Here is a 72,089-nt window from a genome sequence, read left to right on the forward strand (position 1 = left end):
CAGACCGCCTTGTTCGTTCTTGCCTGAATTCTGCTTGCTTTGTCTTGTCTTGTGTGGGTCACGGGTAGTGCCTACTTGACATTACTTAAAATTGCTGATATTTGTGTGCATTTTTCAAATAAAATCCTGTCCGGCTGGACAAAGGACATACTAACTATTTAGTGAATGCCTATTTTTCCCCAGACTCTGTAAATACAAGGGTCCAATGTTGTTGGTAAAAAAATATTATGCTTTGCCAGCATGAACCCTAGAGTGGCACATTGTGTGTGATGCCTGTTTAAGTCAGTGAGCTCCCATAAGTTTAGAAGGCATCTTCTTGCTTCTGGGAGTACATTGGTTTCGAGTATGTCACTAAGTACTTCATGGATCCAATCCCAATATATTTGGATGTATTCGCACTCCCACATATTTTACAATTGTTAACCTTTAAAAATCACTATTGCATTGTTTGTGGAGTTTATTACAATCATCAGGATAACTGCAATATTTTAGGTAAGGTTTGTGTTATCAGGTCTTTTTACCTTCTAACATTCCGTAAGGTTGAGGCTAGTGTGTGCTTGATTTAGCGGGAGGGATGATCAGACATTGCGTACATGCCAGCATGGACATGTTTCTTGGTGCCTCATTGTTCAGATCAACAACTCAATTTTGAATATTCCAATTCTATGATTTTCATATATTTGATTTAAAGGTGTTGGTCAAGCTTAAAGGATTCCTTGAGGAAATTGCCATTTTGGACTGGTTCTCCCATTTTACTCTTACGATAACTAAGTCAGTGGCAGTTATTGCACCAAGAGGATGAAATGTTTAAAAGTTGTTTCTAGAGGTAAATTTAGATCTGTACACTGGTAGTCTTTGAGGTAAATGCACTTTGAAACAAATGGTCACAACCCCACCTCGCTGCATAATTTATCTAGGAAAGTGATACAGTTCTGCAAAAGCCAAGTGTTAGAACTGTCATTCTTCGGAGTGGCATGTTAGATCTGTCATCATTAGGGTGGTTTTCCCAAAAACATTTTGCTTGCTTAGCTCCTCTTTTGGCCTTAGGACTCTGAGCACTTTACTGCTGCTGACCAGTAATAATGTGATGTGCTTCTCCGCTAAACATGGTGACATTGGTGTATACCCAATTGACATATTTTGGTTACTTGTAATTCCCTTGTAAAGAAGTATACCATATATCCTGGGCCTGTAAACTAAATGCTACTAGTGGTCCTGCAGCACTGATTGTACCCCCACACAAGTAGCCTTTCAAATATGTCTCAGGCATGGCATTGCAAGGCCTGCATGTGCAGTTTACTGTTACTTTGACCTGGCATTTAAAACCACATGCCAAGCCTTAAGCTCCATTTTTATTACACATAAATCAACCCTAAGGTAGGCCCTTGTTAGCCCTAAGGGCAGGGCTCTGTGTAAGTGAAAGGCAGGACATGTGCTTTTAAGTTTCACATGTCCTGGTAGTGACAAACACCCACATTCGTTTTTCACTACTGTGAGGCCTACATCACTCTTAGGCTAGTATTGGGGATTCCTTAATAAACTTTTAGCTGTAATTCCTGATAAGAAAGAAGTAGCTGCATCATGTTTCATATCTTTGAAAAGGTAATGATCAATCCTAATTATTAATAAGATTGGATTTAACATTAATATTTTAGAAATGCCACTTTTAGAAAATGAATATTTCTCCGCTCTTATGGCTCTGTCTGCCTTGCATCCTGTCTCCAATACGCTTCTGGGGTGGGTGACAGACACACTTTGTGCATTCCCTTTGACAAACATAGGAAGGGGGGAGGTCACAGTGAACTCTTCTGCATTTTATCTGCATTCAGATAGCTCTTCAGGAAGAGATGGGGTGGAAGCTGACACACCTGAATAGACAGTGTCCTGTTTCACACACAAATGTCTGATTACCCCCTACTGATAGTCTTAAGCCAAGGCTGACAAAAAATGGGTACCTTTGCACTTCAGGGGCTTGCTTTCACATCACCCTCACTTCAAAGGCACAACTGGGTATAAGTATTGGGGCTCGGACCCTACCAAGACAGTACACTACTGAACCTGTGCCATTAGTAAAGACTGCTGTGCTCCAAAGATTACCACTCTGCTTCATTGCTGCTCTTGAAGGACTGCTTTTCTGCTTTTCTCTGCTTCCTGCTGATCTCTGCCCTGCTGGGGACAAGGACCTGGCCCTTCTCACCTGAACCCATAATTACTCCAAGAACATGCTTGCTTGTTTCCTTTTCTGATGTCTCAGGGCCATCAAAGACTTCCTTCAACCATGCAACAGCACCTGGAGTCTGCCATCTTTGAGTCCTGCTCTGCCAAATTGTATGAATCCAGTCCTGGGGCTTTGAAAGGTGACTTTTGCTGTATAGAACCATAAAAATCAACTCAGTGATGACCTTGCACCTATCGGAACTGATGCAATGCCCTTCGATGCCAACGCAGGAGCCGATTAACAACATCGCTTCGATGGACCTGCATCATAAAGGGGTTTGTCGATGAAGGCTTCATTACCTGTGTGGAATGTAACCAACACATCGAGTCTTCAACGTCGACATTTGCTACATCCAAGGCACTTTTTCAGCGAGACCTGTATCAGTTCTGTAACCGGCCTGCCTTCCTTCGCAGTCAGCCTAAACATTGGATGAACCCCCAGTCCAGCATGACCTCACGTAACCCCTAAATGCCAGTTGCTTTTAAGCACTACTTTTTGATTTATTCTTTAAAAATTCATGATTCCGGTTATACTTATTGGATTTTTATTTTGGTCCTGTTTACTTATTAAAAAAAATACTCTATTTTTTGTAACCCTGCCTGGACACTTTTTGTGGTGTTTTCATTATCCGCCCGACTCATCAAACAAAATTGCGCTCGCAAAGGGCCAGATTCTGAGAATCTGCCGCCCGATTCATCAAACAAAATTGCGCTTGCAAAGGGCCAGATTCTGAGAATCTGGCCCTTTGCGAGTGCGATTTTTGCATTTGGGATTCAGCATCCCAAATGCAAAAATCGCTAATTGCAATCTCGCAATTTTGCGAGGAATTACATTTAAGGAATCTCTATTTGAGATTCCTTAAATGCAATTCATCATCCAATTTTTTTTTGCGAATTCGCAATTTCTGGCCGCAATTTACCGCGAGGTCAGACCTCTTGGTAAATTGCGAAAACTCAGAAAAATGCATTTAAATGCATTTTTCCGAGTTGCATGTTACACACACACATGTCCTTTGGACATGTTTGTGTGCAACACCTGTGTAAAATTTCATTTGAAGGGTGCTACAGGGTGTCCTTTGGACACCCCTGGCACCCTTCAAATCGCTATCTTATTTGTGATTAGCAAATTGCTAATCGCAAATAAGGAATACTCCCCATTCATTCCTATGGGCCTTTTGGCCCATAGGAATGAATGGCGAGTTATTCCTTATTTGCGATTAGCAATTTGCTAATCGCAAATAAGGAATATGTAGGAATCGAATTTCTTTATGCAATTTCTACATGAATCCCGTTTTGCGAGTCCTTAATAGCGATTCGCTATGAATCGCTATTAGAGGCTCGCAAAATGGGAGAATGATGAATCAGGCTGTATGTTACTGTGTGTGTGTCGCAAAAATACTTGACATATTCCCTCTTTAGATAATCCTGACTGCTCTATGTCAAGCTACCAGAGGGTGTGCACAGGTTATCTTTTAATGTGTATCTTGCTTTCCCTGAATAGAGTGGTGGTCCCTGCTTGTAAATGGTGCATACTCTGACGACCAGAAACCCCCTTTCTAACACCACATTTCTGTGAAAAATAAAGGGCTAAATTAAATGAAGGTTCTTGATGATAAGGCCCGAAATTTCGAGAAACGAATTTACTGCTAAAAGGCACTCAACAACCTTATCTTAATAACTGTTCGTTAGATTGCAAGGCTCAAACAAATACTTCATAGTGACATATTGTTACGAAGTTGAAGTAAGACACAGACTTTAGGAGTTTGGTTTTGCAATGATTTTGGTCAGATAGGGCTCCTGGTCTATGGTTGCAAGACGTCCATTTCTGTGAGGTGGATGCTGCACACATCACTTGACAGAGTCCTGTATCCTTTGATAGCAGCAGAAATTGACGGTCTTCTTGATTTGATTACGGCTTTGTGGTAGGCTATGGCCTTCATTTGAGGATCATTTGTGAGACAGTTATTTTAGATAAGGCTGTGCATATTCCAAATCTGGTCCAAATGACCTTGTTCGTAGTGGTGAGGTCTCTGATTGAAAGGTTACGCTAAAGGTGCCTTTAGTGAAAGTAATTGGTGAGCTAGAGTGTGCTGTTATGCACTGAGCAACCTTACTGGTTTGCCTAGTTTGCAGTGTCTACCTATAATGAACCTCTGATTAGTTTGTGGCACACGAGGGCCTTTGTCCTCCAGGTTTCTATACCTTGGAGCCCATTTTGGATGCCAATGTTTTATAGCAAGTGATACCCACATTGTGAAAGAGACTCATGGGTCTCACTAGATCTGCACTGCAGTCTCATTGGAATAGCCACTCTGACCAACTTTGTGCTCAGAGTGTTCAGGAGTTTTTGATTTAGTCCAAGTGGTTTGTGGCTCGTTCATTCTACTGAATAACATTTCACCACTTGTGCTGCACGTCTTTTTGAATCAACATGACAGAGGCAGGAGTGAAGTAGTGTGGCTCACTGGTTAGAGGCGGCAGACCCGAGAGCAGAGGACGGCCCGGGACCAGGGTTCGATTCCCGGCACGGCAGGTTTCTGGACCAGGGTCAGCTGACTCGATAATTCTCTCGCCTCGGTGCCCACTCTGATCAGCGTTCACACTCGGCAACTCTGGGCATTAGCTTGCCTCATCTTCACTAACGGCCCCACCAGACCGCCGGGGATGCCTGGTCTCACCCTGGAGATACCCATTAAGGGACCATCTCTCAGGGAAGCCAGGAAGGGTTTCGCAGCGGTCGAAGCGCCTTGGGATCCTCCGGGTAAGTAGTGCGCTATATAAATGCCTATACATACATATACACACAACCAAAGAAAGCGGTCAGAAAAACAAATGAGTACCGTAAAATTCAAACAACATGCAGTTCGTGGTCTCCTGTAAAAAGAAAATAATTCTGACCCTGCTTAATGCTCTTCCAAAGTAAAAAAACAACAGCAAAAAAAGAAAAAAGTCACCACAGAAAAAGTTCTTTGCTGTATGTCCTTCAGCGTCAAATCCGCCAATCAGTACTAGGCAATGATATTTCCCCATCAGAGTGTCAGGTGCCAAGTGGTAAATAATGTATTTTGGTGCCCTCATTGCACTAACATCATAAGGCTTTTCTTACAGGCTTTACTCAACACAGCGCTCTATAGAATATGCTCCTTGCTAAGCATATGGGGCATTCTAATGGGGCTTTCTGTAGGGAGTGTAATGGTAAAAGGTACCTGTGATTTGAGTGTCATTCTGAAGAATTAAGTAGGTCTTTCCCATTTGTTTTTTCATATTTATAAAGCACTTTTGTATTTTTTCCAATAACAGAATAGTCTGCAAATTGATTTGCATGATTCTTCTTAGGGATGGCATTTTTTAAGGTTCTCTCTGCACTTTTGGATGTTACTGAAGTTGGATACACGTTTTTAATGCTGAAGACAATGTTGTTGTTATGGATTACTCCAGTGAAATGTGTGTCCAGCAAAGATATTTGGCATGTCTCTATGGTCCTAAAAGTGAATTATGATTGACTCAATGTATTATCAGTTTCCTGATTCTAATGTGATGGGGCACATATCTTTATATTTTGAACGCCAAACTGTTTTGTCATAATTGCGTGATTCCATCCAAGATTTAAGAATTCCTTGATATTGTCCTCCAGGTGGTCGTGCAGCTATAACATTATTGGCAGGAACTTTTGGGTGATTGTCAGATATAAAGTTCAGAAATCAAAAAATTTTGAAAGCCTAGCCAACTTTACTTTGCTATGAATCATAATTCAAAAATCAGATGGGACACCAGGAATCTAGCACATCTAGACAGTGATAATGTAATGGTAATCGTTGATGCTTCTTCTCCTCCTTGAAATGTCCTCTTAGTTGAACAGTCAGTTGCTGTCTCAAATTCCTCTTCATCCCCAGCAGTCATATTCTGCAATAAATTGTTCGGATGCTGCACACGGTAGCTGCTCTTTTTCTTTGTGTTCATGAACATCAGTTAACGTAGCCTCAGATTCTCTAGGCTGAATGAATTAAGCTTGCAGCAGGTGGCTACAGGTCTGTCATTTGTCCACTGTTTGCTTCATGAGTTTTCTATGTCTGGAACGTTGTGGGCAACTATCTGGGTGGTCTGGCTGGTGTTGGTCAGTTTTCAAGAGAAGGTGGGATTCGCCATTAGGTAGGCTGACCCCTAATACAGTGATCGACTGAGCTCAGGAATGATCCAAATCTGTGGATGGAAACTTTGGGGCAGATTTACAAGCCCCTAGCGCCTCATTTACGCCACCGTTGCGTCACTTTTGTGACTCAGCGGCAGCACAAATCCTGCGGGGGTACTTACAACGTGACGCATCTGGGAGATGCGTCACGTTGTAATGCCCTGCGCCACATGTAGGCGTTTCTGTGCAGGGGGGGAGTTCAGGCGCAGGAACGCCTCCTAAAAGTGGCTGAGTGAAATCTATAAGATTTCACTCAGTCACTTTTAGGCCCATGCTGCGTCAAAACCCTGCGCCTGCTTGAAGCAGGCGTAAGGATTGACGCAGTATTAACTAGATAGGGCCCCCAGAGCATTGCGGTAGCTGCGTCGCGCTTGCGACGCAACTCCAGCAATGCGTCACTTTTACGGCACAGATGCGTCACGCATCTGTGCCATTTTTGCACCATGGTGCGCCGCATTGTAAATGTGGCGCATCCATGATGGCGGAGCTGTGGCGCACAATAACTGGCGCATAACTGGCGCATCCCTGCTGATTTGCAGGGATGCGCCAGTTATTGTAAATATGCCCCACTGTATTTGAGAGCAGAGGTGTGGGATTGTATCAAGGTGATGGCTGGGTTGGCTTACGCAAAGCCCGTGGGGGATTGGTTGATGAGCTATTACGGGTGTGCAGGGCGTGAACAGCGGCCTCATTGGTGTATAAGTGTTGGGTTTGCTTGTGCTACTCTCTGGGTTGTCTACTTTTACTTCGTTTTATTTACATTTTATATATGTAGTCTCATGTTGCTCCATACTTTAAACGACCCATGCGTTTGGACAGCGGGAATGAAGTGCCGCCTGCCGTTTCAGGGTCCTGTCGTTGCATTATTGTGCTGAGAAACCACCTTATGTAGGAGGCAGTGAAAGGTCCTCTCTGATAAGTAACTTTACCTTCAATGGGAGACTATGATCAATTCCCAGCAGGGATGCCACACTTTTAACACGATGTGTACCAGAACTGGCAGATTTGGCTCGTGGATAAGGATTCTATTGCATATAAGAGAGACATAAAGTGCCCCATAAACAGATTATAAAAGGCGCAAAGGTTTCATTGATGTAGAAAGAGACGCACTGAGGCCTGTGATGTCTCTGACTCAAGGTGACAGTCGTCGAATCATTAATATGTAACGTAAACCGGTGGGATTATACACCCGCACACTTCTCAAGCTTTTTCCTTCAATATTCCCACGTGCCCCCTGACTCACGCGTCCCTAATATCTTGCGTAAAGGTGCCCGTCCTTCTTTTTACTGACTAATCCAACACATTGCCACGTCACTGCTTCTCATCCTCTCGATGACTCATTTACCCTGCTGCGTCCCAGCCCTCTCGCTCGACTTTTTATTTCCTCCCACTATTTACAAAGACAGTGTGGACTAACCAGGCGGACTTTGCTTTCTTATCAGAAGAAATAGATGAAGGGAGGCCTATCACGTTATTGAATTCACCCTGTTAATACACAACTAGGCTCAACCGAAGAGCAGCAATCATATCTATTTTGCAATAGATCAGAAATATGTTTTGGGCTATACGTCTGTAGTAGTGTTTTGAAGTGATAATGTGATAATATAGGTGATACGATTTTAGGGATTTAGGAATGTATTCAGCATGCGTTGCAAGAAACTGATATTTTGCGTTCGTCATTGGAGAATGTGTTCACCATATCTTTAGATGGGTCTTGCTGTTTCAAACTTTTCTGGTGATATTACAGTGGTGAACCTGCTTGGCTTCATTCTGTGTGTAGTACCCCTCCTCCGTTTATTTTAACATATCCTCTTCCAGCTTTTCGTGCTTCCCCTGGTGGGCAAGGTAAGTCGGCTTTCATCTTTACAGGGTCGGCCTGGGACAAAAAACAAGGCCCAGGCACCAAAATAAATGTAGCCCCGAATAGTGAGCCAGATAGCCACTTTTGTAAATCAGACTAATTTTGAACTTTTAAAGACACGTTGTGTGTGTATTTTTTAAGGCATGAGAGACTGCATGCATTTTTTTTGCAGCAGGTAATTTTTGTGGTAATATCAGGGAAATCAGCGGTAAAAACCAACCCACCTCATCATATAAAACAGATCTACAAACTGCAAAAAAAACAGCCAACACACCGATATATCAGTCCTGCCCAGCTGACACTGACTGATTGCCCTGTAGGCCAGTCCGACCTTGGTTATCTACTCAGACCAAATCCTTGTAAAATATATGAAAATCCGTGGAAATGTAATCAAATTATTTGAGTATATGCCTGGGTTAAAATTGTGGGAAATGAAATCATACAATGTTAACCTCGCCCACCCCACACATATGAATGTAATGAATAAATGGAGACCACAGAGAAAATTCGAGTCACTTATGTATCCCCTACCCTCCCTGTGCATTCGGTTATCAAAGTCCCTGTACCATTTATCACCTTTAAGTCAAAACGTCCTAATCTTACATACCATACACAGAGAATTTTCGGAAATTGAAAGAGTCAACAAGAAAAGTAATGTTTAACCGCAATTCAAATAAATGGCCAGAATAAACCCAGATGTAGATTTTCTTTGCTAGGCCAATAGAACCCGGGGCCCCCAGGTTGCTCTTGACCCCACCCCTGACAACCCCACAAATCAGTGACTGGCAAGCAAGCTTTGTGGGTGTAAGTGGTCACGTTTATTCAAGTCAGCAACAATCAAACATTGCAATATATTCCAATTCGAAAATCATACAAAAACCAAAACATGAATCAACTTTAAAAACACAACTCTCTATAATCCTATTTACAAGCATAATCATTGTACCATAAGAACAATAGAAGCAAATATCAGAATCTTTTTTAGTCAGCATACAGAAGGCTAATCCATGTGCTTCTCGAAGGTCACCTATCCTATCCAGCACTAAGGGGCAGACCGCCCCCCCCCCCCAGGGAGAACCACGCAGGCGTAACCCACCTGCATCCTTGAGAGGTGAGCCCCTGCCATCTGCTCTTTGTCCGCAACCCTAGGGGGCCACCCCCAAACACCAGGTTGCCCACGGGGGCTCGTAGGGTATGCGGGGAATGAGATTTTAATATCTTTTATGATCAATTTGATAACTTATCTCATTCGTCAAATTTGGATTGGTTATTTTCTGTCATTGAGTAAAAGACAAACCCCACATAAGTTAGATAAACCCCATAAACTGACGCCACTCTGAAGAACCACTTACAACTGATGAAGTTTAAAAGATTTAATATAAAATTAAGAAAAGTTGCAAATACAATCCTCTCAGGATCAAATTCAACAAATATACAGGAACTAGAAGGAACATATATTCCCTAAAGAACCTCAGTCTACAAACAAATACAATCAAAGTCAGTTCAAGAATCAGCAAATTAAAAAGCATAGATATGAAGTGGTTCCGTTGCGTCATCTACAGAAAAGAGAAAAATAATCAAGTTAAATCTGTCCCTACTCTATACTAAGTGACATCCCTACTTCGCAAGTTCCTTACCTAAAAAAGGTGTCAGCAGTTTGACTTCCAAAGAAGTTCAAACTCTCTTAGCCTTCAATGGTAATCTTAAGTTTAAGAAGCAGTACCCTCTCTCTGCCTACCCATCCGCTCTCTAAGGGTCCTCGGCCTACTGCTCCCTTGCGCTCTGATCTCTCTCAGCGCATCTGCTCAAGTCATCTGTTCTACCCTCTGAGCTCTTCGCTGGCTTCTCGCTATCTTCTCCCCTGGGTGCTGTCCCTAAAATACACAATCACAGTGTGGGTGGAACGCCCCTTGACGCCCACCACGGACTTTCCCCATGAGGTCATTTTCTAGCTCTTTCCATGGCTTCATCTCTTCTCGTCGTCCGTTAAGTTGACCCTTCTTCTTAGACGCCATCTTCGTCTTCTTGCTGGTGACTTCATTTGACACTTTCAGAGCAAAAGTCTATAACCTCAGCAGAACTTTTAATCTTTACGACTATGTATATAACCTTTCTTGGTCCTGTGAATGGTCATTTCAAAACAAGACTCAAATTCCATGCGTCTCCTCTCACGTTTAGGCAATAAACTTCGTCCGGCATTGTCACCTTAAATCGAACAAGAACCTAGACTCTAGGCTCGCACATCACATCAAGGTTATTCACGACTCCTGTGAGCCCACTAAATTACATACAATGGACTACACTCCTGCGAACCCTTGGTCAGTCAGGTTAAAATCACAAATGACCTAAAACTCTTCTAACATTCCTACAAACTTCTTCTACACAGTATAACCTTTAACACACATTTATATATAATCGCATTTAGCAAATCCTTTGCCCATACGTGAATATATTTTACATAGAATATAAATTACCTTGAATATAACTTTATATTCTCATTTGTTACATCGTTCTATATATATGCTCTCTGCACGTTTCTTCCGTTTTACATTTCTCGCCGCTTTCTCCATTTAAAGTTACACACGTACATGAATTCTACTTTGCACGTTCTTCTTTTCATAAGCATTTCTACACATTACTACATTAGCCCACTATATATACGGGCCTTCTAAATCTAATGCATGTTCAAGAGTATATACATTACACTTCCTATATTACTTCAGTTACATCGGTTAACTTTATGCTATAAGCGTCAACTTCACGTTACGGTATACATTTCATTCCCACGTTTATACGATATACTTCTAAATATGACTCGGATATACTTTTCATTCAAATTGCGCTCTCTCAGTTCCCCCCTTTGATGACTTTTAGGAGTCATCACTAAAAGCAATTTGAATAGCACCTTTATACAGAACTAGTTACAACATTCCCTCTTTTTATCGTTTCGAGTGCTCTCAAACTCTTATACTGTTGATCTTGTAAAACAGCTAATCTCCTTTCTTGTTCTCTCATAGACCTTTGTAACCGGTTCAACCTATACCATTTATACAATTTCACTAATCCTAATAATGTGATTATGCAAATTAATACTATTAACACAGGTTTTAATATATACCATACTATGCTTTTACCAAGGTTGGCAAACCAACTCCCAACCTTTCCTACTCCATGACCTACTTTTTCCCAAACATTTATTTTTGTCAAATCTTCGATCTCTTGATGAATCTGTGTAATGTTGCTTATGACCTTCTCAAGTGGTTTTGAATTATCAGGAATATAAGTACAACATTCCTGAACCTTCAAAGCCTTGCAAACTCCGCCTTCTTTTGCTAATAGAACATCTAAAGCAAGTCTGTTCTGAAGAACCATTGCTCTAATCGATTGCATCTCGCCTTCTACTAGCATTAATGACCTGGCAGTACTTGCAGATAATCTATCTACAACTGTAGCTAGTCTCCTGATCTTAACATCGTTAAGTATTAAACCTAACATAGGAAACATCGCTCCAAATACATCTCCTACTACCTCTGCATCTCCTACTTCCCTTTTCGTTCTTGTCGAAGCCTTTCCTTCTATGATCGCTAAATCCTTTGCATGATATATTTTGGGGAAGACAATTGCCAAGTAACACGAACCATACCAATTGTCAGGCAGTTTTACATAGGCATTTCTTCCACATACAAAATACACATTAGGAATAGCTTGCATCCCTTTCATGAAATCTTTCGTGTAGTACTCTAATCTAAAAGCATGTTCGCAATTTACTTCACCTACAAATACACTCTCATAATATGTCTTGCTTCGAGTTAAACATAACTTTCCTTTCTGCGTTCTATCCAATGCTATTGGACCATTGCTACCTTTCTTTTTATGTGCCTTCTCTTCTTCGGTCCAATCAGTTTTCCACTGTCCTGACATTTTTAGTATCTTCTGCCTTCTGTATCGGTCATCTACTTGTCCTATGAACTTTTTCTCAACCTCTGACACTTTGCAAGTCAGATTATTTCTGCGTGCGTATGATGAATCTAATGTATCCCAAGGAAGAAAGAATTTGGCTAGTCTATCCTCCTTTTTGTAATAGTCCCACTTATTCATTTGTTTATAATTCGGGACTTCAGGCAGTACCGAATCATAATTTGAAAAGTAGTACTCAAACCCTTCTCTACCATAAAATATACTAAGCAGTAAGCTACATGTTATCCCATAAGTCAGTGGGAGATGATGATATCGGATCGGATGCCTTCGTCTACAGAAGCCGGCAATTGCATACAAACGTAGCAATCCTTGGCCTCCATGGCATCGATATATTCGTACAATAGCTTAGCATATGCGTTTGACCTAAAGTTTCCCTGTGACTCGTCTACGTGTAATCTACGAGCTTCATCTGCTAGTAACGCCTTTTCACGGATCACATTGCTCTCCTCCTTCTTCCCCACAAGAGCAGGTTTCAAAGTCGTTACAGGCTTAACATCTGCTATTTCTTTATCGCTTTCATGTCCTATTATGTATGATATTGTCACTACTGTAATTATGAGAAAAATTACTACTGCTATAAGTGTACCTACTATGCATCTGGCTTTTCGGTTTGGGTTGCCGTTCTCCATGTTATCAAAACAGCGTAGCTCCTTCTTTTGCGAAAAGTTTTTCTTTTTTCAGTCTTTGTTTGCTTTATTTGCTTTCTCAGTCTGTAAAGTGCTCTTTAACAACAAAGTCTCTTTTTCGCAACAATGTCTTTTTCTCTTTAGCAACAGACAACCCTAACCTTTCTCCGTCCTCTAAATGTAATCCCTAATTTTATTCTTCTTTCCACTCGGCGCTAGGTTATCTTCTTCTTTATAGCTTATATACAAAGTCTTTATGCATCAACAATTATTCTCGTACCTGCAGCTTTCACAACAAGTTCCAATAATTCAAAACGAATGACTTTTTCTTCTTCCTCTGGAATTTGATGACCAAAAGTCGGAAACTGTAATCGATTTAGCACTAGATCTTTGATCCGACTCAAGTATGGGGGTATGGGAAGTGTGAAAGTCAGTAACCCCTCAGTCTCGAGTCCAGGCGTCAACATCCATATCTCCACTGCCACAAATGGATCGAGATCGATTACTTTCACGTTCTTCACTCTCCCAGATTTCTGTCCCCAAGACATCTGCTAGATAAGTCCACTCTGGGGTGGCGTACCTTCTGCAGGGCACACGTACCCTTCTCGATCTTCTTGGACTCTCAGTTCCTGAGTCTGTAGTTTCTTCTTCCTGATCCGATTCTTCAGCGATCGGGACAAGAGTTCTTTCTTGATTTTCTTCCGAGCTTGGCCTTTTCCTTCTCTCCGGCCAACTGGCTTCGTCACTCCTTGTCCTCCTATTCCTTGTTCTTGGACTTGTCTCTTGGTCACTCTCAGCGTTTTCGGGATCTGTGTCGGACTCCCAATTACTTTCTTCTCCTGAGGCGACTTCAGTCCCACTAGTATCTTGACCTTCGTCGACCTGTTCCGACACAGTCTCAGCCTCTTCGATCACCTCCACAGCTTGGCTTTCCCCCTCTGTGGCTTCTCCGCTTTCTGCTGGATTCTCATCCGAGAGAGGAGCTGTTTCTTCTAGAGGTGTTGGCACTCTTCGGGTGTGTGAGGCATGTATCCAGTTTGGCAGGCCTCCACACTTTACTGCAGTGTTTGTAACAAGTATGACTTGAAACGGTCCTCTCCAGCGCACGTCTAAGCAGTTCTTCCTGACGTGTTTTTTCACCAAAACCCAGTCCCCCGGACTCAGGTCATGGCACAAGTCTTGTGCTGATGGAACCTCTGCAGCCTGGACCTGGAGGGACACAGAATTAATGGCATCAGATAGTCCCTTGCAGTAGTCCAAGATCAAATCGTCTGTGATGTTGACTAGTGCTGCAGTCGGAACCGATGGCAATCTCATAGCTCTCCCCATTAGCACTTCATGTGGAGAGAGACCTGTTTTTCTATCTGGTGTGCTACGTATGCTCATAAGAACCACTGGAAGTGCGTCTGGCCAACTCAGGGATGTTGATGAACAAACTTTAGCAAGTCTGGACTTGATTGTGCTGTTGATTTGCTCTACAATCCCTGAAGCTTCTGGTCGATAGCTGCAATGTAGTTTCTGATCGATACCCAAAGCTGAACACAGCATCTTCACTATTTCGCTATTAAAATGAGTTCCTCTGTCCGATTCCAAAGAGGATGGCACCCCAAACCTCGGTATCAACTCCCTAAGTAACAATTTTGCTACTGTAAGTGTATCGCACCTACGTGTAGGGTAAGCTTTAACCCATCTAGAAAATATGCAGACAATCACTAAAACATATCTGAGTCTGTTACATGTAGGCATTTCTATAAAATCAAGCTGCATCCTATTGAAAGGCCCCCCAGACCTTCCTATGTGACTCAATGTGACGGGTGTTCTCTTTCCTACGTTTAGTTGCTGACAGATCGTACATCGCTGACATACTGCTTCTGCCGCTACTCTGAACTTGGGATTAAACCACGTTAGTCTGAATACTCTCACCATAGCATCTCTACCTATGTGTGCTGATCCATGCAATTTCCTTGCCATTGGACTAACAAGTTCGTTTGGTAAAACTGCTCTCCCATCGGCAGAGATCCAAAAGTTCATCTCACTTCTAGTACAACCAGCTGTTTCCCAGCTCTTTTTCTCATCATCTGGTGCATTTTCCTGAACGCATCTCAATTCATCCCACGTATCTACAGTATCCAACAACATTGTCAATTCAGTTCTTTCTTGGATTCCCCCCACTTTTACATCGGTGTGAGAATATCCCTGCTCTGCGCAGTAACGCGCTACCTCATCGGCATAACGATTGCCCTGCGACACAAAGTCTACATTCTTTGTATGCGCGGCGCATTTGACGACCGCTATGGCTGTCGGACCTTGCAATGCCTCTAACAAGAGTCTCACGAATTCTCCATTCCTAATGGGAGAACCCGAGGAGGTCATGTAACCTCTTTGAGACCATAACTGCCCGTAATCATGAACTACCCCGAAACCATACTGGCTATCGGTGTATATGGTGACTCGAAGTTTGTTGCCTGCTAAACAAGCACGCGTCAAAGCAACAATTTCAGCTACCTGAGCGGAGTGTACTCCTTCCAGGCAAGCGGCTTCTATAACTCTGGTAATCGTGCAAACTGCATAAGCTGCTCTCAGCTAACCGATATCGTCTCTTACACATGAACCATCAACAAAGAATATTTCATCGGGGTCAGTCAATGGCTCATCTACGATATCAGGTCTCGGTTTGGTGCATAGTTCAGTCACATCGAGGCAGTCATGATCTGTACAAATTTCATCATCAATCTCATTTGGAAGTGGCATCAAAGTTGCAGGATTCAAGACGGAGCATCTCTTTAGGGTCACATTCTCGGCAGCCAGTATGACTTGCTCGTAGCGTGTGAGCCTGCTATTCGTTAGATGCTGAGTCTTCGTCCTGGTCATTAACAATTCCACAGAATGCGGTACGTACACCACTAACTGATTTCCCATTACCACACTTTCGCAACGCTCAATGCTGACACCCGTTGCAGCTACGGATTTAAGACATCCGGGCAACGCTGCGGCTACTGGATCTAATGTAGCCGAGAAATACGCAACTGGCCTACGCGCATCTCCATGTATCTGGGCCAAAACTGCTAAAGCGCATCCCTCTCTTTCGCAGCAGTAAAGCAAAAATGGTTTTGTGTAATCCGGCATTCCCAAAGCCGGGGCGCGACATAAGTCCTCCCTCAGCTGCAAAAACGCCATCAAACAATCTTTGTCCCATGGTACCGGATCACTCACTCCTTTGTGCGTCAGCTGTAATAAAGGTTTTGCCTTCAGTAAAAAGTTGGCTATCCACTGCTGACAATAACCGACCATGCCTAGAAACATCCTGACTTCTCTTTGTGTTTTAGGCGCGTTCATCTTCATAATCGCCTCTATTCTGTCTGGAGACACCTTCCGTTTTCCCTTTTCAATCCTATGGCCCAAGTATTGCACTTCAGTCTTACAATATTGCAATTTACTTGGAGACACCTTGTGTCCGTTCTCGGCCAAGTGATTTAGCAAGGTGATGGTGTCTACTCTGCAAGCTTCCTCAGTTTCTGACGCAACTAGGAGGTCGTCTATGTACTGGACCAGAACCGAATTCTTGGGCAGTACTAGACTCTCGAGATTTCTCTTTAATAGCTGGTTAAAAATCGATGGGCTTTCTGTATACCCCTGAGGGATACAACACCATGTTAAAACGCGATCTTCCAGCTTAAAAGCGAAAAGATACTGGCTCTCTTCATCTAAAGGAATCGAAAAGAAAGCCTGGCACAAATCTATCACGGTAAACCATTCAGCTTGGAACGGTATCTGAAATAATATCACTGATGGATTCGGTACCACTGGACAACATGAGACAACAATATTATTAATCTTTCGAAGATCCTGCACTATTCTGTATTTCCCACTAGGCTTCTGCAAACCCATAATCGGGGAGTTACATGGACTACCCACGATCTCCTTCAGTATTCCCTGTTTAATCATGGATTCAATCACAGGCTTTATTCCTGCAATCGTCTCCGGTGTCAACTTATATTGTGGTGTTCTTGGATACTCGGCATTGAGTCTTACCAAGATCTTTACTGGTTCTACTCCTTTGATTAATCCTATTTCTTCTCCGGTAAAATCCCACACCTCAGCTGACACTTTCTCCCTCAAATCCTGTGGAAGCTCCTCCACTGTTAAGGTAGGATATAGTTCCACGCATTCCTGCGAGTTTACAACCTTAAAATCGGCATCCTCATCGTTGGTCTGCACTTCTACTCCTTCAGGTGTGCAATGTATTGTGCAATTCAGTTTACACAACAGATCTCTTCCTAGCAAGCACACAGGGCTAGAATCACAGATCACAAACTGATGTTCGTCACTGTAATTCCCTATCTTCACTGTCACTGGTTCTGTCAGAGGATTCGTCATCCTCTTGTTTGCGACTCCTACCACCTGAATCGTTTCTCCTGATATTGGCAGACCTGGGACTACCGCTGATCTCAACGTGGATCGAGTGGCCCCCGTATCCACCAAAAAGGTCGTAGGACATCCAGCCACTTCAGCCTCTACGTATGGTCCTCTCTGATCTACTTCCAGAGCTGCTCCTAGAGTACAGTCCTCCTCCCTATTCACTCGTTGCCCTGTAAGAGGATCAACGTAGTAGCATTCTTCTCCTCCTACGAACAATGGCATTTGTCTATAGGTTTTCCCTCCATTTGTAATGCGAGGCGGTTGAGGAAACGGGGCTCGAGGAGTCTGAGTCCCCCCTTTGACAAACTTTCCCTTCAGGACTGTTGCTCCCTTAACCACGTTATTCTGAACCTCTTCCTCCTCCTGTTCTAATTCCCCTGTCTCAACATTGTAAGGACACTCGCGTCTCCAATGTCCCACCTCGTTACACTGATGGCACCTTGTTGTCTTTTTCAGTGTCGCAATATCTAATCTCGGTCTTGGTCTTTCTTCCTCATCTCTGTTTTGATTATTCTGTTTCTTTGCTGGCGTTCCTGTTCCCTGTTGCCTCTGTCCACCCTTTCCAGCTGCTTGCATTTGTACCAGCATCAGCTTTTCCTTAAGTTTCTTTGCCTTCGAATCTATTTCGTCGCTACAGTACCTTGCATACCTCAGAATCTCATCTAAAGGTTTGTTCTGCGAACAGATTAAATGCTGTTGTATCATCAGGCTTATGTCTGGTCTCAATCCGAGAACAAACTTCAACACAAACTGTCCTATGTCCTTAGGATCCATTACATCTAACCCACTATACTGTTTGAATGCTTTTAGTAATCGCTCATAAAATTCATGAACGGTCTCTTTAGGTTCCTGAGTTGTTCGATCTATCTTAACCCAGTCTATATCCTGCACCGGCACTTTATCTTTTAGCCATGTTATTACTCTCTCGTATTTCTCCATGACTCTATCTGATGGACCGTTCGTCCGGGTATCTCTCGGAGGCTCACAAGCGGGCCATTCGACACTAAGCTTGCATGCCGTCCACAAATCTCCGGGTACTACGATATCGAACAATGTGTTCAAATCGATCCACAGCACTTTAGAGATCTTCACGAATCTCTCTACCTGCTTGTACCACTCCACGGGATTCTCTCTAAGCTTTGGGAAAGAATTAGTGAATGCCGCTAAATCCCCCCTACTCCAGGGCACATGAACGTAGTTTCCGTTCGCGATTTCTCGCAAAGGGAAAGCTTCCATTCGCATTAGATCTGTATCCTGGGACTTCGCAAGTGTACTCCGTCTGACAGATCCCCTCTTGGACCATTTTTCCTCCCATCTATCCAGATCTCTCCATATTCTAATACACATGACTAATTCCCTTATGTGTACTCTTAGCCCAATCGTTCTACGCTCGTCTAGATCTCGATCTGTGCAATTTAGCCTATGGTTTGGCTGTAAAGCTTTAGTTCGTGATATGTCTATCATATACTTTTCTGCAAATTCTGATAGCTTCTCATGAGCTGCTCTCGCTTTCCGAGTGACATCTTTGGATAGAAACAGTATTTCGTCTGGTGCGTACAGCTCTAACCTCTCTATTGCCACTGTGCCGTCAATTATTTCATCCAAGTCTGATTTTAAACTCATTACATCTATCCGTCTTGCTTTTATTTCAGCTCTCAGTACGTCAGTCCTAGGTTGTTCTCTTACATCCCTCTCACCTCCACTATGCGCCCTACGTCTAAGCACAGGTGAGTTATGGGGAGTTTTTCTTCCTTCTCTTTGTTCCCACCTCTCTAGATCCCAAGCCTTTCCATCTTCCCGTGGGGTATGGTGGAACAATGCTCCATCCCCCATCCCTACATTCCGTCTTTTCGGCTCGGTTTCTCCAGATACGAGATAGGATCCACCGTTCTGTTCTAAACCACTGTAACTCGCTTGCTGTCTGGTGTCGCTCAACAAAATGAAAGGTCCTTCATGGCCCTCCATATTCCCGCGATCTCTTTCGTGATCACCGGATGAATGGCGAGACGTTTCGCGACTCCCTATGTTCTCATGACTTCGTCCACTATCGCCGGATGCATGGCGAAACCCTTCGCGACTCTCCATGTTCCCATGATTCCAATGTCGCACATTTTCGTCTGGGGTATGGTGAGTGCATCTGAAAGTATTCCGATACTCTTGCGTCCTTCGTTCTCCCTCACTAAAGGTGACGCGAGGCACTTCCCCATACCCTGCACTTCTGTCGTCGCACATTTGCCTATTGCCACTGGTAGTATCGCAAGTATCTCCTCTGCTTTCTTGACTCCCTCTCTCCCACTCCGGGCTGCTTTCGCCAGCTCCACAATGAGAGAGAATCCTGTTATCCTGGTCTCTCCATTCTGCTCCTGTTTCTAATTTCTTATTCTGAGTCTCCTCGGCAGCATCCCATTCTCTCAGGTATTCCCTTAACTCTTTATAGGATTTCGGTTTTGGTCCCCTTAAGTCCATTTGTCCTCTTTGACCCCCTTGTTCTATCCAGGGACCCGTTGCGGAATCTAATGGGGTATTCCGACTCATTGGTGCTAGTATCTGCCTCTGAGGATTCATCATGGTATTCCTATTCTCCATCTCGGTATAGAGACAAAATATCGACTCCAAAATATCGACTGGACATAATATCGAGTTTTAAATATAGACTGGACAAAATATCGACTGGACATAATATCGACTACAAAAATATCGTTTTTCAGGTAAGTGAAGTAATATCGACTGTATAAAATATAGATAGCAAAAATATCGATTTTTTAATAATATATAATATTTTATAGTGTATTTTTATGTAATAATATGTGTGAATAGTGTGTATTAATGTTATAAAATATTTTATTACATGAATTTTGTTTTTATAATAATTGCGTAATGTAATTCTGTAGCGGGTTGTGGGTTTATAGGGGAATAGGGTGGGAAGTAATTTAATAATAATTAATTAATTAATATATGTTTGTTAATATTTTTAATTAATAATTAATTGATAATTATTTAATATTAATTAGTTAATTAATTAATATAATTTTGAACATATTTTGTATTAGTAAATAATTGTTAATTAATTAATTGTAATTAGTTAATTACATTAATTAGAGTACATTTTTAATATATATAATTTTGTGTTATTTTTAAGTAATTAATTTGGAAAAAATAATATTAATTATTAAAATAATTACAGCTAATGTTCTAATATATTTACTTTATTGTTATTGTTAATTAATAATTAATTGGTAATTAAATAATATTGATAAATTTTGTGTAAAGGAGCATTTTTAGGGTTCAGGGTCAGTTTTCAGTTCATGGGTAAAGGGGTATTTTTAGGGTTCAGGGTCAGTTTTCAGTTCATGGGTAAAGGGGTATTTTTAGGGTTCAGGGTCAGTTTTCAGTTCATGGGTAAAGGGGTATTTTTAGGGTTCAGGGTCAGTTTTCAGTTCATGGGTAAAGGGGTATTTTTAGGGTTCAGGGTCAGTTTTCAGTTCATGGGTAAAGGGGTATATTTAGGGTTCAGGGTCAGTTTTCAGTTCATGGGTAAAGGGGTATTTTTAGGGTTCAAGGTCAGTTTTCAGTTTTTGGGTAAAGGGGCATTTTTAGGGTTCAGGGTCAGTTTTCAGTTTTTGGGTAAAGGGGTATTTTTAGGGTTCAGGGTCAGTTTTGGGTTTTTGGGTAAAGGGGTATTTTTAGGGTTCAGGGTCAGTTTTGGGTTTTTGGGTAAAGGGGTATTTTTAGGGTTCAGGGTCAACAAATAAGATTGTAAAAAATTATTTTTATTATTTTCATTTATTATTTAATTATTATAATTTAATTTAAGTCGTTTTAAGTATATTTTAGTAATTAAAATTTAATATTAATTTAATTTAACACTGTTTTTAATAAAGTCGATATTTTTTACATCTATATTTTTGTTAACGATATTTTGTACTCGATATTTTTGTACTTACCTGTTTGTAGATACAAACTCGATATTTTGACTGTTGATATTTTGTCCACGATATTTTGGCAAGTCGATATTTTGTCCCTCGATATTATTTCAGTGATCCCTCCATCTCTGCCCTTTCCCTGTCGCCTTGTGCCTGTTCCTCCTGCTGGACCCCTTCTGGGTTGTAGATTGACACAATAGGGCCTATGGTAACAGGTACCTGTAAAGCGTCTGGCATTTGGCACGACCTTGCATGTTGCGTTTCTGGCACCTTCTGGACCACGAATCTTCCTACTACTCTCTGTTCGGAACTAGATTGAGGTATTTCCTCACTCTTGTTGGAATCCCACTCTGTTACTGGGAGCGGTTTATATTCCCCCCACCTAGCTCCGTCCCCTTGCTGTAGTATGGGACTTGCGGTTTCGCTGTTGTACGGAGGTGGTCTATCTGTTAATAGCCTCTCTATCAGATCCTCCTCCGTCTCGCTTTCCTCATCTTCCTCTAGAGGTTTCTTTTCTCCCGTGGCTTCTATCATTGTGAACAGTTTGTCCGCTTCTATCTTTTGCACTCTCCACTTCTTAGCTTCCTCATCCCATTTGGCATCCTGTACTGCCTTTACTGATCGTCTCACTCTTTCTTGGCGCCTCTTTACGCTCTTCTCGTGTGCTGCTCTAAACCATGCACTAAGGGCTTCGAACTGTGTTGGCCTCGGTAGAGGTCTCGTTGCAAGCATTACCGCTTTCAGTTGGTTCAACACGTCTAGCTTAAACGTTCCGTATCTCGGAAACGTCAGTTCCTTATTCCCTTCAGTTAGCTTATTCCACTCGGAGATCCATAGTATCGAGTGTAAGCCTACATTTACTGCCATATGATAAGCTGGTGTGCCTTCTGGTGGAGCTTCTTCTCCGGCATATAAGTTTCTTCTATCTCTCCTAAAGATTGCCCTTAAACGTTTAAAACACTTCATTATTGATAGTCTACGATTTTCTCTTATTCACTTCCTTGTTTATGTCCCGATGACAACCACCAATCCCTGTGCGACTCTCGCTAATCGGCCTATCTCAGCGCGGTTCTACACCAACCGACCAATCTCAGCGCGGCTCTACGCTGACGTCACTTGTCCCCTCTGCAGCAGTTCCGCTCCTTTCTCAGCTCGTCTCGCGGTCTTACATGCGTTTCATTCACACTCTGAAAAATGACTACTTCCGTCCAAGCGATCACTTTTCTCTGACTGTACGGCCACAGTCTAACTGTAATTGTCACCTCAACTGGCGAAACGTCTTTCCTCTGACGGTCAGACGCTCGCCTTAACTGATAGGTTACTTACACACAGTAAACGTACGACCAGCGTCCGTTACTCATACACTCACTCTTACGCTCCCCCTATCATCGGTCTATTGGGCGATCAATGGTACCTCATGACCCCCTTTCAATGGTAGACAAATTACTCTGGGTGTTCGATACACCCGAACCACTTAAGTCCTTCTCTGGATCTTAAGATTTCATCCGGTTGCGCGCGCTCACAACCTTCCCTCAATCACACTACAGGCATTCAACTCCGCTTGACATTACAACACAAGTACAACATAAAACACCGCAATCTTACAACGCATGACCCTTATACTCACTCTCGACCGACTCTGCTGCTTTTCTCTTGACGCACCGTCAGCACCGTCTTCGGCAGGGATTCTTCTTCTGGTCGTCGATGACTAGGGACCTTGGGGTAAACTAAACCTGACCTAGGTTGTCTTCCTCAAGAAGAAAACCATCTTTCTCTGCTACCAACTGCGGGGAATGAGATTTTAATATCTTTTATGATCAATTTGATAACTTATCTCATTCGTCAAATTTGGATCGGTTATTTTCTGTCATTGAGTAAAAGACAAACCCCACATAAGTTAGATAAACCCCATAAACTGACGCCACTCTGAAGAACCACTTACAACTGATGAAGTTTAAAAGATTTAATATAAAATTAAGAAAAGTTGCAAATACAATCCTCTCAGGATCAAATTCAACAAATATACAGGAACTAGAAGGAACATATATTCCCTAAAGAACCTCAGTCTACAAACAAATACAATCAAAGTCAGTTCAAGAATCAGCAAATTAAAAAGCATAGATATGAAGTGGTTCCGTTGCGTCATCTACAGAAAAGAGAAAAATAATCAAGTTAAATCTGTCCCTACTCTATACTAAGTGACATCCCTACTTCGCAAGTTCCTTACCTAAAAAAGGTGTCAGCAGTTTGACTTCCAAAGAAGTTCAAACTCTCTTAGCCTCTAATGGTAATCTTAAGTTTAAGAAGCAGTACCCTCTCTCTGCCTACCCATCCGCTCTCTAAGGGTCCTCGGCCTACTGCTCCCTTGCGCTCTGATCTCTCTCAGCGCATCTGCTCAAGTCATCTGTTCTACCCTCTGAGCTCTTCGCTGGCTTCTCGCTATCTTCTCCCCGGGGTGCTGTCCCTAAAATACACAATCACAGTGTGGGTGGAACGCCCCTTGACGCCCACCACGGACTTTCCCCATGAGGTCATTTTCTAGCTCTTTCCATGGCTTCATCTCTTCTCGTCGTCCGTTAAGTTGACCCTTCTTCTTAGACGCCATCTTCGTCTTCTTGCTGGTGACTTCATTTGACACTTTCAGAGCAAAAGTCTATAACCTCAGCAGAACTTTTAATCTTTACGACTATGTATATAACCTTTCTTGGTCCTGTGAATGGTCATTTCAAAACAAGACTCAAATTCCATGCGTCTCCTCTCACGTTTAGGCAATAAACTTCGTCCGGCATTGTCACCTTAAATCTAACAAGAACCTAGACTCTCGGCTCGCACATCACATCAAGGCTATTCACGACTCCTGTGAGCCCACTAAATTACATACAATGGACTACACTCCTGCGAACCCTTGGTCAGTCAGGTTAAAATCACAAATGACCTAAAACTCTTCTAACATTCCTACAAACTTCTTCTACACAGTATAACCTTTAACACACATTTATATATAATCGCATTTAGCAAATCCTTTGCACATACGTGAATATATTTTACATAGAATATAAATTACCTTGAATATAACTTTATATTCTCATTTGTTACATCGTTCTATATATATGCTCTCTGCACGTTTCTTCCGTTTTACATTTCTCGCCGCTTTCTCCATTTAAAGTTACACACGTACATGAATTCTACTTTGCACGTTCTTCTTTTCATAAGCATTTCTACACATTACTACATTAGCCCACTATATATACGGGCCTTCTAAATCTAATGCATGTTCAAGAGTATATACATTACACTTCCTATATTACTTCAGTTACATCGGTTAACTTTATGCTATAAGCGTCAACTTCACGTTACGGTATACATTTCATTCCCACGTTTATACGATATACTTCTAAATATGACTCGGATATACTTTTCATTCAAATTGCGCTCTCTCAGTTATAACGAGAGGCAGCAGCCCCATGCTCTAGCTTGCATAACTGAGCACCCTTGCCGCGAGCCGGTGTCCCCATTCTCTCTGGGGTCAGTTTACCATCTCTCCCCATCAGTGCTGGCCTAGGATGTATGATGGAGGATTCCCCAGTACGTTGTACAGGCAATCTATGGGCTCTCCTTACCACTACAAGGGCAATCAGGGCCAACCGGACCTTCACTTAACCTACCATAAAACAAATCCCAAACAAACACCCAGATTCCATCAATCAACAGGTCTGTACCGACATGTGACGGATGGACGTCATCGTGGTGCAAAATGTGGCCCCCCTTGAGCAACCTGTGGGGTATGTGGCAAAGGTGACCCTGCCCACGAAATAACTTGGCCATCTCCACATTAAGGCACCTGACGGAAACGTTCAGAGCCCTTAACCTCACCCCTGGTCCCCAATTGCGCTGCAGAATCATGTTGGACAGGCGATCCGAGCCCTGAGAAAAATCCTACCCAGCCAAGCAAACTCTGTCAGCAAGGCCTCTCTAACAGCCCTGCTACCCTGCTCCACCATATCGTTCCAACCCACATGCTGGATAATCAAGTCGGGGAATTGCTGTCCCCTGTGTACCTTCATATCTTCCACCCACTGCTAACATTGCCCAATTTGGAGGCCCCCAATGCCCTCCAATGAAAGAGAATCTTGTCCATCACACCGGTTTCGACTTACGCTGCTGATGCAACCAGTAAGCGGCCCGTCGCACGAAGGAGTGTACCAGCACCCATACCACCTTGAAGGGCATGCTACTGCAGAAAAAAAGAGACAAATTTGAGAAAGGCAAAGCAGGGACATATTGGCAAGCACATCTTACAATAACTCAGGATGCATATAGCGTTTGAAGCATGAGGAAGACCATCGTCCAATATGCTTAACCTCATCCGGTGATAAACCCGCCCCAGCAGTCAAAGTCTCCGCCCCAATTCTAAATTAATGAGAAGAATAGTCAATGGGGTCCAATCCCACACTCCGGAGGGCGGTCCTAAATATGGCTGTAAACTGGTATTTTGACAGGCATTTCCCATTTGCATGGATAAAAAGGGGGTAGGCATGCACCTGGGGACGGACCGCCATATATGCCCCTATCCGAGCCACCGGTCATACCGAGGATCCTGTGGTGGGCTTCAGCCAAATTGTGACACCCCTACCCAGAGGGTCAGTTTTAGATCTTCACAATTTGATTGAAAGCCTGTCATGTTGTAATTTGATAACCTGGAACTGGAAACCCCCGGCAGTATCTGATTTCGATGACCCAACTAACTCACCCACCCTGAAAGCTCCATAAAATGCCAATGTGAAAGGGGAAATGAACAAGGTTACCTCATATCTGGACGTGCATACTGCTTGGAGGCAAGATAACATGTCCTCCAGGGTCCTCATATCGAGCAGCCTTCTACTGTCCCTCTTTACACCATCCAGCCTGGCCTAGCCACTAAAGCCTTTCTGACCAAGAATGAATTGCCTGCATCCCAAATGCCCCTGAGTTTGGCATTGAAGCCAATTGTAGCCAAGTGAGCCCTTGCGTATAACACCGGCCAGCCCTGTGACCTCAGCAAATTACCTCTGACGAGAAGAGGCCCACAATGTCTTGCTGCTGCACGAAAGCCCTTTCAGATTTAAAGTGTTGCTGGTAAGCCTTCTGGGTGATCTCGCTTAGTGAGGCTCACACAAGACGCACTACGGCAGGCTCCAATCTTCCACAGGGATGTAGGGAACACTGTCAGCTGGTCCGCTGCTCGTGGGTGAAAGTTCTAGAATACCTGCAACTTGGAGAGAGACAAAGAGTTAGCTGCCTGGCTAGAAACACCTGGAATATGCACAGCCTTAAATATCACATTTAACCTTAGGCACCAAAGAAACAGATGTTTCAGTAGTCTTAGAACCTGGCTACAGGAAGCACCCTGCCTATTATTGGCCTCTACCACTGACATGTTATCCAACCCGAAAACTACTGACTTGCCATGGAAGAAGTCTGACGACACAGTGACCGCGACAACAATGGAGCGCAGTTCTAAAAAGGCAATATTTCTTGTCAGCCCGCTTACGTGCCACACAGCAGGCCAATCACCCCTGCACCAATGTTGTCCTAGAATTGCCCCAAAACCAACCCTGCCTGCCTCATCCATGAACAAGCCCAAAGATTCGCTGGAGACTGGCGGGGTTGGCTGAACCACTGTCCCTGTAGAAAGTCTTGCCATATCCTTAAGTCCTCCCTCACTTTAGCTCGAAGCCTAGTATGGTGATACTTTTTCGTCAGACCTGCCATTGCCCTTGCAATATATCTGGAGAAGGTGCGGCCCATGTGAATCAAGCACAGTGCAAAATTAAGCTGGCCTATGAGTACCTGCTGCTGGTGTAAAGTCACCTCAGCTCCTGCCAGGACAGAATCAATCGCCCGGGTGAATGCTTGTTACTTGTCAGGCGCAGGGGGTACCCCCAGTTCCTCAAAAATGAATATCAAATCGCTCAAGGCTCACCCACAGATTCCCAAGTCTGGCAGACCCATCACCAGGAAATCATCCAAGTAATGCACAATGTCCATGTGACCCATTCTGAAAGTGAATAAACAATGCAGCATCGAGCCAAATTGCTCAAGACATTGCACAGCCCATCGGCATACACCTATCATAGAAATATTGGCCCTTGAATTGAAAACCGAGTAACTGGGTGAACAGGCAATAACCGGAAAGCTGACTCAATGACAGTTTTTGCCATGAACGCTGCTGGGCCAAGCTCCCCCGATTTCACCAATGTTCCGTTGAATGATGAATAGGTCACTGAACAGAGTGCACGGTTGACCTTGCATTGACTGAGGAACCCTTGGGGGCAGACAAATTGTGAAACATGCGTAACTGCCCAGGGTCCTTCTTTGGTACCACTCCCAGTGGTGAAAAAACATAATTGTGAAAGGGAGATGTCAGGAATGGGCCTGCTATCCTGCCTAAAGCGTCTTCTTTCTTCAATTTTCTGGCTAACACGGTTGGGTGCTTGCCTGCCGACAGCAAGTTTTCCCAATGAAATAATGTGGGCACAACCTGAGCACCCAGTAATTACCTGTTTGTCTAAAGTACATTAAAGAAAGTGAACGTACTCTGGTTCAAAGATATAAAATGAGGAATGGCACACCTATGCCATGAACTTAAAATAAAAAAGAGTAGAGCATTTATGATGACATGCGATTTTAATGGGGTAAGCACCACAATCCATGTCATTTCTCCAAAAATCTGAGGGCTCATTTATGAAAAGTGTTGCATTGCAACACTTTTCACTGCGCCCTCATTGGGACACCATGGATGTGCTCTATTTACTGTGCAGCACTCCATGTCGCGAGGATTGGCAGATGTGTCAGGAATCCTAAGGTATCTGTTGGTGCAAAACTCACACATTGCTGGGGTCGTGTTGTAAGCATGACACAACTCCAGTAATGCATGGGGGAAGTCTATACCTTTTGCACTGCGTCACCCTTACGCCTGCTATGAGGAAGGCATAAGGTTCTGACACACTGGCATTCTAGAAGTGGTGCAGTGAAATCTGATAGATTTCCCTGCGCCACTTCTACGAGGCTTTCTTGCGGGGAATGCCCACCCTCCATACATTATACCTGACGCAGGTATAATGTGGCACAAGGGTTTACAAAGTGATGCATCTGCTTTGATGCATCACTTTTTAAATATGGTGCTACGTGGCGCATTATTTACACCGCTGCTGCGTCACGAAAAGTTATGCACTGGTGGCGCAAAAGTGTTGCAAGGGGTCTTATAAATAAGCCCCTAAATAGGTGCAATTTGTTGCGCCAAATGAATTCAGACCTGTAGGTGCAATTTGAATTCAGACCTGCAAGGATTTGGATTTAGGATTTGGATTTTACTAGCTGTGATTAATAGTGCTCTCCCTCCAGAGTACTAGAGCTTGTAAACTGCTACTGAATTCTGGTCCATTTTACCTTAAGGTCGATTCTGTTATTCGTCCAAGTCAAAGAGACTCTCACCTGTTTCACTTACTCATGTGGTTATAGATCATGCTATTTATCTTCAAATGCAGTCTCTCTTTCTCTAAATGAACCTCTGAATTTTACCACAATGCTAGAATTTACGGCATGACTTTCTACATAGGTTTCAGCAAATATAGGTTTCAGCAAAGGAAATGAAAACAGAAGGAAATGCAACTGTAACCTGGGTCTTGGGCTGGAGAAAAGCTGTGGATTGGGGGAGGAGGAAGTTAAGTAGCAATGATGCACACATTTGGTGAATTTCATTCAGCAGATGCTGAGGACAGCCACACCCCCAGAAAACTGGTAGACAACGCCCTAGGATCACAGTTTGCTGCGGACGGAGTGGGCAGAGGGAATGATGATCCAGTTTGCAGAGTTAATGGATTTTCAAGAAAACCCACCAGCCAGTCGCAACAAGGCATCCCGGGTACTGGATCAATGGGTTATGCAGAACTGCCATGTGTCACAAGATTTAGACTCCCTTCATACGGTCACTCATTGAGGAGCATATAATACACTGTGGCAGGGAAGACGAGCTGGAAATCATTGCAAGAATGGATTTCCAACTGATCGTTCGAGGCTGCAAGCAGCCAATGCCCATTAAAGGAAGTGAAGACACCCAAAGACATCGGCGACAGACCCAGCAACCTTTTATTGACTTGTTTATTTGAGGAGGTCGTAGGAGATTGTTGGGGGCAGAGTGCGTCTTAGGCAACTCTGGGCACGATGGGCTGCCCCCCTCGAAGACCCTGCCCGCTCCTCACATAGTGAGATTTTTTTGTAAGTTGCTAGGTCTGGCTTACGAGCCATATTATTTCCTAGGGTGACCTTCAAAGGTTTATTACGGAAACATCCTTTACAACGCAACTTTTTCCACGCAGTGCCTTTACGGCGCAACTTTTACAACGCAAACCATTACAACGCATTGCGCTGGGGGCGCTCTAGGATAGGGAATAGGTTTAATTTACTATCCAACACCTTCCCTACTATCCACGGGGACTGGAGTTGGAATAGTAAATTAAACTATTCACTATCCAGCGCCCCAAAGCACTATGCGTTGTAAAGGCATGCGTTGTAAAAACCGTGTTGTAAAGGCATGCGTGGTAAAAGCATGCGTTGTAACGTCATACATCCGTTTATTACACATTTGCATTCCAATGAGTTATTAGGAGCAGCAAACCTGTGAAATTCCATCACATTTCAGACCCCTTTTCTTGCCTATTTTATTGAACTTGGGGATGTCGATCCCCACTACTGAGCTATGAGTAGATCTTTCTCTTTCTTTATCCTGATTGTACAGTAGATGCTTAGAGATGAAAGTGACCACACCACTGATATGGGGCAAACAGCAGAGTGCACTCATAATTATCCAACTATGGGAGCTGAAGTGTAGCTCTGAGACATGAGAGACATGAGTCATGTGCTTTAATTGTGCTGGGAAGTTAACGTTAAATAATGTATATATTTTTCAGAGCCTCAGTTCTCACAGCTTTCTGTACTTGACAGCAGGGGCAACGAAAAATATCACCAAACATCTAAAGCTTTTGACCAGCACTGCTTACTTTCTACTTTCTGTTTCAATGTACGGAGCATCTAGTTAGTGTTGCTTGTGGTTGACGTGGCACGCCCCAGAGGAGCGAGCAGCTGAGGTAGTTAGTTATGAATGAAGAAATAACCCTTCTGCTTTATACATAATCGGAAACGTGTTATAAGAGTGTCCAGATTTTACCAGACCGACAGGAAGTGAAGTGGAGCTGAAGCTGAAGCACTCCATTACAGTGAGTTCACCTACGTCGCTTTTGGCTTTACCCGAGATGTTCCATGGTGCTCAGGGAGCAACACACCTTACTCTGGCCTGCCCTCCATCTTCCTCTTCCTCACAATGATCAATAGCATTTTAACATTTGACATAAAAAGAGAAAAATATAAATATTGGAAGAAAATGAAAGAGAGCCTTGCCAATTAGAATGCAAGTGTTCAAGAACATATGTATGGAAATTATCTATCTAAAAACACATTAATATCATATACCACAGAATAAAATTAAATTTCACCTTAGAACACCAAGCTATTAATTATCAAGGGTTGAACAGAATAAACATACCTAAAATACATTCAAGGTGGATTGAGAACTTCTTCATTATCCAAAGAATAAATATTTGAATTATTTTAGATCCCAAGGAATGTGAATTAAAAAGGAGCTCATGCTAGTCCCCATTAGTAACTAAGGGGCATATTATCAAGCCTGTGCGCTAAAATTATCGCCGCTTTATCGGCCGAAAACGGCCGATAAAGCGGCGATTATGGGCTTGATAATATGCTCTGTGGAATTCCAATCGAAGCCCATGTTAGATGTCTTCACATCTAACATGTGCTTCGATTGGAATTCCATAGAGCATATTATCAAGCCCATTATCGCCGCTTTATCGGCCGTTTGCGGCCGATAAAGCGGCGATAATTTTAGCGCACAGGCTTGATAATATGCCCCTGAGTTCAATAAGGAATAACTGAGTGCACTTGATTCATGATTATGCACCTTTTCCTAATGCTCCATATGATAGATTTACAGCGTTTTTCAAATTCATTGTAATCTGTTGACATGCTCTAGCTGGTACTCAAACTTCAAATGTTCCCTTCCTAAGTAGAATCATCCAATTCAAAGGGACAAAAGGACCATTGAGTTCATAAATACATTAACTATAGTTATAGGAGATGGCTGGCTCCTACTAGGTACTTGGGCCCTATGAGTCTTTTCCTTATGTGTATCATTTAAATTTCGATTTTTTTTCTTGTAGTATGTAGAAGCAAGGGAGCTTGACCTCCTACACAGGTTCTGTTGGGGGTCAAGATGTGGTTCTTGTTTCCCCCTCATTTGCGCTTACCATACACCCAGCACGTTAGTCCTCTAGTTTTCTAGACACCCCACCCCAGCAGGATGGAAGCTTTCAAAAAGGATGCTGCTGCATGTCATTTTAATCTCAAAACTTCCACACCCATCAGGAAGCGGCGTGTTATCCTGCCTAAATCAATCCTTTGTGGGCTTTCATTCCCTTGTATTTTAAGAGGTGCTTTCTGGCTCCCAAAGGGCACTTGGGCTCTTTCAAGTCTTTTCTTCATGCTTATGAGTTTAAATGTATACTATTATGTTAATTATTTTTTCTTTCCTTTCCTTGTAGTGTGTGGAGGCAATGGAGCTTAACCTCTCACACAGCTTTCAGTTCCCTATCTTTAACATTTCCCATACAACTAGAGCACGATGCAGGCCTTCACAAAGTACACTGCTGTGTACCTGTGCAGGGAGCGCGCCATGCTAAAGATGCACCTAAGACAAGCCCATCTTCACTCGTCCGTGCCTGGACCGCGCCCAGTGCAACCCTCCCGTTGGTGAAAGCTTGAGGCTCACAGAAACCTAGTTAAATAAAAAAACACTATGCACCAGATATCGCAGAGGCTATTCTTACTGCGAGAAACAGGTGTGGTTTATCTGTCATTCTCAGGGAAAGTTATTTGTGCTCAATTGATCATATAGACCACCAGATTATGCCTTGAGTTTTGCTAAAGATTGTGATAGACACTCCATCTCCGTTTCTCATTAGAGCCTCTAATTTCACCATATTAGGAGATTTCAACTGTCATATAAAAAACGATTCAGATGGACCTGCAAATGATTTTTTATCAGAAATATATGCCTTAAACCAATCTCAAGTAGTTTCAAATGCCACACATGCAGCAGGGCACCTTTTAGATCTTATTTGTACTAACATAAACACTCTTAACTGTGCAACCCCAATTCATTTGGCGTGGAGTGACCTCTTTGCAGTTACTTTCTCTATTTCAGCACCAGCCATGAATAGTAACTATATTCAGACCATTTCAATGTATGGACCATGGCATCAGATAAACAAGACGGTACTCAATTCGACCCCAGTTGTCAACTAGCCAAGGCTCACTGGCAATATGGAGACCAGCTCTAAATTATATTATGACTGGCTGACTTCTGCCTTAAACAGTGTTGCTCTCCTTAAATAGGAAAAGCGTTCAACTTGGAAAACTTTGACTACCTGCCTTAACTCAAATCTCATATATTTTAAATGATACGCCACCACAGAGAAAGGAAAGGTTCATTCACCTTTTGCGAAAGAGCTAAAAATCTGTATCGCGTGGCGCTCCAAGTCTACCACAAAACGATCAGAGATGAAATCGAATTACTATGCAACCAAGATTGAATTAGCAAGACAGTTCACAAAAAAGCCTTTATAGTAAATTCCATGACTTATCCTTCTTCAAATCTAGAGATCTACAATTCCCAGGCTAGATGCAACTCAATAGCTGAATATTTTAAAAGTAAAATCATTGTCGTTTAGAAATCCTTTGAAACCCCTGATAGTCTATGCCCTGCCCCTTCACATTCCATTGATTAACCATGTCTTAGAGAATTTTGATTCACTAAGCACCCATACTCCATACTGAATGATTGGCATATGGCCTATGCAAAGAGTAACACAGATCCCAATGTCCCCAGATCCCAAAGTCCTGGTGAATTATAAGCCTACTTCCCACCCTCCAGCCCTGGTAAAGACTCTGGAAATGCACATTAATCACCAATTATCTGTATACTTCTAAACCAATAGTCTATTAGCTTCAACTCAATGTGGCTTCCATCAGTCCCACAGCCCTAACTTAATTCTCCGTTTGGTATCGAACATATTAAATTAACTTTAGGCACCAGTAGATTTGTTGGCAGAATCACCCCCTCATGGAGCCCTTTATGGCACCCCCCACGGCCGGCTCCAGCAATGTCCCTGGGTGCCCACACCTGGGACATTGCAGTTTGCTATGGCAGGGCAGGGCATGTCAGCAGCTCCCTTTGCCCAAAAGCAATGCCGGCTCCCACAAGAAGGGGGGAGCTGGCAGGGACCTCGGGGGAATTAGGGCTTCCCGTGCAGTCCCCTAACAGAGAGGCCTTGCCCCGGGGTATGGGGTCCCCAGGGCTGAAAATGGCCTTGGGAGGGGAGCCACGTGGCCCCCTGCTTAAATTTAGCTTTAAAATATTGACATTCTGTGGTCCAGGGGATGGGGTCCCCGGGGCCAAAATGGCTGTATGGAACAGGGGGGGGGCTTTATTTTCACTCATGATAGGAATTGCAACCCTATCCCGGCGCTCAGCTTGGCCCCCATGTAACGGTGTGGTGGATTCGTGGATCCAGCTTCAATAAATAATGAAATATTAACTAATTCAGAAGGTAGTGTTTCAGATGTGGACTTTTTTATACATGTACTGAGACTGAACTTCATAATAACATTAACATTGTGAGAGTTTGATATAATATTTAAAATGGAAATTAAAAGTTAAACTTGAAAAATTAGATATGTGTTGTAGTACATTGAATCTGTGCTTTTGTTTTGCGAATTTGCGATGGGTTTGCAAATTCGAAAAAAATAGTATATATGTTAAAAAATATATAACTTTTAGTTTTGGGTTATAGGGTGGCTCTAAGTAGAGCTGTTGTGTTTATTATGACTTTGTTGCAGCTACATGTGAGTACGGATGCACAGTTTCAGGTTGTTGAGAAAGACTCTGCTCCTTTCGTCTGTGAAGCGAACTCCATCACTTCTGTAGATGTTGTGCCTGTCAAAGCGTATATTCTTGTTATAGATGGAGCCCATCCTATGGTCTCTGAGGTAAGAAGAAATAGCTTTTTTGACAGTCTTCCTAGCCTTTTCAGTCTGTGGACAAAATTGATTTTACCACTTCCATTCCTGTCTTTGGCACATATTAGAGTATAAAAAGATAGTTTGAGACAAAAGCAACATCAGTTGTGCAAAGGTATCCTTCATTTGGATTTCCAGCCCTACCCCTGTCTGTGTGCCTAGGTCATTGCTACCACAGTGCACAATCATGAGGTCAGGGGGTTAAAAATGCAAAAAGGTTTTAACCAAAGTCATCAATTGGCTCCACTTTAGTCCTCTCTGTGTAAACCATTTAATATCCATATTTTGCAAATCTAGGCCTTTGTCAATACCTCTGTGTCCAGCATACCCTTTGCCCCAGAAAACATAGCTGTGTCCTACAATCCATACTGTTAGCATTTTGAAGAGATGAGAGGAAGGTATCAAAAGACGTCTGTAGCTGAGTAAGTCAGTTGTTGGAATGAGAGGCATCTAAAATGGTGGAGAGGATGCTGTTTTAGAAAAAGCAGATACCTGATTGGTTGTTCATGAAGACTGAGTACTCAAAAGCAGGATGCATGGTACTTTGCAGAAAAAGCATCTTTCTGATTGCTGATGCAAAAACATTCTGAAAGTTACAGTCCACAGTATAAGGTAATATTTGCAAGACTCAACCACACCTGTTGTTTAAATTTGTAAGCTAGTGTGCTGAACTTCAAAATATGGTGAACTTGTGACCTGGCAGTACAGATGAATGTTTCAGAAATTGGTACTATGGAAACTAGGGTTACGGAGAATAGGGAAGGTTTGGAAGTTGACTGTGGTTTTAAAATATGAAATGGTAAGTTGTATATGAGTGATATGGTTTTAAAGTTAGTTTTGATGAATCAGTGCTGTGGTTTGAAGTTGTATGTTTAAAAAAAGCAATAGTAATATCGTTGAGAATAGCTGTTTGAGCTCCCGCCTGGGTTCGCGAATCCTGCACAAACACACACTACGGCACTGCAGTGGAGTTGTGACTCCTATAAGTTACAGAAGCAGATTGGGCACTTTTAGAAAGGATTAATAAAGGGTTAATGTGTGTATGCAATAGATGTGGGTTTCAGAATTTGAAAAAATAAAGGGAGCATTTTGATTTGTTACTTACATTCATTTTTTGGGGAAAAAGAGAGGGAAAGTTTGCCAATAGTGGTTTAACTTTATTGAGAGTGGTACATCACATTTATTGTGTTGGAAAGAAACGTGTTTTGGAGTTCCTGACATTTTCATATTCTGCAATAGTATTTTATGGTTTAAATGTCTTTATTGAATTTGCAAACACACAAATACAATCATGTAGAGTTAGCTGTCAAACCACTGATACTGTGTTCCATAAGACCGAACCGGTCAGTTCAGAAGCGCCAGCATAACAGTGGGCCTGTATCAGGCAATAAACCCATACATAAAATAGGAATTGTCAATAAAGGGAAAGAGACATTGGGAACCCCCCACCCCTACCTCTCCATTACCACACCCTCCCTGTGTTGCATGTCCACTACTGAAGTTGTTTAAAACCGTATATTGCCGCACTCATCAATCCGCCCGCTGTGTGTCTGTGAGACGCAGTATACGAAGGTATCGGGGCAGGTAACCTCCCAGAATTGGAGGCTAAGAGCAACAGAAAGGGTTGCCACAGCTCAACATACTTGGACCCTCATTGTCATTGTCAGCGTCAGCTTCTCCATTCCGAGAACATGCCACAGGCGATATAGCCAGACTGTGAAGGTTGGAATAGTGGGGGTGCACCAGTGTGTGAGTACAATTTGTAACGCAGACCCCAGAACAATTGCCATCTGCCGGCCTCTACGGGATCGTAGTGGGTAAGTCAGAGGGTTGGGAGACCTAACAAGATATATGCTGGGAAGCGCGGAAGTTCTGTGTTGAAATGTTTATCCACTTCGTCTATCACCTAATTCTAATAAGGCTGGACAGGTTCACACTTCCATAACAGGTGTACCAAAGTGCCTACCTGGCCGCAGCCCCACCAACATTTCTCATCCCGAGTGCGGTCCATTGTGTGAAGACGCTCTATGGTATAGTACCAGTAAGTTAATACTTTTGTGAGGGTTTCAGTGAGCCCCGTGTGGTATGCTGAATGTCGGGCCCTATAATATATCCCCTCCCACTCTTTATGACTGAGTGTCCTGCCCAGTTCCCTCTCCCATTGCGTTCTGTCGGAGTTGTAAGTGTGAACATATCTGGCTTGTAACATCGTGTACAAATTAGAGAATAACTTTTTATCTGACATGTGCGTAATAAGCCTCCGCTCATAAGTGGAAAGACGTCTATCAGCCTCGGAGCGGACCGGATCCTGTAGCGCCCAATGCCTTGCTTGTAGATACCGAAGTCTCTCAGTTTCAGGTAGCCCATATTCCTGCTTAAATTGGTGAAACGTGATGACGCCTTTGGCATCATACTTATGATACAGGATTCGGCATCCAGTTGGCCTCCAACCTGCAAAGGCAACCGTGTCCGTACCTGGGGTGAAGTCAGGGTTGTCCATCAAAGGAATGAGCGGAGATGGGAAGGTAGGGAGTTTGTGTTTAATATTTGTAGCGTCCCACACCTCAATGGGGACTCGTGTAATATATGAGGCGTGTAAGTTGTAGGGTCTATGGCGCTTGCATAGAAAGGGGATTTGTTGCAAGGGTCTCGCCGCTACTGCCTGGTCTTGAAACAGCCAGTGTTTCGCCGACTCCCAGCGACTTCACTCAACCAGAAGCCGAAGCTGGGCCGCTTGGAAGTAAAGATGGAGATCAGGGATCCCAAGACCACCTTCCTCGGGAGAGAGTGTCGCCTTCGGGAGAAGTGTGGCTCAATGGTTAGAGCGGCAGACCCTGATGCAGAGGTCTAACCCGGGACCAGGGTTCAATTCCCCGCCTCGGCCGGTCTCTGGCTCAAAATTCCACGGACCTGATAATTCTCGCCTCGGTGCCTATTCCAATCATGGAGTCCTACTCTGCTACTCTGGGCAATAGCTTGACTAATCTTCACAACGGCCCCCACAACGCTAAGGATGCCTGGCCTCCACCTTGGGGGTGCCCAGAAGTGGACGCCTCACAGGGAAAGCCAGGATGGGTTCCACAGCGGTATTCGTACAAGCGGCTTGAGACCCTTGCGGGTGAGTAGTGCGCTATACAAGTATCAATTTACATTTACAATGTCCACCCCAATTGCGGCTTCCGACCGCTCAAAATGAACTGAGTTAGGTCTGATTGCGTCTGCTGTATCCAGCCTGTAGGCGGCTGGAGAGGAATGGTGCGAAAGAGATAGAGGATCTGGGGCAGAATGGTCATTTTGACCGCTGCTATTTTGCCTAGCCATGAGTGGGGGTAATATATACACTGACCAAGTTCCCGGCGAATCTTCTGTCACAAATGTGCGTAGTTGGTACCAACTACTGTCGGGAGAGAGGAAGCCAGCTGAATCCCCAGATACAGGATTGTGTATGTCGCCCATTGAATGGGAAGAAGGCCTTGCAAATATTCCCCGGGTGGATCGCGACAGAGAGAGATCTAGGGCTAATGATTTATCTGCATACACATTAAACCCTGCAGCTCGTGCGAAGATGTCAAAATCTGCAAGGCATGCCGGCAATGCGCAGCTCGGGTTAGATACTGATATTAAAACATCATCAGCCTATAGGCTGATCGTATGTATACAGCCGACAAATTTGATCCCGGTAATCGCTGGATTCTGCCGCATCCTCTGAGCCAGAGGTTCCATATAGGCAACAAAAAGAAGGGGCGACAAAGGGCACCCCTGTCTCACTCCTCTCTCAATGGGGAATAGGGAGGATGTGTGACCATTCACACAAACCGTAGCTGATGGGAACTTATAGCAGTTCAAGATCTATGTGCGAAATTTCTCCCCTATTCCCAGCACGTTCTAAATCTTGCTCTAAGTAAGGCCAGTGGGCTTGATCAAAAGCCTTTTCAGCATCAATAGCGAGCATCATATACTCTCCCTGCAGCCATGTGCCTTTCTTGATGAGGTGTAGGGCCCGTTTCGTGTTGTCCGAAGTTTGGCTTTCAGGGATAAAGCCAGCTTGGTCCAGGTCAATAAGACCGGGCATATAAGATGCAAGGCGGGCTAGTAGGATCCCCGTACACACTTTGAGATCTATATTAAGAAGAGAGATAGGGTGATATGCTCCACACTTGGTCCTGTCTTTCCCGGGCTTGGGGATCACCACTATGGAGGCCTCCAGGGGGACGCTCGGGATTGCCATGGGTCCGGCAAAGGAATTAAAAAGCTGAATGAGGAGAGGGGCGATCAGGGCACAAAACTTCTTATCAAAATTAGCAGAAAAGACATCTGGTCAAGGGGCTTTTGCTAGCTTGAGACGAGATATGGCGGCAATGACCTCCTCCGTTTGAACGTTTCTGTAGAGGAAGCCGGCCTGGGCTTTAGTCAGAGCTGACAGAGTGACGTAATCAAGGAAGGCAGCTCCATCGGAGCGCTCCAACGGAGAGCTAGCACAGAGGTTAACATAAAAATCTCGGAGCGGCTCGGCGATGTCCCCATCTTCCGAGACATGTTTACCATCTTCTTGGCAGATCTCCTGGACCCCCTGTTTTTGTCGGGTTTCGCGTAATTTGTGGGCGAGGAGGCGCCCGCACCTGTCACCCCCAGTATAGTAGGCATGTCTCAATCACAAAGCAGCAAATTCCCCTCTATCCTGATCGAGCGCCGAGCGTTGTTGATGCGTGGCCTTGAGCTGGCGCTACACCCGGGGCACTCCCTTTCAATGGTGTATCTGCTCCAGCTCCCTAGTTTGTTGGGTAAGTTCTTCCCATTTGTGCCTGCGCTCCACATTATCTGCAGCCGAAAGGGCTATGAACTCCCCCGAACTACTGCCTTCAGCGCTGCCCATTGTGTTGCAAGTGTTGTGACAGTGTTGGCATTATGTGAGATTATCAAGAACAGCGGTCCTTAGCTTATTTACGAATCAACATAATACAGTATAGGAACACAATGGAAAACTATACGAATTAAGATTTCCAAACCCAGCCGGGAAAGGAGTTTATTTTCTGGAGACAATGTCCAATCTTACAATATACACAAAATAGTTTGACACAAGCCTGTGCCGTACATAAAAAGGAAAAGAAGAATAGAGTTAGGGTGAAAGGGGTGTCTTTCAGGCAAAGGAAGAGAGCTAAGACAGGGTACTGTAAGCAGATCAAAAAATAAATAACAGTATCGCCTGGAGTGAAGTATACACAATCACATTTACCAATATTATTAGTGTAACCCCACTTATTAGTGTCGACGTTTCGATCCCTAAAGCTCAACTAGATACGTGGGATCATCATCAGGACTTTTTGATAAAACATGCCTGAATGAAAAAGCCTGTTTAGGAGAAAAAGAAGAAAACAGAGATTTTTTCAACGACTTAAGAGAATTTTGCACATATATACCGACTTTGTAACGATTTGCCAGTGCGTGACCAAGTGCATAGTGTTTGTGCCCTAATGGAGAACATAATAACAACAGTATTGACACAATTCTCGGAATCGCGGTGCCATGCGTGAGAGATTACGTCAAGGAACTGTGTCGTGAGGGTGCTTAGTCTACCGGAGAAGGGATTTCCATTGTGAGTGATGGTGCCAGGCTTAGTGACTACGGGTGGTGTAACTAAAGGGTTCCCTAAGGGTTTCTACATAAGGAATGGTTTACTCATACCTCAGTATATCGAGGTGGAAGACCTCAAAAAGAGGAGGGGGGGATGGTCCTTCTCTTCAGGTTGCAGCGTAGGTACTACAAGGGGATCAGAATATATTCAGATTTAGGTTTGTAAATCTGAAGGGACACAAAGGCGGTGGACATAGGATGAAAGTAAACCTACCACGTAGAATTTACGTCAAGGAGGTCTTTACGGGGGTCCAGAAGAGAAATGCTTAATTTAATGGATGAGTTTCAGGGTCCGTTTGAAACTGCATAGAATGGCAGCTCTGGAAACAAAAATAATGAGCTCAGTGGGGTGGCGAAATCAGGGAACCCAACTACGGTGGTAAGAAAATGAAGGACCTACCTTACTCCACTGTAAATGGGATCGGGGAGTAGCTTGGACAATGCAGGCATCAGTGGCCATGCATGAGGTTAAACCTCATGCATGGCCACTGATGCCTGATGCCTATTTTGTGTATATTGTAAGATTGGACATTGTCTCCAGAAAATAAATTCCTTTCCCGGCTGGGTTTGGAAATCTTAATTCGTATAGTTTTCCATTGTGTTCCTATACTGTATTATGTTGATTCGTAAATAAGCTAAGGACCGCTGTTCTTGATAACTTAGTTATACCCATGGTACTTAGCTATCCGTTGGGTCCCCCTTGTGTTATAAAAAGGCATTATGTGAGAGGCAGTCCGTGATGGAGCGCTGTATATGCTTAACTACAACCTCGAGGTGCAGAAGGGTGTCCCTGAGACGCCATACCCTAGGGGGCTGTGATATGGGTGGGAGGGCGAGAGTGGCGAGCCCTGGTGCTGGATCTGAGAGTGAGGCAACTCCTATTTCAACCTCTGTCGTGAGCGCCTGTACGGGTGCGGATACTAAGAGATGGTCTAGCCTAGCATAAGTTTTATGGGCGTTGGAGTAATATGAGTATTCTCAGCTCTGAGGGTGGAAGCATTGCCACAAGTCGCATAACCCTATGTCGTGTAATCGGGCATTGATAAGAGCGTTGACAAGATCTATCCTTAGTGTTATCAAAAACTACATTCAAGTCCTCCCCTATAATGATGTTGCGGTTTGTTGTGGCTGTTGCTTCAGTGAGAGTAGAGTGTACGAACCGTTCCTGGCCATCGTTCGGGCGTATATGGAGCCAATAGTGAATGTCAAGCTAGCTAGGGCGAATCTATAGACCAAGAGCCTACCCTTAACCTCAGGCTCTTTATGTAGTACCTCCCTTTTAAATTGCTGAGCCTCCAAGATCGCCACCCCAGCTGTTTTAGTGGGCCCTGAGGAAAAGAATTGGGTTGGAAATTTCCGATACCGGAGGCGGTGACAGTCCTAGCTAAGAGATGTGTTTCTTGTAGTAGGCAGAGATCTGCTAGGGTATGTTCTAGGCATGACAAAACTGCTCTGCATTTCACCGGATTATTGAGACCCGCACATTTAAGGTTAAGATCTTAAGCGTGTTAGCGGGCATGTCTGGCAGTTAAGAGGACCAAGAGCATAGGTAAAGTGCCATATCTGCTGCTACAGAAGGGTGGAGTGAACCGCCTACACAGGGCCCTGCGGTTGTGTGGTGCTACGCTAACTCTGAGAGGAAAGTGGACATGGAACACTGGACCACCTACCACAAAATCCCCCAAAAAAGGCAAAGATAATAACCATTGAAAAAGGTGAACTGTAACAGATTGTCCATTATCCATTGGTGATTGGAAATAAAGCAGTTTGGGTAATCTATCAACCATCGGAAAGCCCCCCTCCCACCCATGACCTGAGCACTAACAAGTCAGCCAGCCAGCTAAGTGTAGCTACTAGAGTCAGCCAGGTTGGGATTTGGTCAGTTCAGCTGAGACAGTATCAAGAGCTGACTGCCGGCCTTTGATTATTTCTTCAGCAGGAGGTTTCTTGGGGCGACGTCTGCGGCCTTGCTGGCGCCATCGGGGCTTAGAGTCTTCTGTATCAGCTTTGTGGCTCTCATCCCCACTTCTCTTCCATTGGGGTTTCCATGCCTAGCAGCCTACAAGTCTCCGACAAAGAACTTAACTGATACAGTTTGTTATCCATGTGAAACACCAATCAAAATGGATGGCCCCAGCTGTACGGGATATTGCGTTACTGAAGATGTGTAGTAACCGGCTTGAAGGTTCTGCATTTTTACAGGGTGAGTGCGGATAAGTCCTGGTACAGCACCGGCATCTGGTCGCGAAACTTATGGGGATGCAATTGACGCGCCTTTTGGAGGATGTCTTCTTTGGTGCTATTGTCTTGTACGCAGACCATGATGTCCGACAGCAAAGCCGGTGGGGCTCGCGGAGGGCCCACTCTGTGCGCTCGATTTAAACACAGTTCCATCTCAAGAGGTCTACCCAGGATGTGATTGAAGAGCTCCCTCATGTAGGTGAAGAGATCTTTCGAGTCGTCAGCTATCTTCACTCCCCAGATCCGGTTGTTATGCTGCCGGGAGCGATTTTCCAGATCTTCGAGGTGGGTCTGAAGATCGACCTGCTGTTCATGAATCCTGAGGATCTCCTGTTGCAATACCGCCAACTCTGTGTCCCTCCCATTGCTCTTGTCTTCCAACTCAGTGACTCTTTCACAGATGCCATCCATGTCTCTGCGGACCACATTAATTATCGCCGTGAACTCCCATTTGAGTGTTTGGACATCTTCTCTCAGTGAAACAATCATAGACTCTAGAAATGCTTTGGTGATTGGTTGTGCCCCATCTTCCCACTCTGAGGCTGGTCCATTAGCTCCTGCTGCCATGTTAGAAGCCTGTTGTCTGGCCTGTGCTTTTGCAAACAAGTCTTTCAGGGTCTTGTCATTTCGTCCCCTAGAGGAGGACATAGCGTTCCATATCCAAGACCAGAGAAGCCTTGAGAGGACTGGGCCCTCGGCAACACCTCGACTGCACCACTCCCAGGAATGCCCTGTACTGCGATGTCTGACTTCTTCAACACGTGTGGTGTGTACGAGCATGCTGTCAAAAGGCAAGCAAGTGAGGGCGCAATGGGGTCTGTGCAGTCGCTAGCGCGATGCTCAGCTCTCGCCTCCGCAAGATGCTCCCAGGAAGCTCCCTGCCATGATCTCTCGCTGTCGGGCACCTTGGGCCGCCACCGGTCCACTGCCCCCAGGGGCTATCTTCATCATTGCTCCAACCCACCACCAGGACACTTCTGAACAGAAGCACTCGCCCGAGCCAGTCTGCTGCCCCTTTTATGTCAGATGACTGTCCAGGGTACCGGACACCCCTCAGCTGGACCCCGCAACCACTAATTCTGGTGCTGGAAGGTGCCATCAGGCTGCCAGGATCCTCCACCAGTGTCTAGCCTGCCCGCTTCTCCCAGGTCAGTCACCCAGCCGTTGACTCGTGCCACTTCTCACGCCCCCATCAGGTCTCCGGGACGTGACGCTATAGGGGGTCCACCATTTCAGGTTATCCTCTATAGCACTTTGCGCCTCACCCGGCTGGGCCCAATCCACTGCGTCCTCTTGATCCCTCTAAAATGGCATCCGTGTCCCCGCCAGCAGCGCCGACTGAATGCGCTTCTATACCCCCGACGGTACAGGCAGTCGACCAGGCGCAGCCATATCCTTCTCACTGCCCCCGCAATGCAGGTGCAGTCAAGAACAGCAGGGGGGGCACTTGCCTGAGATGGGCCACTGTCTTTGCGGCACTGCTGTTAGCCCCACGGGGCAGTTCCTCTGTTACTTGTGGCCCAGGGTCTGTAATCAGCATCCCGGTAGGCCGAGCCCCCTTAATGTACCTCCTCGTGGGCGGCGTTCAGTGCTCCCTTCAATAAACTGGTGAGGCCTTGATAACAGGCCTTATGGTCAACCGCGTGGAGGTAGGCCACTCCCTCTTCTCACTTATGGGGTCAACTGGTAGAAAGGCCCAGATCCGGCCGCAATGCCACCATCCGGCTGCCGCTGATCCCCCGTCTCAGTATGTGGTGGCCGCGCCACTGTCTGTTGCATTACCCGCTGGGCCCCCTTCTTCCTTTCTAGCCCAGTAGGAACCTCCACCAGGCAGCCCACCTCTATGCAGACCCGGGGAGCGAGCCTAGGCCTGGGTCACCACCACTCCTCCGCCCAGAGTCGTCAGCAGTTTGGCAGTCAGCGGCCGTACGCCTCCGTGCCTCTCTATGCCCCACCTGAGTTACTGGCACCAACCCTGGCCGATTCTTCTGCCGCACCGCAACGGGAGGGCCCAGACTCACTGCTGGGCCCTCGACCATGTCTGCGCGCGGCGGGGCTGACAGAGTCACTCCTAAGATGGCGGCCGGGGGTATACGTCTCCACCCCGCTCCACCGGAGGGCCGCTGCTGGCGCGTCTCCTCGTTTCCACCTCCCGGGACTGCTCTCATGGGGAACGTGGATTCTCACAGCTGCTCCCCTTCCCCTCGGGCCGCTCAGAGCTTACACCAACACTGTGGGCTCCGACAGAAGCCTCCGGGCCTCTCCTCGCGGCACCGTAGATAGGGTGCGTCCTCAGTCGCTTGCCGCATGCCAGCAATATTATGCCCCCCAGTCTCTAATTTCGCCCCCGGCCAGTACCCCACAGGTATTACAGCTGGACAAGCCCTGGTGCTTGGGCTGACTTCAGCTAAAATGGCCAAAAGCTGGTGCGTTAGTGGGCCGTCGGCGGGAACCTCAAAGCAGCACGTCTGCTCATGCCACCATCTTGGCCAAGCCCTGCAATACTATTTTAGAGGTGAGTTACAAATGTGTGAGGTGTGATATATATTGTGTAAGAGTGCTTCAGTGTGTGTAATGATCATTTTAACTTTATAATGAATTATTTGTAAAGCTTGCAGAATATAAGAGAAACGTGATGTTTGAAATATGTTACTAAATGTAGGAACGTGTATGGAAGTTTGTTTTGTTGAATTGAAATAAAGATATAAATAGGTTGTGCAAAGTAATATGCATTGTTGCTGAGTATCAAATGAATGTAGAAGAGAAAACTGATGTGTAAAACATGTTGGTAGATGTATTAAAGTGTATTCCAGTCTATACAACTGTGTACCCAGGTGTCCCATCTTGAGCAGAAAGGAATACATACATTTTGTTTTACACAAATTTAGAGAGCCTGTGTGTGAAAAACAGGTATTCAAGTATTTGGAGGTTTCTTTTTATGTCTTATGTCACTAGCAAAAAGGCTTTCACACATGCATGAATGCCTTTCAAAACATGGTGTGAGTTCAAGGAGTTGCATAGGAAGGGATGCTCTTTTAAAATTGGCGAAGCGCAATATATTGAGCAGTAGTTAAAAAGTGAAGAAGCAAGAGAAAAGTGAGGTTTGTAACATGTTGGCAAAATAATTAGTGATTAGACTACTAGCTATGAGTCTGTGGAAAGGTACATTTGAAGTAGGCTGTATACGTTTATGTGTCTGGTTCAAATGAGAAATGCAGTTTGTTAAGTTTAAAGGCCTGTGTGCTCTTGTGAGTGAAGTATGTGTCTACTTCTACTACTATTGTCTGATGTGTTATGCATCTGAAGATGGTAGCTTGAAAAGCTGGTGGTTTTGGCTTCTGGTGGAGGAATCTCTCAGTTCTGCTCTGTCATTCAGTTGCACAGCCTGAGATTTCTTTTCATTAAAGGTTTTGTGGAGCCTCTCACATTGCCTGTTCAAAACCCAGGTGGCGTGTCTTATGAGCAGAAAGGAATATATACACTTTCTTTTACAGAAATGTAGAGCGCATGCACTGTGAATCACAGGTATTCAACTATATGTATGTTTTTTTATACATCAGTCTGTGTATTTTGGATACCCGTGTTTCACAGTGCATGGTCTCTAAATTTGCGGAAGGCTGTATGGAGACTCTACTATTTAAAAACTCCTGCATTATGTTTCAGTAAAAAGAACACAGCTGTTTGCTCAGTTCCGTTTCAGATATAGAAGAAGTTTGTGATGATACACAGTTTCGTTTTTTTGGATCAGAACATGAGTGTAGAGAAACTGAGAGTTTGACAAGTGTGGGTGTTGAAGAACAGGAGAAATATATTAGTATTGATGATTTTGCGGAAGAAATTACAAAGTTTAATATAGTTTCATCTGAAAAACCAAACTTTGCTTGTACTGGTCATCGTATTTACAATAGAATTCAAACTAGGAATGACGATTTATATTTAAAAATTGAAAAAGAAAATAATGATAAGTGGCAGAAATGTGGTGTTTATTTGTGGGTAGAGATCAGTTTGAATTGGGTACTGATCAAGTTATTTGTAGATATTGTTACAACAAATTAAAGAAAACAAAATGCCAGTTATAGCAGTACATAACAACCTAGAGTTGGTACTTATTTCTCAAGAACTGGCTGAAATACATATGAATCTATTCTTATTCAATCTGTCAACCCATCTCACAGCCATGGTTTGTATGTAGCCTAAAACACGTAATCTGCCATCAACAGATTTACAAAAAGGTCTGAAAGGAAAAGTTGTCTACTTACCTTAAGATTTTAAGAAAAACAATGAAACTGTTGGTGTAGACAGAGAAGATAAAGAGCCAGTAGTTATATTAATAAATGGTGTATCAACAAAGAGTCGAAAAAGTTGGCGAGTTTGTAGATGTTAGTAAACTTCAAAAGGCTACAATATACCTGAGACAGAATAACATTTATTATAAGAATGTGAATGTTGATGAAGACGTAATATGCTTACAAAATGAAACAGTAATTTCAGCTTAACAAATTGAAAAAATGTAGAACTGAAGATATTTATGATTATTATACAATACATTCTCTGCGCTCAAAATAAATAATTGGAATCAGTATTGAATTATTTCAAATGAAAAAAGCAAAGGGAAGTCCCATGATTGTATGGGAAAAAAGTTTAGAAGCTCGTTGTTTTCCCCAGCTATTCCCCACTGGAGAAGGTGGAGGATTTGATGAGCGAGCTGTACAGATCCCAGCTTTAGAATACCGATCAAAAAGAATATTTTGTGAAGATGCAAGATTTTGACAGTGCATTCCATATATATTTCATCTTCTGTTTGAAAGTGATTTTTCTGCACTTTCGAATGCAATGAGCCACATATTAAAAACAGGACTTCATTTTCAACATGTTTCTGCAAAAGAGTTCATGGACAAAGTTGAACAAAGAGATGAAAATTTAGAATCTCAGTTAATTAATTTGATGGTGTGCCAACGTGATAAAAATGAGTATTGGTATCATAGTCATGGAGAACTTAAATGCATGTTAAGAAACGTAGGTACTCCTATATGGTTTGTACCACTTAGCTGTGAGTTGGAAGATTTACTTGAATTTCTAGGAGAAGCAAATTCAAATGTTAAAAACATTGAATTGAAGACAGCTGGAGAACTGTGCTTCTTGGATCCTGTAAATGTGTGGCGATATTTTAATCATAGGTTTCAAGCTAGGATGTCATTTTCCGGCAATAAAAATAAACCACCTCTAGGAAATGTAACAGATTTCTTTTGGAGAACGGGGTACTAAGCCAGATGTGCTCCTCATAGACACATGCTACTATGGATAAAGAATGCACAAGAATTTGGAACTGATACTGATGAAACTGTTTTGTCTTTCATTGAACAGTATCTTACATGTGCCATTCCAAGAAATGGAAGAGAAAAGAGCTTGAGACTACAAGTTTTACGGTTTCAAAGTTATTGATGTGGGAAACACTGCAGATGAAAATACAAGTGTAAAGGAAAATGTTATACAAAGTGTCATTTTGGATCCCCACGTCCCATAATTTCTAAAGGAAGAGTAAAAAGATTTTTGTCAGCAGTAAGGCATACAATAACTCGGTAACATCCCAAGAATACATACAACTTAAAAAGAACAGAGGAGCATATTACCAAGAATAAGCGATAATTATCGCTAAGCTTGTTTAGCGGCTATAATTGTATCGCCGTGCTTCGCCTATTTTTATCACTTAGAAACCTTGCTATTATCAAGGTTTATCTCCTAAGCGATAAAAATTGGCCAAAATGCATGAATATCGCTGAAAAGTCAGCGATATTCATGCATTACCGAGCTAATGCTCTTAGCCATGTTATCCACCTACCATTGGATAACATGGCTAAGAACTGCTCTGGGCAGGTGTTAGCTTTTGGAGATATTCGCGCTTAGCACGAATATTTCCAAAAGTAGGTAATAGGAGATAGCGATGTTAGCGACTGTTTCCAGTCGCTAACATCTTGGCACGCCCACTTTGCATGTCATTAGCGATAATTATCGCTGACATGCAAAGTGGGCCCCAAGATGATCGCTATCTCCTACTAGCTGTCGCTAAGTGGTGTTAGCGACAGCTAGGTAATAGGGCGATAAAATTATCGCCGCTTTAGCTGGAAAAATTCCTGCTAAAGCGGCGATAAGGCCCTTGGTAATATGCCCCAGAATATTGCAAGTGCTTTAGTGAATATAATCCAGGTTTTTTGAAAATGTGGGATGAAACCATGGATATTCAGTATGTTGTAGATAATTCAAATGCTGTAGCTCGCTATGTTAAATCATATATAACCAAATCTGAAAAGACAGAGATGAAAGAAATGTGGGAAGAAATTTCACAAGAGAAGAGTCTTAGCAATAAATTGTACAGCTTCACCTTGAAAATGCTTTCCCATCGAGAGATTAGATCCTAAGAATATATGACACTCCTTAGCACACATACATCAATTTTCAGAATAACACAGGTATCTAACGCGTTTCCACAAGTGCAAACATAAATAATACGCAATAAATTGTTCTTCTTTCTTTTTTGTTGGGCACTTTAATGTGTGGAAATCTACCCATATAATTCTCTACAGCCAACACGTGTTTCATCGCAACCGGGAGGTCGTCCCACGACTTGCTCAAGGCTGTGTGATTTTAGGAAAAACACAAAAAGACCAATATGTATATTGAGAATACAATCCCATTGTTAACAACAGCTCGAAACCTCATCAGTTTCAGGACCAAACACAAACCAAGTCAAGACCAAGCACAAACCAAGTGTATCTCATGCACATGGTGGGAAAGATATAGAAAACTTCAAAAGAAAATATAAACAATAACACAGAACGTACCTCTGTAAAATGTATACTGCTTCTGGCATTCAACATCTTTTAGATATATGTACTGTTTCTTTGACATTTGCTCTCAATATACAACAAGATGCACAAGAATTTCTAATGCTTATGCTCAGAGTACAGGAATACAGATTGAAAACGTATTTGGACTAAGTTACAGATGGGATCATAAATGCAAAGAGTGTTCATTTACTTCGACCACTGAAATACAAACAGAATGATTCATATACTTGACGATACCAGACTGCAAATCAGTACCTTTTAACAAATTCATAAAACCAGCCAATCAGGACATGAGTTGTTTGCATTGTATATCAGTGATGTTGTCTACATTACATATAGAAAGATTTTAAAAATATCTAATTTTAATGCCCCAACTATGTAGAGCAAATGGAAGAAAATTGGAAACCAAAATTAAAACTTTTAATGCAAGTCACATATCTATTTCAGGATGAACATTTATAGCAGAGACTATAATTTGCCATGATGGACCTACTACAACATCTGGGCACTATACTGTGTTTTTAAAGTGTATTAAGGATGGACACATTGCAGTGATACCCACTTGGAATTCAAACCTAGATTGCCTTATGAATTACCAAATTCATATTTGTTATTTCTTAAACCAAAGTTTTGAATTAATCATTCGGTCTATTGTGGAAAATATGTAACCAGAAAGTAGACAGGAGTACAAACTATTAGTATTGATAATTAGTGTTTGGAATATTTTTTTACACTATTCATATTAGATTTGGAAAATTGTGTTTAAAAGTAAATAGTTTATATATTTGTTTTCTATACTGTACCATATGTAAATGAGAGTCTACATGTTGGCAAATGTATTCGAGATAAATAATAGAGCTAATGTAGATGAAGGAAGTAATTAATAAAGTGTAGATGAAAAAGTACATAGCTATACATATAAAAAATGATGCTCTACGCAAATGTTTTTTTCTACAATCAATTTGATTGTTTTTTCCCCCCACTGTTCATTGATAATACTACATTGAAATCACTGAGTATGGTGAAGTTAAGAAAATGAAAATATTATGTAATTCTGAATTTATGTTGTGTTCTTAAGAATATATTATTATAATTTCTGTAATATATTATCATTAAAAACAGTTTTTCTTCTTCTTTATAGTAGGTACTGTTGAAGTTTGAAAAGAATTGTAATGCTGTTTAGGAGAATACTACTCTAAAATAGTTCAACCGAGTAATGTATCTAAATTACTTGAAAGGTAAGAATGCATAATATAATATGCATGATAACCTGGAAAAATGCTTAAAGATTAATTTTATGTTTTTTGTTTCTAATATAAATAATGTTGATTCTTTACACTATTTGAAAACTATCATCATGTTGCTCATCCAATCAGCCAGGCAGTCATCATTTCACTCAGACACTACCCATGCATGCACTCATCCATTCTCTCAAGCACAACTCTTGCACTAATAGGATAACCCAGGCATTACCCTTGCATTCTTCTTTTCACATAGGCACTACCCATGCACTTATAGAATCAGGCAGGCAGTACCTCTGTACTCTTGCAACCACTAAGGTACTATTTTTGTACTCAATGATTCATTCAGTAATTACCCATGCACTCATCCAATGACCCAAGCACTTCGTTTGCACTGATGCATTCACTCATGCAGTACCCAGCCTTGTACTCATAAAGCAACTCAGGTACAAAACACGCAATCATCCAATCACCTACGTATTACTGTGGGGATTGAGAAGTGTTTCTAAGTGGCACAAACTGCAAGAACGCTTTGAGCGGTTCTCTCATGTGCCAGCACATATAATTGCATGGGGCTTGTAATCGGTCAGTAACAAACTTGTCTTGTCACCTGAAAGGGGCTCAAGCTGCCGTGAGTAAACCAGTGTTTGAGCTGCTCTCGAATGGGAGTTACTTGATGCTGAATGATCAAGGTTGCTGTGGTATGCTATCGGGCATTGCCTATCTGGTCACTTTGAACTCCAGGGTTACTTGCTGTATGCAAGTATTGTCTCCCCCTACACACACAGACAGGGAGGTGCTGTTATGGCCTTTGTTGAATTTTTCTTTTATACGATTTGATACTTTGAGCAGACTGAAAGCCATGCTTTACAGCAAACTGTACCCTTAACCTCCTCTCGAGAAACAGGCACTTATATGTGCAAACTGCCCCATTCATTTCGCAGAAATGGTGGGTCGTATCTTTAAGATGGTTGATAGGAGTGGTATTGTACACCTATTTAAGACCATAGGGTCAGGATTTCTTAGCAACTTTCAGACAATCCTCAAGGTTATTCCAAACTTTATACACTCCATATTTAGAAGCATTTTGGGAGGTCTACCTCTGTTCCTGCTCTCAATAGCTGGAATACTAATTGTGATTTACCTGCTATGCAATGTACAACCCAATCACCAACGAGATGGCAAACGGGCTCCTGGAGCAGAAATACAGTGCACGCATGGTACAGCATCTAGGTACACCTCGCCTACGGGAACTGAGCGCCTCTTGTTTCCTATCGTTTAGACCAGTCTGGATGGACTGCGTCTTACCTGTTCTTCGATGGCTGTTTTACGGTGAAGAATGCGTGTTGGACCTCTGTCTGACACTCGCAATGGACACGCCTGCGGACTTGAATACCAGGCTGGAACTCTTGAGGTCTCATCCTCAGCAATGTCCCCAGCATATTCCTATATTGACGACTGCATTCCTTGAGAATATGCAGGTGCCTTTTACAACTGGAGTGAGGTTTAGCCCCACTACTAGCACCATTTGCACCCAGGTATCGACAACAGCACCGGCTGCCTCTACACCAAATGTTGGCAGTACTGAATATCATCTGTGCTCCATTGACGTACTTTGCGAGATGTTACAAGAACCGTCCCCTGAAGCAGCAAGCAGTGACAATGTTGTGTCTCCCAGTCAGGACATTTAATCTATTATTGGCTCATCGTGTGCTGGGAAAGAATTCGGATTCGGATTCTCCTTTCTTCAAAACTTAACTAAATTTGGAACATTTGCTATAAGTTTACACTATTTCACTGAAAAGCATGGCCTTTTTCACGCTTGTAGATATTCAATTTATATAAACAAACTCAATAAGGACTGTGGCTTAAGAGACAATTCAAACGCACTAAATTGTTAGAATTCTCCCTTTTCAAACTGTTTTTTAAATGATTTTAAAGTTTTTAGAAATATTTTAAATAGCTCATTGAAATGTTATGCGCTGACACCTAGTAAAGTGAGTGGTTATTTTTATTATTGACTATTCGGAAGAGGAGTGGGTGTTATGTTTCATATAGGTACCCTAATATAGGCCCACGTAACATCATACCCTTTCACCTACATCACCTCCCCTACATTAAACAGTAACAAGCCTTTTGAGGATTACACACCTGTTATGGACTGAACCTTTTACCTAGTTATAGGAATGGGTGCTGAAGGAGGGTTTCCCTGGACAATAGTGTTCTATGACTACATCTTTAGATAACACAGCATGAATGAATCTTGATAAGGCTAATTAGAAACCCAGCAGGGACTATACAACACCTTCCTAATATCTACCTATAAGGTTTATCACATATTTTATCCTCATACCCAACAATGGCTAAGACAAGAACAAGGGACAAAGGGACTCTATATATTTTTCTGTATAAATACAGCACCTCTTGCTAGCAGTATTTAGAGGGAACCGAGACTTCCAGGCCACCCCACTGACCAAAGCCACTTAGGCTCCTGCATGCAGACGCTCCAGCTGACAGTGGTCTGACACATCCCTTGCGGGGTGTCCAACCCGGGACCAAGAAGGGCTCCAACATTTCTCACACTTCATGGAATGGGGTTCGACTAAATCCTAGTGGGATTCTTGGCTTCACACCTACTCATATGCTATGTACACTTCTAGATAGGCATCATAGGAGTATGAGCACGTTTATCATGCATTTTATATTCATGTATTTATTCATGCTAATTGCAAATTGGTAGAACTGTACTATCCCTTTATATTCATAGTAATGCTAATCATATATCTCTGCTACTGTCTAATGGATATTACAGCGCATATGTTTTACACGAGAATAACTGACAGAATATAGAGGTCGAAAATATCGACGTAAAAAATTTCGGAGGTGGAATATCGACGTCAAAAATATCGAATTGCTATCTACATTAAGGTAAGTGCAAAGATATCAAAAAGAAAATATTGTTGTAAAAGATATTGTTGTAAAAAATTAGTTTTTTTAATGTTTAAAAATAATATAAAATTAAATAAATAATACATATGATTAAAACAAACATAATTAAAAATATATTTAACATTATAAGTAATACATATAATATAAAAAATAAATAAACATATATATTGTATAATATATATACTTACTAAATAATATTTACAATTAATTGCTCTTTTTTTAAGTTTAGAAAGCTTTATTGAAGCAAATATGACCATGTAAAACATCAGTACAATATCACAATCGATAAAAAAGAGCAAATGAAGATGCGCAAAATTAAGGTGAAATCAAGAAAAAATCCCAACGAGGGAGTAATAAATACATATACTAAGAGAAAATGCATTTTTAAAGGATTTTTGTGGAAAGTGAGAAAAAGGAGAAGAAAAGAGAGGGGAGGGAAAAGAGAAATAGAGGGGGGGGAGGAAAAAAAGAAAAGGAGAAAAGAACATGCAATTCAAAAACAAGAACAAATCACAAATTAAGGCATGCGTCTGGAAAGAAAGTCAGTGAAAGGTTACCATAACAAATCCATTTTGATTAAAAGGGGAGTAGTAGTGGCATATGCTTGATCAAGTCTATGATGATGACATATCAAATTCCACCAAGTGTTATAAGACATTTTTGCGGTGTCCTTCCAATTCGTGGTTATTACCTGCAAAGAAATAGCTATAAACAAATCTATAAAATTTCGAACATTGTATGAAACATCTCAGATAGGGGAAGAACCACCTAGAAAAATATGAACAAAATCAAAAGAGTAATTAGAGCCTAAAATATCATTCAACTTGGACCATATTCGATACCAAAGGGATTTGACCAGAGGACAGTGGAAAAACATGTGAAAAAGATCACTATCAGCATGAGGGCAGGACCAACATTGACTGGATTCTGAGGATTTGAATTTAAATAAATCCGAGGGGGTAAGGAAAAGACAATTATAAAAAAAATACAAAGTCTGAGTGGTGCTAGCTGAGCAGGATACAGTGTGAATTTTATACCAAATGGAATCCCAGACAGGGAAGGAAAATTCCTGCAAGAAATCTCTTTCCCATGCAAGCTCAGGTTTGGATTTAGAACGGTCTGAGTAGAATGGGAAAGAATCCTATAAATACCAGCAGCTTTAATAGGAATGGTAAAATCTGGTGGAGGGAAATCTGATAGAGCAGTGTCAGGTAAGGAGTTGTGTTGAGCGATAAGGGTAGTTAGAGCTGATTTAAATGCTGGGTATTGGGAAGAATATGTGTTAGATAAGTGATAAGATGTGCGAATATCAGAAAAATCCAACAAGGAATTATCAACAAAAAGCTTATCCACATAAATAATGCCTTTATCAATCCATTCCTTCCAAAAAAGAGCTTTATCGTTGATCTTCAGGGAATGATTATATCATAATGGGATGAGAGAGTGAAGATGAGCTTGAGAAAATGAGGAATGAAAGAGAGATAGAGTGAGAGCCCTTGAATATTTGAAGGCGGGTGAAAGAAATCGTTTAGGGGGTTGAGACAAATGGGTGGCAGAGAAAAAGGAGAAAGGAGAAAGCTGTGCCAGTTCTAATGCACTCCAAGCTGTGACAGGTAGAGGGGATGAATCTGCTAAAAAGGGCCAAATTTGTTTTAAAGTAAAGGAGGAGTAAAAACGGGTGAGATTGGGAAAATTGACTCCTCCTAGATTCCTAGACTTGCGGTTATTCCATAAAAGTCGAGTAAGAACGCGGTTAATAAGCGAGAAAAAATAAGCAGGAAGGGAAATGCGAAGCATTGAAAGATAAAAATTAACAATGGGGAGAAGCATCATTTTAATGGTTGCTAAACTCCCCCACCACGATAAAAATAATGGAGACCAACGATCTATAAGTGCCAAACATGAAGTCCCGACTAACCCTATCAAAGGCTTTCTCAGCATCAAGGGTAATAGCGGCAAGTGGAGAATTCATTTTAGAAGCAAGGTGAATAATGTTAAGAACAGTTCTAGAATTATCTGTGATGGATCTACCTTTGACAAAGCCGGATTGGTAAATATTGATGAGGTCAGGAATAACTACATTTAATCGAGAGGCCAGAATTTTTGCATACAATTTGCAATCAGTATTAATAAATGACATAGGCCGGTAATTTTTACAGGGTGAGGGATCTTTATCTTTTTTGGGGAGTAAGCATAACATGGCTTGTGTAAACGAACCTTTAGATCTCCCCATAGAAAGAAAATTAGTGATCAATGATAAATGTGGTATTAAGAAGTTCCTGAAATGAAAAAAGAAATGGACAGTAAAGCCATCAGGGCCAGGTGACTTATCTTTAGGTAAAAGGGTAATAGCATGAAGAATTTATTTTTCGGAGATGGGTACATCTAGGGAGGAGAAAGCAACATCGGCATTCGGAGATTTGGGAATAGTTTGGAAAAATTAGTCTATTTGAGCTGAAGATGGAATAGATTTGGGCGTATATAAAGTGGAGTAATATTGAACAAAGCATTCAAGGATCTTATCATTGGTGGAATGACGATCCCCATGAACATCAATAATGACGGCTATCTTGGATTTCTGTTTCTTAATTTTGAGATAATTCGCAAGTGATTTACCATCTTTATTGCGTCTACCGTACATTTTTTAATTGAAATTGAGAAGATTATTACAGGCCGCATCCCAAAAATGTTTATTGAATTGATTTTTAGCTTTGACAAGAGAGGAAAGGGCATCCGCGGAGTTAGAAGTATAATAGAGATGCTCTAGTTTCTTTATCTGCTTAAGAATGAAGGAAGATTTAGAAAGGGCCTGTTTCTTCTTAAGGGAGACAAACTCAATAATATAACCTCTGGCAGCTGCCATACAATCATCCCAGATAAAGTGAAATTGAGAAGCAGAATGGAGGTTATTTCGAAAAAATTCCTCCATGAAAAGAGTAAATTGGTCGTTAAATAGGGTCAAGAAGAAGGGAGTTGTTGAAGCGCCACCGACGGGAACTGGGTGTAGGAGAAGGAAGATCAATATCAAGGATAATGGGGGCATGATCAGAAATAAGGATAGAACCGATTTCTACATTAGTCATAAATTGAAAGGTGTGTAAGTTAGAAAAATGTAATCTATACGGCAATGTGATGCATGGACGGGGGGAAAAAAAAGAAAATTCCAAGGTGTCGGGGTGGGATAATCTCCAAGAGTCAATAAGGCCTCTGGAGGATATGGCTTTGTAAAAGGATTTTTGCATCTTGTTGGGAATAAATCTAGTGTGGGACTTGCGGTCCAGAAAAGGGTCCAATAATTGATTGCAATCACCACCAACAATTAAATCAACAGTAGCATGTGAGGAAAGAAGCATGGAGAAATCATTCCAAAAGGTTATATCCACACCAGTAGGACCATAAACATTGCAAAAGGATAAATCCGTATTGTTAACTATTACATTAAAAAACAACCATCTGCCATTGGTATCTGAGAACTAATTTTTTAACTGAACGGATAATGATTTATGAAAAAGAATAATAACACCATTTTTGTGACTAACTGAAGGGGAACAAAAAATCTCTCCCACCCATTGTTTGCGTAGAGATGCGTAGAGATGCCAAGACTTGCAAGGAGAGGTGGGTTTCTTGTAACAAAGCAACTTGGCATTTCAGTCTTGCCAAATGAGATAGAACCCGCTGTTTTTTGACCAGGTTGCGGAGTCCTTTGACATTCCAGGAAATGACACGAAGACCGTTCATTTCAAGAAGTCACAGAAGAATAGGCAAGAAGATAGAAGAAAAAGAATGTAGCATAGTAGGAATAAGCAAGAGATAAAAGGAAGATTAAAAAAAAAGAGAAGCTACCGAAAAAAATGTAACGAGTGAGACATTAAATCCCATTACCACCGTAGAAAAGCAAAGAAAAGTAGGCAATTTGTGAATAAATAGGAAGAGTAGAGAAAAATAGGAGTGAGAGAAGCAAATGAAATAGGATATGAAAGGAGCATGATCGAATGAAAATTGTTTAGAAAAAAGAGAAGAGCATGATGAGAAGAGGGAGAACCAGAAGAGAGGAAGAAAAAAGGAAAGGAGAAAAGGAATAGAGAAAGGGAAAAGAAGAAGGGAAATGAAGGAAGGAAAAAGAGAATGGGAGACCGAGACTCCCAAAAGATATCATGAAAAAAAGAAGATGGCAACAAGCCGAGTGGCTTTAGCCATTAAGGTCAAAGAAACGAGGAACATTGAAGTAGGAGGGGGAGCAGTGAAGAACAAAACAATCGCATGAAAACTAGAAAAATCAGATACAAGGTCTTTGAAACAACAGTTATAGGGAAAAAAAAGGAAAAAATATATAAGACTAAAGATAGAGCATGACTAAGTAAGACAAATGAAGGGAACTTACCAGAAAGTTGGGAAGGAAGGACGGCATAACGAAATACACAGTACAGACATTGGGGCAGCACAGAGAATGGAATGAATAACAGAAGCAAAAATGAGGGAACCTAAAACCAAGATGAGAAGAACAGAACAACATTACCACAGGGAACGAGATGTATAAAACTATAAAATAACAGACATGAAAACAAGAAAATTAACGTTTGCTGAGTTCCATGGATTCCTCCTTATGAGTGTTGATGAACTTCCGAAGGTCTGCAGGATCGTCAAAACTGAAAGATCTTTGTAAGTAACTTTGAAAAAGCAAGGATGGATGAGACCGTATCGGGCATTCATTGATCGAAGGGTGGGCCTCAAGTCCAGAAACTCATTTCACCGCACAGCTGTTGGTTTAGAAACATCTTGAGTGAGGAAAACTTTATGACCAGACCAAAGTAACTGCTTGTGCCGCTTAGCAGAATGAAGAATAGACATAAGGCCTGAATAGAGAAGGAAATAAGCAATGATGCCTCTGGGTTTTGAAATGGAGGAAGAGTTCTTTGTCCCAAGACGATGAGCCCTTTGAATATTGACATCCAAGTGCTTAGGAAGGCCTGTAATAGGTAGAACTTACATTTTTAGGAATTGAATGATATCAGACCCCTCCGAATTCTCTGGAATACCATAAATGTGCAAATTATTGCACCGATTGCGATTTTCCAAATCCTCAGAGATTTTTTTTAGCTCATCAACTTCCTTGGTAAGACTGGCAACCTTAGCTACAATATCTTGAGCGTCGCTTACTTTTTGCTCTACATGAGTTAGCCTCATATCCAGACTGAACCATTTATCATCAAGTCTCTGAAGAGTAGTAGTGGTATCCGTCATGAAAGGGAGTATACGATGTAACTCCTCCATAATGTCCTCCAACGTAACAGGAAGTGGAGATTTTGATGGAGATGGATGGTCTTTTTTGAGGCATTTGACAGTAGCAACAGAGTCTTTACGAGTAGCAGAGGCGCCCTGAGCCTTAGAGGTATGTGGCGGTTCCATTGTGCAAAGAACACCAGCAGGACCAAATTATAAAGATCAAAGAAGTTACGAGAAGGCCACCAGCACAGAAAAAAATCGAATCCGCAGGTGAGGCAAAGGCAATTAGTGAGGAGCCAGCATAACGCAGTAAAATAAAATGTCCAGCTGGAGCTATAGAACAATACCACTGTACAGTCAAAAGAATATGCAAAAGCAGTGTATATCAAGTGAGTGAAGAAAATTATCATAGAGGAATAAATGTTCAGGCAAAAATTATTCCCATCAGGCAAGATAAGAAAAAATTGTAGGAATTGTAGCAATTGGGCCTGCCATAAATTAAAACAGCAGAATAGAGAGAAGAAAAGAAGAAAAAATGCTGTTAAAAAAAAATGGCGGCCGTCATCGAGTGAGGAGCGTTTAATTCCAAAACACTGTGAAAAACAGCATGTTGAGCTTTAGAAGCATACCCATGTGTGGGGTGGAGCCTCCGATTGCAGAATCTGCTGTTTTTGGCCGGAAAACGCCGGCGGAAATAAACCCTTCTTAAGTGAGCGCCGCTCAAAATTGTGGAGCTCATCAGGGTGCGGCCATGTTGTTTCGCCACTTCGCGCGCTCCTCACAATTAATTACTCTAATAACTTATCAATTGTTAAAAACATTTTATAATTTATAAATACATACATAAACATACAACAATAATATAAATAAAAATATCAAAACTATATATAACAAAGTTTAAAAAATAATTTTAAATAACTTAGACACTACATTAACTAAAACAATAATATTGTATAGCGTAGGGGTAAAAATTACAATTCCAACTCCAACTCCTAAGGGCATGTATGTGCGCCATATGGCACTTTGAAAAATGTAAAAAAGTGAATTTTTCAATGAAATCGCAAATTACCACCAACTCGAAGTTGGTGGTAATTTGCGATTTCTTAGGAAGAAATTGCACAATTTGGGTGCTTGTTACATAGCATTTAAGGAATCAAAATTTGCGATTCCTTAAATGCTTACGCAAAATTAAGGAATCGCAAAATTAGCGATTCCTTAATAATGCGATGCGAAAATGGCTCAAACATCCCGTTTTGCGATTTTGTATTCACAAACGCTGTTTTTTTGCGAATCCCAACGTTTGCAAATACAAAATTGTTTGATACGTATGCCCCCAATTCATTTAAAAAAAATTATTAAACATTTATTACCAATTAATGATGATTAACAATATTTTAATTGTCAATACTCAACACAAATTATTTTTTTACTTAATTACAATTAAATTACTTCCCACCCTATTACCCTATAACATCACAACACACTTCATTATGTACTCTGTGTGCTCCTTCACCTTCTATTAGGCTGGGGTATGCTACTGTTTGTGATGTAGACTCAGCATCAAGTTCTTCCTGTAGTTCTTCCAGTAGTACCATGTCATCTATGGGGTTGATAGGATCAATATACTCAGAGACTGGCAAAGAGGCTAAGGCTGAGGCTGAGGCTAAGGCTGTAGCTGTAGCTGTGGCTGGGATTGAGGCTGAGACTAGGGCCAAGTCCTGCTCGAAAGACGCCATAGCCTTTAACCCAAGGTTGTGCTTCTGACAGGTGAAATCTCTCTGTGGGTGATCTTGTCCTATTTCTAAAACTTGAGGGACGACCTTGAAGTAGGACCGCAGGGAGGGGGTGATTTTGGCGTTGGATTCTGCTAGGAGCTTATCTTTGTTACGCTTCCTTCCTCTCTTAGCCTTAACTTTTGCTGTAAGGTATGATGACGTCCTCAAAGATTTTAGACTGAGAGATTTAACTGAGCTTGAAGAGAAGCCCGCTCCCTCTGTCTGCTTGGTAGACAATTCCTCCTCTAAATTTGGTGACCTCCCCTTGCCTTTTCTTTTATATGAGGTACCTGTCCTAGCCGCGCACCTTGCTGTTCTTTTATTTTGCGGACTTTTTTCAGGGTTTGTGGTAACAACAGGCTTATTGAGCTTATCGTCCACTGCAGAGTCACTCATGCATTTAGGGAGCAGACTAGCCTCACACAAGCCCCCCCCTCCCTTTACCTTACTTTTATCTCCTTCAGAAGCAGCACCTTCAATTGTCACCTCCTGGTTTTCTGTTGTTCCTATTTTATCTTCCTTTTCTTCCTTTTCTGCCGTTGGAGAGTAGTTTGGAACGTTAGAGGCAAGGGCGCCCTCGCCGCTCTGTTCCACAAGGCTTGAATGCGAGCTTGAATGCGAGCTGCCACGAAGGCTTCTCACTCGCCTGTTCCACCGCAGCTCCAGGGCGGCCTGCCTCCAGCGAAAAAGCCCAGGTACACTCTCCCTCCTTGAAGCAGAAAGGCATCGATCTGGAGCAGAAGGGCGTTGACCGCTACCGCTGCCGGTTCCGCTAGGTGTCCTGCTCTCTGGGCTCTCCGAGCTCCTCTCGCCGATGACCTGGCGCCCGCCTCCTTCGCCGAAGCACATCCGTGAACGCCCATGTGCACCTCTGCGATGGGACACGGTAAGGGAAGCGGCAGCAAGAGCGGCAGCAGGAGCGGGTATGTAACCAAAAGGGAGATGGAAGGGAAAGCTCGGAAAAACTCGGGAAGATGCTTCACAAAGCGTTGAGGGATATCAACAAACTAAGGATTACTCATTACTCATTACACAGCGAGCAATACGGGCATGCGGGACTTGAAGGTGAGAGCGGAGCGGAGCACTGCAGCAGTCAGCCGACTGCCGCCATGTTTCCCCCGGATTCCGGTGTGTCCAGTTTTTGATGAGCACGGCCACCAATGAGCACGGCCACCCGGGTCACTGGACTATATGGGGGAGCCTGCTGTTATGACGAGCAAACAGGGAGACCCATCAAAATACCCAACTTCCGTTACCACTGAAGAAAAAGAGAATGTCGAACCCCTCTCACCTTCACATTCAGTCCCGAGCCCACCGGTTGATAACTATCAACCCTGCCAGAGAGAAGAGGGTACTCTAGTTTCCACCCTGGTACCTATTTCAATGGCATCATTGCTGCAGATGTTTGCTTCATTGTCTGCCGAGATCAAGGAAGGTTTTGCAGAGTCTGCATCAAACCAAAGGGACATAAGGAGTTTTTGTGAGACTCTTGATGAAAAAATTTGTAATCTGTCAATAAGAACACAAGCCCTTGAAGAAACTGTAGGTCAAATGTCTATGCGGGCAGAAGGTACTCAGGAAGACATACAAAAGCTAAAAAGGGAAGATTTGGCCATCTCAGAAAGAATGGAGGTCTTGGAAAATAACGCCAGGCGCAGTAACCTGCGTATTTTGAACGTTCCTGAGGGCAGTGAAGGAACAGACACAAAGGGTATATAATTTCGTTATTAAAAGATTCTCTTAACCTCCCTCATACTCCTGAGGTACTTGCTTCAGACATTCAACGAATCCATAGGGATTCTTTTAGACACAATCCACAAAGGGCCAAGCCAAGGAAAATTCTTGTCAATTTTCACACCTATTCTCTCAAGGAACACATCTTGAAATTAGCCCTAAAGCAAAAGTCGCTAGTAGGCAAAGGCTTTAACTTTCAGATACGCTCTGATCTATCAAGATATACTCTAGAAAAGCAGTGGGAGCTAGGAAGAAGAATGGAAGCCTTTCGCAAACTAGGAGCAACAGTGCAGATGGGTTTTCCCGCATCTCTCAAAATAATGATGAACAATAAAATGCATAATGTTCGATCGGTACAGGCAGCTGACGAGCTTCTAATGTCGCTAGGTGGAAGGAAGGAGTAATAAAGGTTCTAGCCCAGGTCTGTGAAGAGGTGGGGAAAAAAACGGGAAAACAATTCATAATGCACATAATTTACGGGGGAAAAAAAAAAAAGAAAAATTGGGTGAACAGGTAAAGGGACATATAACTTTAAAAAAAAAGGATATATATATACAAAAAAAAGGGGAAGTAACTAATATATATAAATCTATAAATCGTCACCGACTAATCAAATTTAATAGTTCGAAGTATTTCATGCTTGATATACTTATGATAAGGCGAGCTATCACTATATAATAAAAAGTGGGACACATGAGGTGAGGTCGGGGGAGAGCTGGGAGCACTTACTTCCGGAATTTTCCGGGTAGTGAGGTCAGGGGTTTCCCATGGGTGGGGGGGTCACGGGGTGGTGGCGGGTGGTGGTGAAAAAAGAAAAATATCCATTTCCAATAATGCTCCAGTCGACACACTTTGTAGCTTTGTTCTTTTTACTGTTCCTTTTTTTTATAGACAGAAACACTTGTTATGTTTAATGGTTAACATTTATTTTGGGAAACATGAGTAGGCCTAGAATTTTGTCCTGGAATGTTAATGGTCTCCGCACCAAACCCCGAGCTAATAAAATCATACAATACCTTCGGGACGTGGATGCCGAGATCATTATACTCCAGGAGACACATTTAACCGAGATTGAGACACTTGAATTAGTGAAGAAAAATAGGTGGATAAACTTCTCAATTACAACGTCTCAATCACTAAACACGCGGGGGGTTACAATTCTTTTTAGAAAATCTTTAAATTTAAATTTGAAGATCTTACAACAAAAAGTGGATAAGGGAGGGAGATGGGCCATAACCGCGGTGGAGATAAGAGGGGCGGTTATAACATTGGCTGGGTACTATGGGCCCAACTGCGATGATACTTCCGCACTAGAATCCCTATTTCAACAACTCTTGAATTTCCCAGAGCCGATGATCATAACTGGCGATTTTAATATCACCATTAACCCTCTACTGGACAAATCTACAAATAGTAGACAACAAGTTCCCTCCAAATCTAGAAACTGTCTACTGGGGCTAATGAAACAATATGGCTATGTCGATGTTTGGAGGCTGAGAGAGGGCCAAAAACAGTGTTTTTCCTTTAAAAATCGAAAATATAGACACAGCTCAAGGATAGACTTTATTCTAACTAGTAGATCTTTGGTCGACTCCATAACTTTAGTAGAGTATATTCCATCTCATCTATCGGGCCACTCAGCAATGAAGCTAGAAATGGAGTGGGGAACTAAGTCTTCTTCGCCGAAACTCTGGTCATTTGACAGGTCATTTCTAACATCAGCAGAAGATATAGAATTCCTTCAATCCGAGACTCGTGAATTCTTTTCTTTCAATAGGTATTCAGCCCCAGTAGGTATAGTATGGGACGCTTTCAAATGTTTTCTAAGAGGAACAGTTAAAAACAGGGTAGCTCACAGAAGAAGGCAGTATAGGGAAGAAATTTCTTCTATTGAGAACAGTATGTCAGTTATTCAGTCCTGTATAGACACTGACAGATCTTTGGATAATCTTAATCTATCCCTGAAACTAGCAGAGCTTAATAAGCTTAAGAATAACTTGTCCTCGCTAATGGAGAAACGAGTATTGCAAAAATGGGAGACAAGCAAACTCTCTCATTTCCAGTATGGTGAGGGAGCGGGTAGGTTGTTGGCCTGGAAACTTAAATCAGACCGGGTTCGGAATAATATTGCCTCAGTAACCTCTGATAAGGGTACCTTCACCAGTGACGCAGAAATCAGAGAGACCTTTAAATCATTCTTTCAGTCAATATATCAGGAAAATCTTAATATCAATACAAACGATATTAGCAACTGGTTTGAGGGTATTTCTCTTCCCTCTCTATCAATAGAACAGAGCAAATCTTTGGAAGAGGAAATAAGTCTTGTCGAGGTAGAACAGGCCATTAAAGGTTCTAAAGGGGGAAAGGCGGCAGGAACTGATGGGTTACCAAGCGAGGTATACAAACATCTGATCTTAGAGATATCCCCAATTCTAACAGCTTTGTTTAACCAAATATTGAGGGAAGGGGTAGCACCGCCAGCCTCCTGGGATAAAGCCACTATAACGCTCATTCTAAAGCCAGGGAAGCCCCCTTCTGATTGTGGCTCATATCGGCCTATCTCTATCTTAAATGCCGACTACAAAATCTTTGCCACTATTTTAGCCAAACGGCTTGGCCAGGTAGCCCCTAATATACTTCACTTGAACCAAAAAGGGTTTACAAAAGGAAGACAACTAAATGAGCTTACATATGAGCTAATTGGATCTATCGATGTGGCGATAAAGGAGACTCTCCCCTTGTCTGTTCTGACGTTGGACGCCACCAAGGCCTTCGACAGGGTAAATTGGTTATACCTGTCTGAGGCCTTGAGGGGGTTCAACGTTGGTGAAAAATTTCGAAGGGCAATAGATCTGTTATATAGAAGTCCTTCAGCTTCAATTTTGATCAATGGGGGCCTTACAGCGCCATTCGATATAACCAGAGGAACCCGGCAGGGTTGTCCCCTGTCTCCTCTCCTTTTTGATTTATACATAGAACCTTTTGCACAAACCCTAAGATACAGTACACTTATTAAACCTTTTATTTTTGGTGAGTGGGAAAAAAAGGTGGCACTTTATGCCGATGACATAATGATTTTTACGTCAGACATTAATACAGCTTATCCAGAAGCGATAAATCTTGCTCTTAAATTTGGGAAAGTTTCTGGATACGAAGTCAACGCTTCTAAGACGGAATCCATGACATGGAATGAAGTCTTGGATACGGATAACGAGACATCTAGACCTCAATTACATTACTTAGGAGTAAATATAGTTAAAGACATTGATCGTATCGCTTCATTAAACTTTTCTACAATAGCAGCTCAGTGTCGTAAAAATATGAGGGATTGGTCGCATCTTCCACTTACTATTCTTGGTAAAGTTAATCTAGTAAAAATGTGTATCCTACCTAAGGTTTCCTTTTTATTTAACTCAATCCCACTCTTTTTTTATCCTAAATTAATTTCTAAACTACAAAGTGCGATTTTAACTTTCATTTGGAACAGTAAAAACCCACGAATTTCCTGGAAGAAAATACGACGCCGCAGAGAGAAGGGAGGGCTAGCTGGACCGGATCTTCAGATCTACGCATGGGCTTTTCAGCTTACACACGCTCGTATGTTATTAAAAGTGCCAGCAGCAACAGGGGTAGGCCAAATGTTCTCTATGTTATTGAACTCTGAGGGTATCGGACAGAGCAGCTTCTTGTTTAAATTTGGAGACCCAAAATTTTCAAAAAAAATAAAACTAAAGACCTTAAAGGGGATAGCTACTACATGGTACAGAATGAGGCAGGCAATTAAAGTAGGTTATTATTCAGAGAGAACTCCAATATGGGATTTACCATCTCCCCCAGCCTGGGCAGAATACACATTAACCCAACCATTAAGAGTAGCAGGCATTAATACCTGGGGTGATTTTTTATGGACGGTATACTACTGCCTTGGGACTACTTAATAAATAAGGTGGGGCCAAATTTGTCCAGATTTAAATATATACAAATTTCAAGTTGGTCCCAAGCATATAATACTCAGACATCTCGAAATAGCAGTTTACCTATAGGAGCCATCAGTGATTTAGTAACGTGTCTGCTAGACAGCCCCCCTGCAAAAAAAGAAGTTTCATTGTGGTACAAGAAGATAATGGAGGAAATAGATGGTAACTTTTGCCTCCCAGTAACATTATGGGCCGATGCATTGCCGGAGGTTGACTTGGAGGAGCTTTGGTTAGCTTCATGTGAAGCACTGTGGCACTTGGTGAAGCCAGCCTGGCTGCGTCGTAATCACATCTTCACTATTCACAGGGCTTATTATTCCCCTTTGAGACTATCAAAATTTTCCTCGACAGGCCCGGTATCGTGCCCAAGATGTCAGATGGTCGATGCATCTGATACTCATATGTTTTATGAATGCCCAGAAATCACATTATACTGGGAGTCAATAGGAAATGATCTATCCCTGGCCTTGGGTTCTCATCTCTCTATAGATCTTGCTCTTGTCATTTTTGGCCTGAAGAACAAAGTACGGAACGCAGCTTCAAACCTCATTTTCTATTCCATCTTGGCAGCCCGGAGAGAAATCTGTAGACATTGGAAGGATGCCCAGCCTCCTACAATCCACGAGTGGCGAATCTCGGTGCTTCAGATCTCTAAATTAGATCTAGCTAGAGGTGGAAATGCAAGTCGAAGAGCCTTTTGGTTACAGTTGGCACGGTCATATTGAGCCTGGGGTTTTTTTTTGTTTTTTTCCCCCAGGAGTCCTATGATTAATGCGAGCATTGCCAGCCATTGTTTTTTAAGGAACAAATGGGGCTACGGTGTCACGGGCACTATCTTCCAACGAACAGCCCTATGTGGGAATTTCCAGGCCTGTGTGTATGTACTGATGGGACTTGGTATTCACTCCCCCCCCCAACTAGATTTCCCTCCCAGCTTACGCTGAGACAGTATTAAAGCACAGCCGGTTCTTCCCATCTCTGTGGCATATTCCTGGATTGGATAGATTGGAGCTATGCACGCAAATGAGGATAATAAGAAAAAAAAAAAGAACAAAAAAAACACACTTCATTGATAAATTAATACACTTAATATAATCACCAATCAATCAATTAATAAAAATGAATTAGCAATTAATACAAATTAATTACCAATTTATAATTAATTAACCTAGAAATATTTATCAATGCCAATAAATACAATGTACATATGTACTTAATTACAATTAAATGACTTCCCACCCTATTCCCCTATAAACCTACAACCCGCTACAGAACTAAAATGCTAAATTTTATTAAAAATATTTAATAATTCCTAAAAAATATGTAATTAATTTACTCTAATTAAAAAACTTCCCACCCTATTCCCCTATAAACCCACAACCCACTACTGTACTAAAACACATAATTTACTCAAATAAATTATTGCTAACTTCTAAAAATGTAATACATATGTTTTACAATTAGTACAATAATTAGCAAAAATTATAAAAACAAATATATAAAATAAAATACATAACACAGATATTAATAGCGATATTAGTAACATTGATATTTTTGCTATCAATTTACTAACTTCGATATTAACAAAAACAATATTTCTTACCTTCAGGTCGATATTCTGGTCGTCGATATTCTTGATTTCGATATTCTGTCTCTCCGACATTATTGACTCAATATTTTTGCCTGTCGATATAAAAAAAATCGATATTTAGACTGTTTACCAAGAATAACAACTATTCAATAAACTCTTATCGAAATGCCCAGACAATTTATTTGTTTAGCTCTGAGATAAACTAAATGAGCACGAGTCACTGAAAGAAAAGTAGTACATTGTTTCCACTATCTTGAGGGATCAGGGTTGTCATGTTCTAAGCCTGCCATAAACAAATCTCTCCCCGATAAGAGGAGACACTAGAGGCACTGTGAGCTAGCTTATATGCAAATAAGCTAATATTTCTTGTGGCGGTGTACAGAACCACTCTGCCACCAATCCCACAGTGCATGTTATCCAAATGTACGGGTCCTGCATGGCTACTATAGGAACTACATGACAACCCTGGTGTCCTGGGTATGTTAGGTGGGAGCAGGCTTGGAAAGGGTATTTAAAGTGCATGGAATTCCCTGACTCCACTCCCCTGCCCTGTCTCCAGACTGGCTATAGTGATAATGTAGGGTTGTTAGATCCTTTGTGTGACGGCAGAGCACAGGCTATTCAGTTGTAAGGGGGACTGTGCTCAGCTCCACCTGCACTTTTGTTTGGTACTGATATTCTAAATAGATCTGTAGCAGTTTGTCTACCTAGAACTTCAATCATTCAAGGCTGCAGAGGATTGCAAGGACCATCCTGTGTAGGGGGCCCAAGCAGCTCCAGGGATGAATGGTATGTCACTTGCCTTTCCTAATTAAAATAACTGCGTTTGTTAAGGAATTCTTTCCTTGCTATCAAGCCCAGAAACTAGTCCTTTTTAAATCACCTACCTCTCAATGTTTTGGTCTCAGCCTAATTGAAAGCAATCAGGAGAAGAAAAGTGCCCACTCATACCCACTACCTCCCCATTTTGTCCCAGCCAAGCCACAATTCCATCTTAGAATGTGCCACATTTTTCCAACAGTTTATGCCTAGGTGTCGTCTTATAGTTTCCATTATACACTTATATCTTCCACCTCCCATTAACCATGCAATGAAGCCAACTACATATGATATGGACCAACCTGTCCATAGCCAAACCTAAACTTATCCGAAATCCTGATGTTTAATAAAATCTTACCTTATAAACTCTCACTTGCTCGACAGCCCAGAGCTAAAACATTTGCAGTATATTTTAGGAATTTGGGGTGGCTTCCAGTCTAGACGTAAGGTGTAGGGTAAGAGCAGGCCCACTGGAGTTACTATGACATGCAGTTAGTTGTTCAAAAATTTTAAAAATCCTGCTGACCAGCAAGGTTGGCTCAATTAATGTTGCACAATATATATTGAGCATAAATGTAAAGTTATATATTTTTCCATGGCAATATGTATACATATTTTAAAGTCCAGTTATACAAAAGGGATCGAAAGGCTCAACATATCACAATAAGAGGTATACACACAAGTAGGTGCCCCAATGCTGTTAGTATTTGTGTTATGTTGTTACCAAATGGACAATTGAGACCGTTCTTTGTGTTGCACCAATTAATGCCTTTCAAATGCCATCCTTGGCATTGTCAAATGGAGATATATATATTTAAAGCTCCATGGTAGTAATTCTGAGGAGCAGCATTACTTTAATGTTAGCCATATCATTACAGTGAAAAGGCCTTAAAAGCCATTTTCACAGTAGCAGGGTTATCTGTTCCATAGGAAATGTTAGAAATGGGCGGTCGCTAGTTGGCAGAGGTAGGAAACTTTGTCCAAATAGAGGACCTTGCTTCAAGTCAGGGTAAGGGAAATACACTTCTAAAATAACCCCTGCTCACCCCCTTAGTAGCTTGGTATGAGCAGACAGGCTTATCTCAGAGGCAGTGTGTAAACCATTTGTGAACTCATATAGTAATATAGTGAAAACACTACAAATGGACACCACACCAGTTTAGAAAAATAAGTAATCTTTATATAAACCAAAACAAGACCAAACAACAAAAAAATCCACAATACAACAAAAAAGATATGACTTTTAGATGGTAGAAATAGTTCAGTTCAAAGCAAATTGCAGATGGAACACTTTTCTCACAAAGTCACTGGGATGTGTCACGCAAACAAACAAAACGGGCCAGAGGGAAGGTGATGCTTCAGTTCCTTACACTTAGGGAATGTGATGCCTTGGTTCCTTGGTCTGGGGGAGGTGATTCGTTGGTTCCTTACTGCAGTGCAGGGGAGGTGATGCGTCGGTTCCTTACCAGAGAGGAGGTGATGCGTGGGTTTCTTACTGCATGGGGAGGTGATGCATCGGTTTCTTACTGTGTTTCCAAATGATGCGACAGATTTTGCACCTTGATACAATGCGATGATCCGGAATGATGCGTGATCTCTTGCAGCCGCACAGCAGGTCTTGTGTCGAAATCGGTGCGATGATTTCGGACGTCGGAGAATGGTGCACTCAATGTAGCGTGTGGAGATTTCTCGAGCCACTGCAGGCGCTGCAACGGTTTCTTTGGCGGTGTATCAGAAACAGGTGCTTCCAGGTTGCATTACTTTTCCAGCTCCCAGCAGAAAACAGTCTCTAGAGGTCCAAAATAACAGCAGGCATCTCTTTGCAGGTCAGAACTCAAAGCAACGCCATTCAGGGAATCTGGTGATGAAGTCTTTGTAACCCTGCGACTTTCAGAACAGGAGGCAAGCTCTGTTTCAAGTCCTTGGAGATCTTTTTCTCAAGCAGGCGAAAAAGCAAACAGCAAATTCCTTTTCTCCTTTCCTTGGCAGCAAGTAGCCATGCAGGTCAACCTCAGACAGCAAACAGCACAGGAGCAGTATTCCTCCTGAGCTTTTCCAGCTCTTCTCCTTGGCAAAGGTTCCTCTTGATTTTCCAGAAGTGATCTAAAAGTCTGTGGTCTGGGCCCCACTTTTTATACTGAAAAATGCTTTGTTCTCTGAAGGCAGAGAGTGTCTGTACACAGCCAAAATAAGTTCTGTCATCACTGGGGCAGCTTCCTGGCAGGAGGTGGAGACAGCATAGTTGAAGGCAGACCAGGCCCATTCAGGTGAAAGGAAATCTTCTCCTCCTACTCTAAATGCTGCCCAGGTCTATTCAGCCCAGCCCTGACTCACCAGGCTCTCTGGAGCCACTGCTCCGCCCCAGCCCTTGTCATCTAAAAGCCAGACATGCAATACACAAACCTAGCAGAGGTATAAAGGATGGCTAAGCAAGAAAATACCTACTTCTAGAAGTGGTATTTTCAAACACAGAATGCAAAAATCACCCTCACTAAAAGATGCATTTTAACATTCTGAGTTCAGGCACATCAAACTTTATTTTCCTACCTTGTTCCAAGGGTCAGTTATGTTTATAAGTTGCTACAAACAAACTCCCCATTCTGTCCTATGGGAGCAGGTAGCCTTGCCATACTGAAAAACTGAATTGGCAGTTTTTCACTATCAGGATATGCTACACACATCAGGCCATGTCCTACCTTTCACATACAATGCACTTTCCTCACAGATGTACCCTAAGTCAACCTTAGGGGTGACTAACATGTAAGAAAAGGGAAGGTTAGGGACTGGCAAGTGTGTGCTTTTGCCAAGTTGGCATGGCAGTCCCAGACTGCACACAGGCTCTGCAATGGCAGGACAGAGTTACATTTTACAGCTGCTTCTGTGGGTGGCACACTCCGTGCTACAGCCCTCTAGCAGCATTTGATTTACAGGCCCTGGCACCCACAGTGTACTGGACTAGAGTCTGATCAGTAAATCAAATATGCCAATCATGGTTTCACTAATACATAACAACAATTTACAAAGGGAGCACTTGCACTTTGGCACTGAACAGCAGTGGCAAAGTGCCCAAAGCATCTAGACCAGCATAACTTAGTCCAACTCACAGCAAAAACACAGGAGGCAGAGGCAAAAAATACAGGGGAGAACGATGCCAATGTTGCCAGGTCTAACAGGAAAGCATTGAGATGTAATGATAAAATGAAACAATGTTATCTCCACTTAGAAAAAAGCTGCAACGTTCATTCTTGGACATTTTAAAATATGTATTACAGGCAAAAATCACTGGTACAGTCAAATGTGTAATGAAATATTTTGCAAAAGGTCACCTTGTAACTGCCTCAAGCTTCCAACTGTCACCTAGAGACTCAATAGCCCTTTGATGAGATGTGAACCTGCTGGGTCTTCAACGTTAGAGATGTTCTGTTCCACTGACAGGATGACCATCTGGGTTATGTCCAGGAACCTAATTACCTTCAAAGGGGCTTACCCTGCCACAGGCAGAAGCAACTCACATCTGGGCCTGTCCCCTCATTTGTGTCTCTAGTCAGACAAGCACCAATCCCACTGGGAGGGGAGATGCCTCCAGAACCATTTGTGAGTGACCTCAGAGGAGGGGTTGCAAAATGTCCCGGCCACACGTCTGGGGTAGGCACAGGAGCTCT

The sequence above is a fragment of the Lissotriton vulgaris genome, chromosome 4_1, assembly GCF_964263255.1.
Source record: "Lissotriton vulgaris chromosome 4_1, aLisVul1.2, whole genome shotgun sequence".
NCBI classification, from domain to species: domain Eukaryota; kingdom Metazoa; phylum Chordata; class Amphibia; order Caudata; family Salamandridae; genus Lissotriton; species Lissotriton vulgaris.